This window comes from Rhopalosiphum padi, chromosome 3 (genome assembly GCF_020882245.1).
Source record: "Rhopalosiphum padi isolate XX-2018 chromosome 3, ASM2088224v1, whole genome shotgun sequence".
NCBI classification, from domain to species: domain Eukaryota; kingdom Metazoa; phylum Arthropoda; class Insecta; order Hemiptera; family Aphididae; genus Rhopalosiphum; species Rhopalosiphum padi.
This window is the reverse complement of record NC_083599.1, coordinates 66,301,872-66,373,960: the sequence shown is the minus strand read 5'-3', so window position 1 is coordinate 66,373,960 and position 72,089 is coordinate 66,301,872. Positions and strand designations below refer to the sequence as shown.

General features: G+C 29.8%; 11 protein-coding genes across 11 annotated transcripts; 3 read left to right on the top strand and 8 right to left on the bottom strand.

Moving 5' to 3' along the window:
• Positions 1-1,136: 1,136 nt before the first annotated feature.
• On the bottom strand, positions 1,137-1,892 carry LOC132925450 (piggyBac transposable element-derived protein 3-like). Its single transcript, XM_060989846.1, has one exon. The coding sequence runs from the start codon at positions 1,890-1,892 to the stop codon at positions 1,137-1,139; it is 756 nt and encodes a 251-aa protein (XP_060845829.1).
• A 165-nt stretch (positions 1,893-2,057) lies between these two features.
• Positions 2,058-2,726, bottom strand: LOC132925448 (piggyBac transposable element-derived protein 3-like). The gene has a single exon (XM_060989845.1). It carries the CDS (start codon positions 2,724-2,726, stop codon positions 2,058-2,060), a length of 669 nt encoding a protein of 222 aa, XP_060845828.1.
• A 6,845-nt stretch (positions 2,727-9,571) lies between these two features.
• LOC132925447 (general transcription factor II-I repeat domain-containing protein 2-like) lies at positions 9,572-11,017 on the bottom strand. The gene is made up of 3 exons (XM_060989844.1): positions 10,456-11,017; positions 10,145-10,380; positions 9,572-9,934 (listed from the first exon to the last, which is right to left on the bottom strand). Exons 1-3 carry the CDS (start codon positions 11,015-11,017, stop codon positions 9,572-9,574), a joined length of 1,161 nt encoding a protein of 386 aa, XP_060845827.1.
• Positions 11,018-12,574: 1,557 nt separating this feature from the next.
• LOC132925446 (uncharacterized) lies at positions 12,575-18,111 on the bottom strand. Its single transcript, XM_060989843.1, has 12 exons — positions 18,057-18,111; positions 17,856-17,961; positions 17,597-17,776; positions 17,319-17,448; positions 16,890-17,157; positions 16,143-16,414; positions 15,852-16,074; positions 14,948-15,211; positions 14,506-14,877; positions 13,137-13,667; positions 12,913-12,992; positions 12,575-12,781 (listed from the first exon to the last, which is right to left on the bottom strand). Exons 1-12 carry the CDS (start codon positions 18,109-18,111, stop codon positions 12,575-12,577), a joined length of 2,688 nt encoding a protein of 895 aa, XP_060845826.1.
• Positions 18,112-19,520: 1,409 nt separating this feature from the next.
• On the bottom strand, positions 19,521-20,061 carry LOC132924009 (uncharacterized). The gene is given in 2 exon segments (XM_060988064.1): positions 19,521-19,558; positions 19,561-20,061. Coding segments are annotated over 2 exon segments (462 nt in total). The 5' UTR covers positions 19,985-20,061.
• A 19,096-nt stretch (positions 20,062-39,157) lies between these two features.
• On the top strand, positions 39,158-40,424 carry LOC132924068 (uncharacterized). Its single transcript, XM_060988147.1, has 4 exons — positions 39,158-39,324; positions 39,389-39,721; positions 39,858-40,198; positions 40,261-40,424. Exons 1-4 carry the CDS (start codon positions 39,221-39,223, stop codon positions 40,422-40,424), a joined length of 942 nt encoding a protein of 313 aa, XP_060844130.1. The 5' UTR covers positions 39,158-39,220.
• Positions 40,425-42,441: 2,017 nt separating this feature from the next.
• LOC132925445 (piggyBac transposable element-derived protein 3-like) lies at positions 42,442-43,653 on the top strand. Its single transcript, XM_060989842.1, has 3 exons — positions 42,442-43,081; positions 43,241-43,465; positions 43,565-43,653. The coding sequence occupies exons 1-3, from the start codon at positions 42,442-42,444 to the stop codon at positions 43,651-43,653; spliced, it is 954 nt and encodes a 317-aa protein (XP_060845825.1).
• Positions 43,654-44,745: 1,092 nt separating this feature from the next.
• On the bottom strand, positions 44,746-45,657 carry LOC132925444 (uncharacterized). The gene has a single exon (XM_060989841.1). It carries the CDS (start codon positions 45,655-45,657, stop codon positions 44,746-44,748), a length of 912 nt encoding a protein of 303 aa, XP_060845824.1.
• Positions 45,658-45,678: 21 nt separating this feature from the next.
• LOC132925443 (uncharacterized) lies at positions 45,679-46,536 on the bottom strand. The gene has a single exon (XM_060989840.1). It carries the CDS (start codon positions 46,534-46,536, stop codon positions 45,679-45,681), a length of 858 nt encoding a protein of 285 aa, XP_060845823.1.
• A 48-nt stretch (positions 46,537-46,584) lies between these two features.
• Positions 46,585-47,748, bottom strand: LOC132925442 (uncharacterized). Its single transcript, XM_060989838.1, has one exon. It carries the CDS (start codon positions 47,746-47,748, stop codon positions 46,585-46,587), a length of 1,164 nt encoding a protein of 387 aa, XP_060845821.1.
• Positions 47,749-64,146: 16,398 nt separating this feature from the next.
• On the top strand, positions 64,147-66,201 carry LOC132925441 (piggyBac transposable element-derived protein 2-like). Its single transcript, XM_060989837.1, has 5 exons — positions 64,147-64,198; positions 64,253-64,404; positions 64,478-64,915; positions 65,021-65,563; positions 65,614-66,201. The coding sequence occupies exons 1-5, from the start codon at positions 64,147-64,149 to the stop codon at positions 66,199-66,201; spliced, it is 1,773 nt and encodes a 590-aa protein (XP_060845820.1).
• The last annotated feature ends 5,888 nt before the right edge of the window (positions 66,202-72,089 follow it).

The window sequence follows — 72,089 nt, the reverse complement described above, 5'->3', positions numbered from 1 at the left end:
TCACACTAAAACTTAGTGTGGCTATCAATCACGATGTGTTAGATGCGGTGCTCAACATCAATCATCGTCATGTTCAAATCCACGCTCGGACCCACCTAAATATGCACTCTGTTCTGAGAGCCACCCGGCAAGCTATAAAGGATGTTCAGTATACAGAGATCTTCAACGTGGCAAAAAACAAACTTCTAAAAGTAATTTTTTATCAGATCACATTAGAAATAAGACTCAAAATGTAAGAGACAGCCTCCCCTCAGCCAACTCTCATTTGAATCAACCCCCAAAGGAACCTCCTCCTATTCCAACTCAAGATTTAAGCAACACAATTACAAATTTTCTAGAGGAGTTCAAATCTCTTATCAATCCTCTCATTTCCCTTCTCAATAAAGTTATCACTAAACTACTTGATAAAATATAAATGTCTAATCTTTTTACGAATAAATCTCTATTAATTCTCCAATTTAATGCTAATGGTTTAAAAAATCATGTAGATGAACTTGAAACCGTACTTCACAACAAACGAATAGACATTGCTCTTATAACAATGACTCATTTCACCAAAAATTCCTTTATCCATATTCCTGATTATAAATTATTAAAAACTAATCACCCAAACAACACTGCTCATGGTGGAGTAGCCATTTTAATTAAATCTTCGATCACCTTTCAATCTCTACCAAACTTCTGCCAACCTTATTTGCAATCCTGTGCCCTAACTATTAAATTAAACAGCATCCTTATCACCATTGCGGCCATATACTCCCCTCCTAAACACAAGATTACTAATCAAATCCTCACAGACTACTTTAGCCCTTTCAGACCTGATTTTTTTTTTTGTAAATTTTTAATTACATCTATTTAAGGATGGTCTATGAGATTTTTTATAATTTTTGCACCTATATTCATGGAAATACAGGTAGGGTCACATAAATGACCCAGCGGTCTATAAGGAATGAATTGAACAACAGTTTTATTTATTTTAAAACATATATAATATAATATTATTATAGCTAGACAAATAAACTAAAAATTTTAATGACCTTTTTATAATAAAATAAATAATATTAACACCTGTAAAACAATAAATGACATTTATAAAAACTTTTTATAAACTTAAAATTATGTAATTAATTATTTCTTTATTTTTTTGTATGAAACTCTTTGAAACAATTTCTGTCTGACGACAAACATAAATGTACATCACATTTTTCGCAGAATGTATGAGTTCTATGTTTTATGGAGCATTCGGGGTTTTTGCACTTTGTTGGATTTTTCAGACGGTCAACAGCTGGAATATGGTCTATCGTATCATATCGTATGGCATCGGAGGGTATGGCGCTGTCAGTTCTGTTCAGTTTTTGACGCGTCACTTCTGAGTCTGAACTTCTCGATAAATTTTGTCCACTTTTAGGTGACGCATTATTTAGAAGTCTACCTTTTCTCTTAGGTGTTGCAGATTTTCCACAATAAATTAACTCATTCACTAATTGTAAACGAAAATGTAATAATTCCAAAGTTTTATTTTTTTGAACTTTTAACAGATTAGCGTCTTCTAAATATTGTAGCCAGCAATTTGCTACTACCATATCAAAAGCATTAGTTATTAATCTTAATGTCCACTTTTTTGATTTGATAAATGTTCTGTATGTAATAATTAACTGGTCAATCTTATCCACACCTCCCATTGATTTATTGTAAAGCGAAATTATTTCTGGTCTCTCAATTTCAGCGTACTGCTTATTTTTTTTGTCCCATCGTTTTATTTTTACTGAATTTCCTGATGATATGAAATTAGAAGCAATATTGACTGGTTTGTTATCATACCACTTGAGTATACCAACAGAACAGTCATTATTTTTTATTGATTTTATTTCGAAGGATGTACCGCGTCCCATTTTCGCCAAGACTTTATCCGTTAACAGAGGAGGATTTGCAAAACGGTTAGTTCGAAAAGTCCCAGCTGCATAAATACCAAGATGATATAAACGTTCGAATAATTGATATGAAGAAAAGGCACCATTTGCTAGTCAATACTAAGATTTCTCTCCTTGATCAAACTGTTACCATTGCTTTTTTATTAAATTATATAACGGGCGGACTTTAATAAATTTGTCTTTATTATTTGGTGGTATGCTAGCGTTGTCTATTATATGAAAATTAGATCTAAGTTGAAAAAATCTATCTCTAGTCATATTATTAGCAACAGTATTTATACGGTAAGCTTCCTCCCAATACATACGTACACGTGGAAATTTTAGGGTTCCCATGATAATATGAATAGCTATGAAACATTTTATTTCTTGAGCATTTGTCGGTGAAAAATGTATTCCCTTTTGGACTGTATATAATAATGTGTTATATGCAATTTGTTCATAGAAATCATTCGAAAAATATTTATTGAAATAGTCAATAGGAGCAGGTATTGATGCTGGTGCAATTACAGATTCTATATCGTCTAAATTTAATTTTAAATTTTCAAATGGTTGTTGTACCCATTTTATATCTTTTTTATTAGTAACATGATATTGTACAAGTGAATTTGATGTTTCAAGATTTTCAGGTACTTCATTCGATGTATTATCCTCATCATTATCAAAAATGTCCATTAATTCAGCAAATTCGTTAATTGGGAATATCTCTTCATCATTATTTATGCTTCCTATATCTGAGATATTTCCATCTTCTAATAAATCTAAAATTTCTTGTTCGTGTAAGTTTTTACGCGTCATTTTAAAAATATTTAACAAGTGAGTATATTGCTTTAGTAAATATAATTGTATTATATAGTAATTATTATCTATTAATTGATTAATTATAATTTAAATCATTAAAAATAATATTATATTATGATATTATTATATCCGAAAAGAATATACATGAATAATATAAATAAACCAAGAAAATTAATACTTACGCATCCGTCCTTCCGTCGTTAGAATATACGTAAACAAGAGTATCCAATTAGACCTATGGGTCACATAAATGACCCAACATTCAAATGCTCGTACCGAAAAATTAAATAATCCAACTGTTTTATCAAAAATATTATTACGACGAATAACAAGTTTACTCTTATGTGACGTATATTGTAACTAATCGCAGAGTTTAATTAAATAACAAAAATAGAAAAAAAAAGTAAGAGTATCTTTTTCTGGGAATTTTCTCATACAAATATCTAAATATAAATCGAACCAATACAGTTATGACAATGATAATCCCTTTATCGTACTCCTAGAAACTTGTCGCATCGATACGTATAAAGAGTGATCGAAATATAATAAACCCGCGTTCATTATTGACGATAAAAGTATTGGGTCACAAAAGTGACCCGGAGGTCTGAAAGGGTTAGCACAATAAACCACAATTTTATAGTTGGAGGAGACTTTAATGCAAAACACCTGTCGTGGGGCTGTCGTGCAAATAATCCCCGTGGTTTAGTTCTCAAAAATTTTACTTCATCCAAATGTTACAAAGTTCTCGCTCCTCCTGGTCCTACGTACTGGCCGACCTCTATACGAAAAAACCCTGATATCTTAGATATTTTTGTTGCCAAAATTCCTAATTACCCTAACTATAAAACTGAAAACCTCCTTGAACCAAATTCTGATCACTCCTCAGTTATGCTATCAGTAAGTGCTTCCCCTCTTACTCGTCAAGAGCCTCCCTATTTATTCAATTCCTCTACTGATAAGTATAAATTCCACAATCTTGTTGATCAACAAATCAAATTAAATGTAAAACTTAAAAATCCTGATGATATTGATCTGACTGTAAATAATCTTACGCAACTCATACAGTCTTCGGCTTGGTCTTCATCAATAAAATGTCATCCTCCTACTCACCTCCCCCAAATTCCAGAATAAACCACGTTGTAGTATTGTTGAAAAACGTAGAGCTAGAGCTCTGTATAAACGTACACGTCTTCCATCTCATAAACAAAAATATAATAAATTAGCCAACCATCTTAAAAAAGTGTTGGCAAAACAAAAACTGAGTCCTTTGCTAACTTTCTTTCAAATCTCTCTTCCAAAGACTACCGTCTTTAGAGATAAACTAAAAAAAATTGTAAATATAAATCTGCTAATTTACCAATTAAAAATCCTGACGGCAGCTATGTCATTTCAGACCCTGACAAAACTGAACTTTTTAAAACTCACCTTACTGATATTTTTCAACCTCACCCAGACATCTTCTCTCATACCAATAATAATAAGGTTAATGACCATCTTCTTAATTCGCCTCTATGTTCATCGGCTGGTCCTGCTAATCACTTCACTCCAAATGATATCAAATTTGTTATAAATCAATACTCTCTCAAAAAATCCCCGGGATATGACCTTATAACTACAGAAGTAGCTAGATGCTTACCTAAAAGAGCGATTGTTCATCTTTCCAATATTTTTAACTCTATATTACGACTTTCTCACTTCCCAAGCCTATGGAAATTTTCTACTATTATCCTTGTCCCCAAACCTAATAAGCCACCTGACTCAATTTCCTCTTTTCGTTCTATAAGTCTACTTCCATTTTTTGCCAAAATTCTAGAAAAACTCATCCTCAAACGAATATTTCCAAGTATTTTTGCAAACTTCATCATTCCTAACTCTCAATTCAGATTTCGTTCTGCGCACTCAACTATACAACAAGTTCATAGAGTCGTTGACGCTATAACTTAATCTTTAGAGAAAAAACTCTACTGCACAAGTGTATTTCTAGACGTCTCTCAGGCGTTCGATAGTCTGGCATGACGGCCTACTTTTTAAATTAAAAAAATGTCTTCACCCCACTTACTTTCTAGTTATTAAATCATATCTTTCTGATCGTAATTTTCAAGTGCGTGTTGGTAATTAATTTTCCTCCATAGCCCCCATATCTGTGGGTGTTCCCCAAAGTAGAATTCTCTCCCCCATCCTTTATAATATGTATGCCTCTGATCAACCAACCACTCCTAATACAATGGTACTACGTGGATGACAAGGCCATACTTTCTATTCACTCCGATCCATTCGTAGCAATACAAAATCTTCAATCCCATCTCACCCTAATGGAAGACTGGTACACTAAATGGAGAGTTAAAATTAATCAATCCAAGTCTATACATACAACGTTCACCCTTAGACGACTCGCCCCATGCGATGAGGTTTTAATTTATGGCATCCAAATCCCTAGTGCTCTAAGTACTAAATACCTTGGTTTAACCCTCGATAAGAGGCTGACCTAGGCCCTCCATATCAAAGCAAAAAGAGTTAAATTAAATCTACGACTTCGTCTATTAAAAAGCCTAATTTTTAATAATAAATATACATATATCAATACTAAGCTTCTCATCTATAAATCTTTACTTAAACCTATTTGGACATATGGACTGCAACTATGGGGAAACACAAAAAAGTCCAATTTAAACAAAATACAAACTTTCCAAAATATAGCACTTCGTAAACTTTTAATGCCCCTCCCTACGTATCTAACCATTCTATCCATTCAGATCTAAAAATTCCACTAGTTCACGATGAGGCTAAATCCTATTACAAACGATTCCACCTACGCTTACCATCTCATCCCAATCAGCAATCAGCTTGCAAGAGATCTTTCTACTTTAACAATTCCAGGTAACCCTTCTAGAAGGCTAAATCGTAAATGGTGTCGTGATTTACTAATTTAATTTAAAAAAAATATGAAATATAAAAATATGAAATATAATACTCCAAAATGTAAGTGTTGCCTAATGAGTGGCTGCTTTCTCCAAACGTATCAAAATATGTATAATTTATTAAGATTGTTTTTCTTTGTGACTAATACGTCTTAATAACTGTACGTCATCTAAATTCACATTTACTCATTGTGCCATTGAGTACAGATTGTAAATTTCTTTTAAAAATAAAAAAAAAATGTAAATTAATGATAAAAATTCGCCATTTTGATTCCATTCGGTTCTCTCCTAGACGCTTGTGTATGAAGGCACCTCAATACCTCCACTCATGTGTAGTCAGTATATAAATATAGCAAGTGGTGCTATAATATTAAAAAATGCTATCAAATGTGGAAGAAATATATTTTTTTATATAATTTTTGTAATACGATATTCCTTATATAATATAGTAATTTGAGAAACAAATTATTATTAATACATTGAAATTATTGTTACCTATCATCATAATATCTAATCGATAAAAAGCTAATATTTCCCTTCCTTTTCCAGTTATATTTTCATCATCAATCTTTCTGCTAAATGGTTATTATTTATATAGTCCAGTCAAATAAGCAAAAAGTTCGGAACTAATTCTCAGAAAGCAAAATTTTGGTTTATAAGTAGTTTATGCCTCATTTATAAACATATTAAAAGTCCTGACACTTATTCTTGTGCGTATCCGCCCATCCATCTTAAAAGGGTTGCGTACCCCTTTCACTGTTATCGCGTATATTTCGTCCGCTGTTCGATACAATAAAAATATCTATGACAACAATTAATGACTATTAAAATTACTATAATACATAATTTTATTAATCATATATATGAATTTATAAAATTGAAATATAACAAAAAAAATTAATCAAAATATTAGTTACAATTTATGAATTAAATTTTAAAAATGGTTTCAAGTGTTGTATTGAAGGTCCTGAAATAAAAATAATTTATTTACTTAATATTTTCATATTTCATTATTAAAAAATCATGCTGTTCCTAATTCATTAAATTATGTGGATCTTATTTTCTGTAATGAAGGTTTATGGTTTTCTCATCTCTTATACTCAAATAAATATTTGCCCTAGAAATTATTCTTGTCTTGGTCATCAATTATTGGTTGCTGATTCAAACATGATCCCCTTGACAGTGTTTGCATATCACCAACCATAGCAATCCCGCTTTTCGACAGCTGAAATTTTGTTTAAAGATTTGGCACAACTAACTACTTTTAGAAAAGTATTCGGTGCTGGTGATATTTTGTGAAAACTGCACTTAATTTTATATTGTACTTTTTCCAGATCCAATTTTATGGATTTGATTTATTTTTATGCTACGACTTTATTTGTAAATATATAGGGGTGAGTGGCTATGCACAAGGGGTAGGTGTCAAGACTTTTAGTATGTTTATATGTGAGGTTTAAACTACTTAAATATCAAAATTCAGCTTTTGGAGAATTAGTCGAATTTTTATCTAATTTTACTAGATTAACAACAATCTTCATTATAAAATATTTATTTTTTATCTTGTGTTTTATTAGACCTATATTTTACTATATAGGGTATATTTTCATATTTCTAAGATATATTAGTATATTTTATGTGTTGTATTTAGCGTTTTATAAAATAAAGATGTTTATCTGTCTATTAAATAATTTACAGTTCAATGGATATATTTGGACTTTGCTTGGCTGTTGCATTCATTACAGTTACAATTATCGGCTACACATTTACAGTATTTATGATAATCAGAGACAATATTCGACCTTGGTATAGATGGTGGAAAAATTGTAAGGATATCAGGTTAAACCGTGAAGAATTTTCTACAACTGTACTTTGATTAAAACATCAACAAATAAATAATAATAATCAAATTATATAATTTAATCAAATATTTTTAAAATTGATTATGTAATTATTGGTATTCAGACCTGACATTTTAGTACGGTTTTTCTTATATCTTGGCTCATCTCGGATTATAAATATCTCCAAATATGTGTTCAAATCCCAATGTGATAACCAAGTTTTTTGTCAATATACACCACTTTTTCTATATACAATTACATAAATTTCACATAAGAAATTGCATATTCTCAATCATATATTAAACACCTGTCACAATGAAAGGCTCAATATAACGGGTAATTTATGGAAATCCATTATGTTGTAATGGACTACCAAACAAATTACTACTATTTCTGAAAACTTTAGATACTTATTACTATGAAAAACGTTAACACGTATCTTTGAATCTAAAGTCAATGTATCTCTATGGACATTTATAACAACTAAAACTTCAGCGTACAAAGAAAACCGAAGTACCTAACCTACTTATATATATATATATATATATATATAAGCATAATAACGATAGACAAAATCTGCCAAAAGTTTATATTAGCATTATCTATTTACGATTAAATTTTCAAAATATTTTGACTTTTTTTAAGCTATTTGCAGACAATTGAAATTTTCGATTTTTCAAGTAGGTAAATAGTGTCAACTTGTATATTAAATTGTATGGACGTATTTAAACATGATAGTTTTAACTTTAAAATTAACTTATCTGAAATATAGCTAAAAAGTAATTTACAATATGTATATTTGTCGTAGTTTTTGATGATGTTTTTGCACATTTTTTAAATCTCTCGATTTCAATAAGTCCGGTTCCAGTCATATTCACACGCTGATATTATATATATATGTATATATATAACTACTTTTCTTTTCATGATAAGACTATAATAATACTATAATTTCTCTTTAAATATATATATGTATTTTTTTTTAAGTAAAACAATAAAATGAAAATAAATAATATATTATTTTTTCAAGTAATATAAAATTAATACTTAGCTATAACAATTCCATTTTGAATCATAAGAATTTGTTAATGCTTTCATGTCATGTAACAGTATATAAAAATTATTATGTTGACCATAAGTTGAGTTATCTGTTTCAAAAATAACATGATCATATAGGCTGTAATAGTTTTTAAATAGCTCTCGTATCTTTAAATTAATTGTTTTTTCTTTTATAATTTTCATTGTTTCCTTACCTAATAGAATTATTTTAGCTAAGTATTTTTATAACTCTTATTTAAAACGGAAGTATTTTTTTTTTAGTGTTGGTCTTGAATTTCTCTCTCCTTGTTATCACGTTTTTTTTGTTTTTTTAATCGTTTAAATTCGTTGTTGATATTATTAATTAAATCATGAATAATCCATTTTTATAAAAATTATTTTTTGTATTACCTATTATATTAATCCGAAAAAAATATTATTAAAAAACTAAAATGGTTAAAACTGGATATTAAAGTTTTAAAAAAATATATCTTTTAGAAACCTATCATCGACGTCCGTGAAGTTGGCCCCACTTTGCCGAATTCGCTCCAAACCTATGCCAATATATTGCAACTTATTTGCAACTATTTGCAACACGCTTTTTGAAATTTGCAGCCTATACTTTAGCACCTACGATCATTTTTGTGTCGGCGGAAAAATTTCCAATATAAACACAATCCTTTTTAAATATACTTATAGTAGATAGTACCTATATATTATTATATGAATTCTAAGTAACTTACCAAAGATGAATTTTTATTTTGAACCATCAATTAATATTGAATGAAGAACACTGAAGCTGACACTTGTGATAGGTTAGATCAGGGGTCGGCAACCTTTTATACCACGCGGGCCATATTTTTTTTCAATTGTTCATCAAGGGCCACATTAAAAAAAAAAATTACATTTTATAATATATTACTAATTATAATTGTATTTCTATTATATTTGATTATTTTACATAGAAATATGAGAGTAAAAAAACACAAATGTTACTGGAAAAAATTAAGAAAAAATTGAATTGAATAGTAAATTGTAAAATTGTAAATTAATGCGATTTCTGTGCCTGCAGTTTATTAGTTAAATTTTCGATATCAGCTTGCAGATTTGTTGTTGAAACTCGTAATACAGCTCGTAAATGTTCATCACTAAGGCGCGAAGAGTGCTTACTTTTTCTGTACTTCACAATGGAAAATGTCTGCTCACATATATATGTACTTGCAAACGCCGCTATAAGTTTTTGTGCAAATTGTCTGATTCCAGGGAAGGTAGATATTGGAAGACAACTATAAAATTGAGGCAAACTAGTTGCTTCCCGAAAAGAATTTTTTAGAACCTCGTCATTTTGAAGTTTAATGACTTCCATTTGTAAATTATTCTTGACATTATTTATGTCCACTTGAAAAGAATTCTGGAATAATTTAATTTCTTTATCGAATTTATAAAAATCATCAAATATTGTTGAAAATTCGTTTTGCAATTGTTCAATGATATTGAGAAATTTAGGTTTAATTAAATCCCACTGTAATGGTTTTACAAAAGATTCAATCGCAGATTTACAACACGAAAAATGATATAATATTTGTTGATCGAAATTATTGTACAATAGTTTTAATTTTACTTGAAATGATTTAATATCAGTGTACATATCTGAGAGTAATTTTCCTTTGCCTTGTAATTTTATATTCAATTCATTCAAAAATGTTGTTATATCTGTTAAAAATGCTAATTCGAGAATCCATGATTCATCTGATAGTTCAGAAACGATTTTATTTTTTTCATTCATAAACATTTCTATTTCCAATCGTAGATCAAAAAATCGTTTAAGTGCCGCACCTCTACTCAACCATCTGACTTCTGTAAAATATATAACGTCGCCATACTCCAATTCAATTTCATCCAGAAAATTTTTAAATTAACGATGACCCAAACCATTTTTTCGAATAAAATTTATTGAGGAAATAACAACACTCATAACTTCTTGACACGCAAAAACTTTACAACACAATGCTTCTTGGTGAATTATACAGTGGAAATTCATAGGGATTTCATAATCGTTTTGTAACATTTTTTTCTTTATTCTTCCTACCACACCTTTATTGGAACCACTCATGTTTTTCCCACCATCTGTTGTTACACTAACTAATTTTTTCCACTCAAATCCTAAATTGTTTAGTGATTTATCAATACTTTTGAACAGATCTTCTCCTGTGGTAGTCCCTTTTAAGCTACAAAGATCGGCAAGTTCTTCGTAAACATTAAAATCATCATCAATCCCTCGAATAAAAATTAAAAGTTGAGCTGTGTCACATACATCTGTACTTTCATCCATCGCGAGTGAAAAAAAATTGAACGAATTAATTTTTTCTTTAAGTTGCTGCATTAAATTATTTCCTAATTCTTCAGTTCTTCTTACACAAGTCCGAGCAGAAAGGCTAATGTCCTCAAAGTCTTTTTTTTTATCTGGGCAGATTTCGTCAACAACAGCAAGCATACATTTTTTAATGAATTCAGCATCAGTGAAGGGACGATTATTCTTCGATATAATTTAGGAAACTACATAACTAGCCCGCACTATTGATTTATTTTGACTAATTTGTTTTTTAAAAATATTTTGTTGACTATTTAACAAAGATTTAAAATGATTAACTTTTATTTTTCTTAAATCACCAATGATATTTTCAAAAGTTGATTTATGTTCACTATCATAATGCCGTTTTATGTTATATTCTTTCATTACTGCTACTGTTTTTTGACAAATTAAACATAATGGCTTACCTTTGTGTTCGACGAAAAAGTATAAATCAACCCAAGAATTATTAAAATAACGATGTTCATCACAAATTTTTCTTTTTTTAGTTGCCATAATGTTTGAATTTACTTTTAAAATGAAACTATTACAAACGCAAACAGTCACACGTACGGTGTAATACTAATCGCTAGTCGCTACAAACGCAAAGTAACTATATGACTGAGTAGTGCAGCCATCATTATCTTCAACTCCGATTAGATAATAATAATTTTATAGATTAAACTGACTATATAGAATAAACATTAAGAGGACGCCACACTAAAAGTGAAACGTATACAACGGCCGAGAGAATGCGCTGTTAAGTGTTTTCGCGATCCGCATGCACGCGACGTTTTAACCACGCCCACTACTAGTAGTCGGCGGCCTGGTTACGATTGTGTTTATACGGGAGCGATATTTATTATTATATGAACCTTCGTCTATGACGGATCGCGCGTAAATATACACGTAAATGGGTATATTATGCAGCTGTAATATTTTTAATATCCGCGGGTACCTACGTGATTTGTATTTAATACGTTATTAGATACTTACTTCATAAAATATTTATTCATTAAATAATACCTAATTTATAACAATAATCTAAACTAATATTATCTAAATATCTATAAATATTAATTTTGTAGTATAGTTATATACTTAGGTAAATGTACCTATTGCGTATACATTTTACGTTATACTTTAGTTCATGAACCTGTTGCCACTAACATATTTTTTTGGTAATTCAAAGAAAAATAGAATATTGACTATTGAGCACAATAACCTGTACCTACTTACTTACACACACTTAAAAATTAAATACATTATTTTATGTAGTTATGTAGGTAGGTATAAAGAGTTAAAACGATCTAAAACTAAAAACATAAAAAGATTAGCCCACCAAATTCAAGATTACAATAAGAAATTAATATGTATAAAGATTAGTAGTATAATAGTATAGATATTTACAATATAATATAATAATATATTATACTATAGTATAGTATATTAGTATACCTAGTCGCTAGTCTACTTATTGCAGGTATATAGGTGGTACATTTATATTTTATTTAATTGTTAGTCGCTCGTTTATTTTTTCTTTTATATAAGTGGGTTCTCTTATGTCTGATATAAGAAGTCTTTTCCCATACAGTGGATCAACAATTTCGGGTAAAATACATTCAGTGTAAAACCTAAAAACATACATTTATAATTTTTTCATGATACAAATACATTTAACTCGATAAAATTTGAAATTCCTTACAAATTTAACTTTTTGATCATTTTTTCTTCCCAAAATGTTTTGTCGTAATAAATATGTTCCACACTTATCCATTTTTTGGCGTAAACAACAAAATAACATACATTTCTACGTGTTATATGAAGTTGACCCATAACTTGATAATAATACTGATGATCATTTTTTAACTGAAGTTTATTTTCTTGTGTTATATTACAATATGACAACTAAATAAAAAAGGGTTCATTCTTATGATACATATTACATATAAATATTTACACGATTTTATATGTATAAATATAATAGTATAGTACTATAATTAAAACACATAGATATAGCTTACAAGTTTATTATTTACGGCATCAACACTGTTTTCGCTATCTTTTGCTGTGTATGGGCATTTTATTTCTACAATAGCATGATCCCCAACCAAACCATCTAAAACAAACAAATGAAAAATATTATAATATAATGTTATTCATTATTGATATTATTATTAATTATATAGGTAAATGTGTAATTTTTATCGGTACTAAATGAATACTTAATTAATTTACGACATTTTTAATAACAAAAAATAACCTGGACTTGCTGCTAAATATGGAAAATTAGTATCTATAACAAGCCCGCTTAATTGAACGTCCAGCTTAATGATCTCCTCTAGTTTTTTTCTAGCTTCATGTTCCATATTATGCCCATAACTCATTTGTTTAGATGTAACAGGAGGCTTATACAGTATGTTATGGACTTTGGTCTTGCAGCTGGTGTTTGGTCGCATTTTGCAAATTTCACCAAATCGTGAAGCTGTCAACCTAATTTTTCGTTCTTGAAACCAATTGGGATTCAAGTTTTGATCCCTCGTATCGATTTCAATTTTTTTTAAGTCAACTGTATGTAGATATTGAATAAATGAATTTTTCTTTTTTCGTAGTTCATCTTCATCTAAAGTATCCATTAGAGGTTCAGCTAACCCATAATGACTGTCAGGACCTTTTGATCGGGCACTAACCATTTTCTTCCTATGGATTTTTTTACTATTGTACAATTTCCGTCGGTTTATAGTATTTAGTCTTATTCGATCAGTATTTTTCATGAACTTTTTACCAATTGTTCCTAAAATTTATGTAATACAAATATATATAAGTATGAAGACTATAATTAGTGTTTTGTATAATAAATATTAAATTGTGTACAATTTATTTTACTCTCCAAAGTGTTATCATAAAACCAAAATAAAATGGAGTATATAGGTCACTATAATGTGTGTATTAAATTTTAATGAAATGATAGGTATCATTGTATACGAAAAACGATTATGAACGGAGATGATTTGTCAGTCTAGTATATATTATATTTAAATTAAATATTGTTATATATTTTATTTTATTAAAAGTAATTTATTTTTCAATTAGGACGGTTTGGCGATTGCATAATATGGCATATGGTTAATCAATTTTTTCCCAAAAATATTGCATGTAGTTATCATAATATTATTTATATTATCATAGGTATACTATATAGTATCATAAAGTTACTGTAGAGAAAAGTCTAAAAATCGAAGCACTTTTACAGTTTTACCGCTCAAAAATGTGCCGTCAGGCGTCAGACGAAAAATAAAAATTATAACACTGACTCTTCATTCTCCTTCTAAAATCGAGCCTCGTTTCCATAAAACAAATTAATATTTATTGTATATTGTAATGTTTTAAAGGGTTCGTCCCGTAATGTAAATGTAAAATAAAATAAAAATAATAAAAAAAAAAACACAAATCATTTAAAATCAATACATTCATCATTCCTTCAGATTTCAGAATCTAAAATAAAATAGTTATTATTGAATGATAAATAATATAAAATATGTTTATTTATAATGCATTTAAATTTAAATACTTTCACATAAATAGGTACAATAGCATAAAAGAATGTATATATATGGTTATTGGTTAATTACCTGGACTAAAATTCATAATTTTCTTATGGATTGTGCTTAAATATGCTTTAGAATTAAAGGAAATAATAGCTGCTTTTATTCTGGTCGAATAATTATTACTTTGCGAAAAATTTATTCTTTTTCCACCCACGTATTTATTGATAATTGAGTTAAATTGCTCGCATATATTGTTATCTAGATCTTCAATTAAGCTGGAGCTATTATTTACTAAACGAGATGTAATTTTGTCTATTTCTAGTAAAATACCACATCGTAATGCTTCTGGTATCATGTTGATTTCACCTATTTTTGACCCTTTACAAAAATAAGAATTACATTCTTGGTGCTGTCCAAATCTATGATAAGGTGCATTCTTCAAATCGTTTTTAAGATCTGAAAACATTTTTATAACGTTAGTATGATTAATTTTAAAACGCACACAACTATATTATATACGAATTACCTGCAATTTTTTGATTCTTTGATTTATCCAATATATCTTTTTGATAACTAATTGCTTTAGTAACATCAGATCGAAATCTTAGGATATTAGTCACGATAAACTTTCGTATTGTTACTGGATATTCAGTTTTTGTAGCCAGCATTTTAAGTTTACTTATATAATTGCGCAGCAAGTGATTTCGACACTCGATCTTTTGTATCATGAATCTAGGGCCATATGGTAAAATCTCATTTAGTCGTTTCACAACACTACTGTCTCCGTCCCCTATTACAAAAATCATAAGAATATTGTTTAAAATGTCAGTATACTAAAACTAAACCATACTTATTGTATAAAATCAAAAACGATTTCTGAGCGGAGACTGAGCCTATACGTTTGTAAAAATGTTTGCGATTTTGACTTAGTTTTTAATAATTATTAATTTGAACTCTAAACGCTTATCTAGACTGTCTAGATAAAAAAAAAATCGAAATATTTTGAAAACTTTATCGTGTATATTGTATATATATTATATATATAAAGCTAATATTAACATTTAGTAAAAATGTCAAGTACAAACAGTTTTTCACTTTTGAGTTACAGCAAACCTTGCAGAATAACGCATTTTCAAGCTTTTTTACTCACAAATAAAAAAACTGTCTCTTATATATTTTAAAATATTGTTAATTTATATCAAAAACGGGTTTTGCATAAATTTTCTTGTTTATTTTATTTTTCCCGAATATTTATAAAATTAATAGCAACTTATTTTGATGGTCTGCCCTCCACACATAAACTAGTAATAATAATTATAAATAAAAACACATATATAATTGGAAAACCAATTGCTAAGCTCAGAATTCAAAAGCTTAGGAAAATAATTGTAATTCATTACATGGTAAGTTAAAATAATATATAATATTACCAATAAGCTTATTAAATTTGAGTCCATGCATTTCAACGCTTTTTGAAAAACCTTCCACTATACCACCGGCCTCCATTGCAGTGGACGCTTGTTTCCAATTAAGAAAACAATTATGTTTTGGAATTTCTTGGCTTAGAGATTTCGATCTCTGGCACACTGCACAGTACCGATTTTTAATGCCGACAAATAAAACTTTACCAGTTTTGTACCCAATTATTGTAGCCTAAAATTGAATTTTGTATAATATATTATTCCTACATATCATTGCACAAATTATGGTTATTATCTTACCGCTCCTGATAATGCATCGTACTTAGTTTTGTAGCTGCGTTTAGACCACTGGCCATCCGCAACTACAGTGCACATTGGTGTACCATCAACGTCAGTATTTCCGCATTCTAAAGCTAATTGTCTCTCTTCGTTCCCAGCTTTAATCATTTCATCCCATGCTGTATCCTGAACAGCATTTCCAACTTTTACTTGATATTTTGAAAAAGAAGTAGCTGAGAGGCAAGGTATTTCGAGGGAAGCCGAAAGTTCATTTAATTGAGTAAATCCAATCCCTATTTTTTTTTTTAAATTTTAGTAAAATTATTCAAATACTATGTACTACGTTCCAAATACTAAACAATAAATATTTGCAGTTAAGCTTTGATGTTTTGTAGAAAACGGATTCAAAAGGACTAAATTGTCCCCAGCGGATCAAAATGTCCCCGAATCAATAAGTCCCGTAACCAAAAATATTGATAAAATTATAAACTTTTTAAAATATGCATCTAATAGTATAAAATGAAAGAAATACGCCCTAAAATCAAAAATAATTCGAAATATAAAATAAAAAAAAAAAAAAAAAAATACAAAATAAAATTTCAAAAATAGCTTTGTGAAAGCATGAAACACATTTGTTTCATACTTTGCTTTTTTGTGATTGGCAAAACAAAAATACAAATACTAAAAGTTCTTTACCCTTGTAATAATATTTAAATAATTTAAAAATGTCACTCTACAGATTATTATTTATTGCTTTTCTTTACATACCAATAGATAAACTTCCACTAACTACCGCTTTATTTATTGGTAAGTAATTATTTTCTGGTACATCTTTTTCCGTAGTAATTGAACTACTTTTACAACACATTTTACATTTAAATATAAAAACCGATTTATATCCTCTTCTACATTCCGACTGAAATTGCATATCTATAAAAGTACAGCCAAATGCTGAATCGTGAACGGTGTTTTTAATTTGATCGAATAAGTGAGATATGTCTACTATTCTTCTGCCTTCAAGAGTGCTATAAAATAATTAATATAATTCTACGTAATTAATTAATTATACGTTGTTACGTTAATAATAAATAAAAAGAAAATATAAATTTAGTAAATAATATTATATATTTTTTTATTTATTATAAAATATAGTGATGATAGTGTACATAACATAAATTTAATATACTTAGAAATCACTGTATCGGCATCAGATGACGAATCTACACATAATTCATGATTTTCAACATCAGTCACATTACATAAGGGTACACCGAACATTAAACTATTTCCTGTTTCTGTAATATCTAATGAAGATCTAATAGGTTCTCTATAGGTAAAAAAAATATTAATATAATAATCATTTAATTTAATAAATAATATTATGTTATTTTATATTTATAAATTGATTAAAGGTAAATAGTGACAATAGTGCACACTCTACAGTCTACACAGTACACAACATAAATTTTATATACTTAGAAATCACTGTATCAGCATCAGATGACAAATCTACAGATAATTGATGATTTTCGACACCAGACACATGAAAGGGTATACCGTTTACTAAACTACTTCCTATTTCTGTATCCAATGAAGACGTTTTAGGGCAATGTGTCATAGAATCGAATTTTGGCGTACTAGTTAGCATCGGTTCTCTATAGATAAAATAATAAAACGTTATGGTTTTTTATTTTTTTAAATAAAAATATATGTAGTTAATCTATTTTAACTTGCATAAACGATAACGATGGTAAAGATCCTATTTCATCAGTTCCTAATAAGTGAATCGATGATGTGCTAGGTTCCGCTTCCCTGTTTAAAGTATACCTACGTATTTCAACTGTACTAAAATATGATAATTAAATAATTATACTTACCATGTCACTGTTTTTTTCTTAAAATTATTAAGTCTACCTAAATTTTTTTTTTTTATACTTGTACATCTCGACGGTGCTAGACGCTTCTTTTTGTCATTCCGACGGTCATCCATTTTTATTAAATGCACAAAAATCAAATAAGTAATAATTTTCGGATATAGCTAATAAACGCTGATGACCGATTGAAATTAAATAGTAAATTGATTACTGAAGTCTGGATTAAGTGTTCCCCCCGGCGCAGCGCCCGCAGTCTAACAAAACTATTTTGATTCAAAATATTATAATTTATATATTATATTAGTAGTAGACGATTCTTAGAATTTGTCGTATATAAGACAGATATAACTGATGGTGATACCATAGATCTCTATGTGTATACTGTATAATTTTTATAACCCATACAACGAAAATTTAATTGTATTATTGTAGATGTAGTATGTATTATGTATACGTATTTTCATAATTCAACGCAAACCACCGGGCGTATAGACATAGAGTTACCACAGATACTCAGACGCAGGAGTCCAAAACCAAATTATAATAATAAATAATTAGGTATATTATATTATTATTATTATTATTATTGCTCGACCCAATACGGGATCGTAGAGACGAGTAGACGACGTTATCGCTAATTTATATTCCGGCAGGCGGCAGTGCTATTTTTATTAGTACACACTACACAGAACGGACTGGTCTGGTTGTGTCATAGAGTGGGGCAGCGCCGCCGCCGCTAGAATTCACTGCAATGAAGCAGCCGCTAGGTGCGCCAGTGGACGGTGTAAGGAATTATACATTTTTTTTGGAAACAATGGAAACCCTTCTACGTACTTCAAATGCTACGAAGTCTTCAATGATCGTAGACTCATAAAAAATATACTGTTAGAAAGGCTATAATTTTTTCTATGTTTTGTTGGAAACCGATTTCTGGAATTTGCATTAACAAGCGAGCGTAACAGCATAACAAAATATCGTTTTATAAAAACGAATTTGCTTGTATTTTAGAAAATAAATTATATTTTAAATATCTGATTCCAACAAAACATAGTAAAAACTGTCACCTTTTAAACAGTGTATTACTTATGGGTCTACGACCATTATTTACTTCGTAGCATTTGAAATACGAATGCATTATTTTTGATGCAAAAAGACGGGTGTGGCGTCCTCTTAACTAATAACGGTTAGATTAGATTTTATTTATAAAGAAAAAATAATTATTTTAAAAATTTTTCAATATTATTATAAAAAATAATATTGAAAATTATATGAAAAATTTTATTGTACAAAAATAAAACACAAAAATTAACTACCATGTGCGGGCCATCAAAAATTGCTGGGGCCGCGGGTTGCCGACCCCTGGGTTAGATAACTGATAAGCAGAGCTTGCGCTAAGAAAATTTTAGAACTGCCCAACATTTTAATATTTTTGTATATGCAGATTAAGTAAATTTGTTGCTCGCTAAACAATCACTATTTACCAAGCTATACATTGACTGCACGTGTTAACACTTTATACATTACTTTATTTATTATAATTTATTAATAATAATAACAGATTAATTTTTTTTTTTTATCTTCAGTGTCTTCGCCACTATCGTCACTATCGATAAATTTATTTTTACCAAATGCTTCAAGGAAAACTCCACCAAAATAACTTTGTTCCTTTCCTTTTCTTCTTTTGAGGACTCGATGTTTCTTTTTAGATATCCAATGGTAAACTGTGTCCCTAGGATCCCAACCGTATAATGGTGGCATATTATAATTTATATATAAGCTCAAGTTTTCTGACTCAATATTCATAGTTGAGCGTAATGGTGATTTTAATAAGTTGCTGGCACTTATCAAACGTTCAACATCAGCACTATGAGGTTTAGCAGCTGCCACTCTTGCCAACATTGTACAAACATTTGGAAAATGTTTTGAGCCACATAATACTTTTACTAGTTTAATAAGGTTCATTTTTCGTAATTCAGATATATTTTCCATTGATATCAATTCATCATACTCCAATGAAGGTTCTTTTAAATCTATGTCTGCTCCAATTAAATTATGAATATCTTTGATGCATGCTACAGAAGATAGTACAACAAATGGTTTTATAATTGACAGTAAATTTTTATCAATAGAAAATCTTTGTGTTAAAAATTCTTGAAGAGAATATACAAGGTATCTTACATTTTTTAAATCCATGTTCGCTACGCACGTCACTCTCACTTAGTCACTTCTTCGTCTAAATAATTAGTAAAAAAAACTAATATAACATGAGGAATAGTGAATAGTGAATACAATTGTAAAATGTAAATGTTAACAATATTTAAACAATGTGACAGTTATGTATTTAATATTTATCACAGATATTTATACTATATTACTATATTGAGATCAGCTGTGATATTTATTAGCCGATAAGTTATAAGTTATAATCTTATAACTGTTACCAAGCATAGAGTAATATAGAGAGGACGTTTGATAATTTTTTTGATGCTCAAAATGACACACGGCAGTGTGACCATTAAAGAAAAATAATAATAATAATAATGTATACGTCCAGATCTGTTCACCAGACAATAGTTTTTGTATTAAAAATTGTTAGAAAGTTCAAAACTTAAATCATTATTTATTACTTACTTATATTAAAATGGTTTTTTTTTTATGAACTCAAGAAACTATCTAATATAGTGTTTTAGTCATAGGTTAAAGGTTTCATTATGTACTTATGTTTATTCCCTAGAGCTTGTCAGAAATATTTTTTTTTGCTTCTTATAACTCAGATAGGTACCAATCTAAAAGTAGGTTCATTATAAATAAATTAACAACATTTTTGAATTGAACATTTATAATTAATAAAAATATTTATTGCCCTTTAAACAAAGTTAATTTATTATACCAACTTCTTAGAGATGGCTTTTCATTCTGTGATTGTATGCTATATTTTATTTTTAGTTTACAATACGTAATGGTTATAGATTTAATCAAAAGAGAAATATGATCAACTAATACATTTTGGCTGTCTGTATTATGACATTTGAATGAATTAAATATAATGGGATTACCTATGAACCTACTTAATACTTTTGATTGAATTAGTAATTTATTTACAGATTTATTTTTATAATCAAAAGACTTCAAAACATTTCCCGTTTCATAGCATACAGTTATTACATCTTCACTGAGATAACAGAGTCTACCGTTATTACCATATCTGTTCTTGAGAGTAATTAAGGAATTCATGAAGTCTTCTTTATCAAGGGTAAACAAAGCAGATACACATGCTTCACAATGTAAGGTAAAGCTTAATTTATGGGTAACAAATCTAGCAATATAAATAATAATTTCTTTAGAAAAATGACTTAGCGTGAAAGTTTCCTTAGTAGTGACTACATAATTATGATCATTTATAAATTTGTCTACGGTTTTGTCATTTTCTTCCTCGAAAAGTGGGTCATAATTGATGTTAACTGAGCTTTCATTTATAACTTTAATTGGATCCTTACTCGAATAGTGTAGAATTTCAACATCATCAAGTGGAATACAATTTCCCGTATTGAACTGTAGAATACTAGTGCTATGAATAACTTGTTTTCTGTATCCTGAACGAAATTGTTTTGCTGTCGGATTATTATGGCCACCTTGAGATTTAATACTTCCAAATAATAGCTCTAAATGGTCTTGGCTAAGTTTGTACGTTCTTATAAAATATAATTTTTCTGGAAGTATTAAAGTTTTATATAGATCCAACAATGAATTCAAACAAATTACTATTTTTTATACACAGTCCTTTAATGTACTCAGTAAATTTTGAGGTAAAATCATAAATATCTAAAAAATTGTCTCGACACAGCTTTTTTTTCCCAATACATTTAATACTTCTTGTATTTAAAATATCAAACACATCATTAAATATTTCTATGAATTTCACAGTAGCATTAACTCCAACAAATGCAGGGAGGTTTAAGTTATATTTACAAAACTTTAATGCGTCAACTATTGAACGACTTAATAATTGAGTTGCAAGCTTCACCTTCATTTTTTGCTTAAAAAAAATGTGTTTTTTTCTCAGTTTGTTAGCCAAATGATACCCTTCCTGTTCCTGTAGTATAAATAATTGATAAATATAGCTAAAGTCAATCAACTGATCATCCATATCTTTAAATAACTTTTATTCGCCAAAAGCATTTCTGATAAGCTTCATCATGTGAGCAGCATCCAATAAAACTACAACTTTTGCATTAGCATTATTTTTAGAGCAAGCTGTTAATTTAGTATTTAAATTATCCACATCAAAATTACAACCTAAAAGTTTAGACATTGATAAATTTGTTGAAAATCCATAATACGTTAAGCTTGTAATAATAACATTAGTTTCCAACAATAAATCTAAAGCGTGGCGAACTAGTTCAAATTTTTGTGAACTATTTAATCCAGAAGTTAAAAAATAGCCAATTGGAATTTTCCAGTTTTCGTTTACTGACACCACCATAAAAACCAAACATTCTTTAGCTTTTTCTAAACTATCAGTATTTAGATTATTGCCAAGATCTACACGCCCATAGTAACTATTGCCATCATACTCTATGTGCTGGCGTATGGACATTTTGTCCATCATTAAGCTGCAGATTATAGGATGATTATAGTTTATTTGTTTAGAGAAAGCATTTTTAATGATTCTTTTGTGAAGCCAGGATTTGCATCTATGTGAGCATACCATTTACTTAGTGTTCGACGATGAGTTAATACTGTATTAAATTCTTTTCTTACAAATTCATAAGCCCTTGAAGAATAAAAGTGTAAAGATAAGGCAAACTGACGAACAAGCGGACTATACTTTCTTTTAACACTTAAGCCTAAATTTTTTTTTTTCAAATTTGTAATTAGATCTTAGTGCTTACCAAAACTTTCAAGAAGAACATCACTAGCATCTTCATTCAATAAATCTTCATTCTTTAACTGTTCAATTATGCTTGTAAGACTTTTAATTTTTTGCTTCTGTCTTCTAACCGTTTGTCGTAACATTTTAACTCTTTTGCTTTTTGCCTGCATTGCAGTTGAAAAGTGAGTTATTCCTCGCTTTAAAAATAATCGACCAGGAGAATCATTTGTTGAGGGTTTACTAGCTATCAAACAAGAAGAACTTATATATTTCTATAAAAATAAAAAAATAAAAAAAAAAAATAAATAAATTTTTAATTTCATCAAATTTTAAATTTGAATGATTTAAATAATATAAATAATTAATAAAATGTACTTGTGTAGAAACATCAGAGGTAGGGCATGGTACTTGAACTATCCTGATTCAAATGCATATTACTGTCATCACTGTGGTTGTCATCTAATTGCACAACACCTTTCAAATCACTGTTACTAGCTGTTACCTGAAAACAATTAGAAATAATCTATATCTATACTACTATATAAATTGAAGTCGCTTTTTTTTGTTCGGGATAAACTCCGAAACTACTTATTCAATCGTCGTGCAATTTTTTTAAAATTAAAGATGACATCACAGAGAAGGTTTAAGGCAAAAAATTAGTCCGATTAAGTTAATAAATAATTAGTTATTATTAATTAAAATAAACGTGTAAATTGTATACCTATATATATATTATTGTATACATTGTGCGGGCCATGGGTTTCCATGGTATTGTGTTTGATATCGGCGGTGTATCACACGTACACCAACAACATGTATATCCAATATTCGTATTAATATTTTAATAATACAAATTAGTAGTTTCGGAGTTTATCCCGGCGTCTTTGAAAAGATCCTACTTATGGCCTTATATAAAAATATTAGAACTTAAAACTAATATGAGAGTGCTATTTACAGATCAAGATAATATACATTTTGTCAAAGATTTACTTTTAATAGGCAAAGGCGAATTTCAAGCAACGAATGATAAAATAAATATTAAAAGTTTCTGTAATTCAGTACCCACTATAACAAAATTGATTCAAAACGTGTACCCGAACATTCAAAATATATCTTCTAAATCATTGAAATGGTTTCAAGAAAGGGCTATTTTGTCACCAACAAATTAGCAAGTCGACAATTAATTGATTTGATTCTATCTAGGTTTGACGCTTAATCACAAATGTACTATTCAGTTGATACAGTTTTAGAAAAAGAGGATGCAGTCCATTTCCCAACTGAATTTTTTAACTCTTTAACGCCTTCTGGAGTCCCACCACATTCACTGATTTTAAAAATAGGGGCACCTTTTATTTTAATGAGAAATTTGAGCCCACCCACACTTTGCAACGGTACAAGACTACAAATCAAAAAATTGAGAAGTTCATTACTCGAGTGCATAATATTAACAGGCTGTGGTAATAGAAAAACTGTTTTAATACCAAGAATACCAATTATACCCTAAGAATTACCTTTTAATTTTAAACGTATTCAATTTCCCGTTAAATTAGCATTTGCAATGACTATAAATAAAGCACAGGAACAAATACTTAACGTTGCTGGAATTGACCTAAGCGATCAATGTTTTTCTCACGGTCAACTATACGTCACTCTGTCACGTGTGACATCCAAATTTAATTTGTATATTTTTGCCCCCGATCCAGAAAAAGTTGATAACGTTGTTTACAAAGAAATTGTTTAAGTCTTTGAATAATTATCAAAATACTGGCATAATTCAAATTTATATATCTACATTACCGTGAAGACGTGACTAAAAGTGGTCTAAAATAAGAATAATTATTTAACATCCAGAAAATCAATAGCAATTTAATATCTGAAAAATCTTGCAATAAAAAATGTATATCCAATATTTGTATTAATAAATCTATCAATAATCTTGCAATAGCGATATTATTACTTTAAAATATAATATTTAATAAATCCTACTGATTAAATTGAGCAATATAATTAGTAAAATTTACTTGTTTTAATACATCAGAGGTAGACACGGTACTTGAACTACTTATATTCAAGCATGTATTATTACTGTCATCACTATAATTGTCATCTAATGGCACAACATTTTCCAAACCACTACTACTAGCTGTTACCTGAAAACAATTCGAATTAATATTTTATAATTTATTTATTATTTAAGTGAAATCTGTAGTGTTACCTGAAAACCTGAAATTCTGATGGGTGTCCTAGTTTTAGGAAATAACAGTTTAGCCTTTATATAAATACATTTAAAATTAAAACACATATTTACACTAACTATGTAAAAACATAATTGAATGGTCACATTATTATCACTTCTTTATTGCTTCGTGTTATCATATAGGTTACACAATCTTCTATATGTTTATGATAATAAATGTTATGAAAACCAGACAGTAAAAAAAAAACGGTTTATATCACTGGAAAAAAAACGGATTATATCACTATCATGGAAGAAAAATATCATACCCATTTTAAGTTTGAAAAAAAAAAAATTGAAAAACTTGAATACTTTTTAAATAATGAGTGTTCTTCGATAAAAAAATCACCCTGTATATTATCTAAGTACAAACCATAGAAAACATATTTCATTATTTTGTTTTTTTTACTAATTCGTAAAAATTATTAATAATCAGTCGTGGGTCGTTCGATCGCACGGCGTACACACTACACGCACAATACATACATAATATATGATATATTTTTTACGAATACGGGTGACGATCGGTTCGTATTGGAACGATAATCTAATTATAAACCAGTCAAAGTGAATATTTTTATATAATATATTCGTACGTACTAAAAGCAAGACGCAAACAAATTAAATAGTTTATTTTTTTACATTATTTTTTCTCGTTTGTTGTATGTTGTATAATAAAAAGTATGAATTTTTAAGTTTGATTATTTACTATTGTTTTTATAATAATATAATTTAAATTTGATTGAACACGTTAGTTTGTTGAAGTAACTTAATTATATCTATTAGTCCAGTTATTTAACGATTTTTTAAGGAATTAAATATATCATTATAAACTATTGTTACAAAAGCGATGAATTAACTAATGTTAATTCTGAAAATAAACACAGCTGGTAGACCATGCAATATGTTTTAGTTTTAAATTAGTATACTATAGTTATTATACTCTAAAATCTCAATAAGTAATGGAAAACAATTACTTTATATCAATTTTATATTCATTAACTTTATTAAAATAACCTCATTGATTTTGAAAAAACCTTAGCCCATGTAAAAAAAAATATTTGTTTTACTCTGCCCCCCCCCCAACCCATGGAATAGAATTCTGGTGCCGTGCTTAGTCCTGCCTTCTTGTTGAGGCATACTGTTGATATTTCTATTAAGTTCACCTTAAAAAACAGTTTTAATTTTTTTACACAATGCTAGCTGTAATGATATGCTCACATATCATAATTGTATATTTTATTATTTTATTAAATACATAATGATAAAGTTATTACCTATTTAAGTTAGTATACCTAAATTAAATTAATAATTGTTTATGCATTATTGCATGATAAAAAAAAAAATTAACATAATTTAAATTAAGATAAGTTAAAATAATACCTGTTTATGAATTGTACTCATACTATTCCTACATAATATGTAAGCTCGAATCATAGTATTATAGAAACTTAAATTTTGTATAAAAAAAAAACATTATCCATTCACATTATAATATTATATTCAAACTTTTGAACTTTATAAACTTTTTTCTCTAACATATCAATTAATGTATGACGTGTGATACACGCTGACGATCAGGAGGAAGGTAATAAAGTAAATTTAAATAATTTTAATTTTACATCTGGTAGGTAACTATATTTTCCAGCACTTGTGTAAGTATAGGGAAAAGGTTCCACGGATTCGACATTTATTCAAGGATTGTGTCCCTTGTATTTGTAATTTTAGATTTATTATACACGCACACGTTAGGTTTTATATAACCACGATTAATACACAAAACTACTTATAACAATTATTTTTTATTTGTTTTATTTTTGTGTTAATACATAGCATACTTAATTTTTTTCCAACCCAAAATTAAATTATAGAATAGTGTTTATATAGTATTTCCATATTAGTATTGGAAAAATATAAAAATTTTAACTAAACAATTCACTGAAAATATTTTACGGCATGAAAACATAATAGACTGAAATTGTGAAATTTAATAAAATTAAAATAAAAAATTAATTTATTAATTTCACGTTAATTAAAAAAGAAATTTAGTTAGTTAATAGTTACGTTAATGAAAATCCAAGTGTAACTAGTTAAGTTAAAAAGAAATTAATTTTTTAACTCGTTAATGCCCTGCCTTGTTTATAGATATTATGGTATTTAGGTATATTATCTTCTGATTTGGGGGCTATTCTTGCCAAGTACTCTCAGCTCTTTTTATGAATACACACACATTTTATGCATAATATAATTGTATACATAGTACCTTCTTATTACAACTTATTGAGATTAATTGAGAAAGTAGCTGTTACACATTACTATAATGTAGGATTTTTAACATTTGTATTTTTTTTTTACAGTTTCCAGTGCTTTAAAGCCGAACAGTTACCAGTGTCCAATGTTAACCAAATCCGAACAATTACCTGTGTTTTCAAGAGGCATTCAGCAAATATACATTTTTAATTTTTGTGTACATTAATAGTACTTTGAAATTGTGTTTCTGTTTAAGACATTTTTATTTTATTTTTTTATAGAATATAAAGTTTATTGTTTGTTGAGTGTTGTATTATTATTATTTTTTTTTAGTTAAATATTTAAGTATATATATATTTTTTTTAAGTTTAGTAGTTTAGTTTCAAGTAAGTATTTTTTTTTTACAGGTAAAATTTTGTGTAACTATAGTATAGTAAAAAAGCTATAAGTAGAGATTTAGGTTCAAGACTTTATTGCCTATAGGCTATAGTTACTTTTTTGCATATTTAATTAATTAAGGATTATTTGCAATGGAAATCGTTGAATCAGTAGCTTTGGTTGATGTTATTGACTGGAGATCTCTCGAAGATGGTCAATGGTTAACCGCAGGTGCAATTGATGCTTGTGTGAAGTATTATTGTCAAAATATCTTGACGATTGATGAAGGAATGAAACAAAAGTTTTTATACATCAATTGTTCTTTAAGTTCAGCTATATTAAGTAAACCAAATGATGTGACAGCCAACTGTCAATTGATGGAATTTAGTTTTAAAGAAAACATCATATTTTTTCCATTTAATGTTGATAACACACATTGGGTATTATTTGTATGTGATTTTTCAAATAAAAAAATTACTTTTTGTGATCCTTTATGTGGAAACTTATCAGAAGCATTTATAAAAAATTGGTCTAAATTTTTAGAAGCTAGAAATATGTATTGTCAAGAATTTATAGAGCCAAGAGATGTATAATTTGTATTTTCCAACATGCAGAATGTGCAAAAAGATGGTTACAACTGTGGTCTCTATGTGGTACATTATATAATGCAAATAATTTGTGGACCATCTAAAATGGAATTTTTTCCTGAAAAAATGAGAAAATTGGTTTAAGAATCCCTAGAACTAGTGTTCACTAATGAAATTTCTAGTGGTAAACATTCTGGCGGTTCTGAAACAGTAGTTTATACTAAACCTTTGGATATTTATTATATAGATTTTAATAACGAATTCCTGTTTTACTTCAGTGCACTCTTAGATTCTGAGTGGTTGGCTATAGTAAAAAATTATGAATGTAGTTACCTCTTTGATTATAATTATGATTCATTTTATAAGAGACATGAAATTTCATATAATTTTGAGGAAAAAAAGTAATTAAAAATAAATAATCCTTCAATAGTTTATGCTATAGGATCAGAATGTTTGAAAGCTGATTGCAACGCTATGTTCCTTTGTATAGTGGTGTTCAGTAATTTAAAAAACATGGATTTGGGAGTAACAGTTATTACAAAATATTTTGGTAATTCTTGTCCACATAAGCCTATAACACGTGCATACGACGATGAGATATTACACTCAAACTTGTTTATAGACAACAACTTGGACAATTTTCATGTCTTAAGAACTGGAGGTTTTGATTACAGATTGAGAGCACAAAGTAATTATTGCATAAAAAATTTGACTGAACAATATAAAAAATTAATTATGTATTTGAATTGTTTAAAGTCCTACTTGGAAATATCTAATGCTTTAAGCGAAGAAGATTTTGCAATTTGTTTTGCATTAATTAAAACTGACATGTATTATCCAGTTGTCAGAAATGTATTAAGGTATTTACATTGCAAGCTTACAACCAACAATAGTTCATTGATATTTACTATTGGTAAAATCGACAAACAATTACAACAAACTGATGTTATAAATGTCCTTAATAACCAATCTTCTAATGCACAGTGTGATGATATTGTTTTTAATAATGCAAAGAATAATACTAATAGTTTCTCAAATTTGTGTGGATCTTGGATTTTGACAGAATCTGAAGTGGTGCAGACAAATTATCTTGAAAACCATGACCATGTAAAACATTTGTTTACACAAAAAATGATTGAGATTAAAAATTATTGTGTTTTAAAATATTATTCTTCAAGAAAAAATAAAAAGATTAAAATTACAAAAGAAGGAAAACGCCTTGCATTAGTGTTCTATGCTCGGTGTAAGCACGAAGACTGCAATAATTATGTATTTAGATGTTTGGTGGATCCAGACAACACAACTTACAATTATTTTCTACAAAAATTGGTAGTAATCATAAACCGGGAGTATTTCATGCATATATGTACACCAAGCCAGTGACCCAATTGGTTGTCTATTTTTTTCAGTAAAGCATTTTACCTCTATTCAAAGTGTTATCGATAAGTCCTCATTAGTCTTTCTTTTAGATGCTACTGGATCTGTTGTAAGAAAAATAAATACAAAGGGTAAAAGGGTATTTTATTATGCCGGTGTTGTGAATATAGATGGTAAAATAATACCTTTATTGAATTTTGTATCGTCCGAACATAACATTGCGGCTATTAGCTGTTATTTGATGCGTTTCAAACATTGTTTTGGACAAAAGTGGCCAATATTCAGGACTGTTGTTTTAGATTTTAGCATGGCATTGTTAAATGCAGTTTGTGAATCCTGGAACAAATTGAGTTTAATTGATTATATTAATAATTGTTATAAATACTGCAAATCTGACGAACCAAATCAACAATTTATTGTTATACTGCTATGTGGTTCACATTTTCAACACATGATATCTAGATGTGTTAAATCCATCACAAAGAGTAAAAAAATATACTTTATTATCTGCTTATAAATTATAGATTATATAGAATCTATATAATTGTATAGAAAAAGCGAAGGATCGGCTGGCGACTATTATTTAGCACGGCCGCCGTAATTCGTCAATCTCGCTCGTACCATCGTGGTTGTGCTAAAACCTGTAAAATTATATTTACGTATGAGTTTTTGTTGAATTTCTTTTATTATAAATTGCAAGGCGCGAATCGCCATATTTTTTATTATAATTATTTAGTAACGCTAAGCGCAACATTTTTTATTTACAATAGTATATTGTATAGGCGCTAATCGCCACATCTTTTAATATATTTATTTTAGTGTTTTGTAAGTGTGTGTGTAATTATTATATAGCGGTATAGGTGCAGCTGGCCAGCCGTCCACCGACAATTTGTGAGTTTTATATCATTATTTATTTATATTTTATATTGGTTGTGCTCAATCGGCATTAAGTCACAATTAATAGTATTATACATTATTATTCTATATTTAGCGGTATAATATTACTATAATATTATTTGTTATTATTGGTTGTGCCGAACCGGCTATTATATTTTATACATTTATTACCTGTTGGGCCAAAAGGGCCGTAATTGTTTTAGTATCTTATTATACATATTTTTACCATCATTTACATAGAGTTACCTGTGTCCCTAGTTTTAAGTTTACACACACAACAAATATACACATCTACACACACCACCGCACACTAGCACTCTTTGGTCTTGCTCGGCGACCCCGTCCACTTCCTTTGAGTCGCTATACATACATACACACCATTACACAGGTCGGTCGGTGTGTGAGTGGAGCGCGTGAAGTATTTTGGTGACCGGGCATCACGGCCTATTATTGTTCGTACCCGGCCCGTACAACTAAAAAGTTCATGCATTTTTTTTTATTCAGAAAATCATTTATATATTCTCTGAAATTTTTTTCTGTTTCTATGCATATAGTCTGTACGTCAATACTAGCTTTCCTAAGTCCTCCACGATCTTTTTGTAGCGCTAATTCACTAGTATGTATGTTTGCATACAGAAAACAAATATTGCAGGTAATTCTTGTTTCTACTTTTTTCACCACAAATCCAGCAATGTAAATAGATACATCTTCAACAAATGTATCTATTTAACCGTTGAATTGAATTAAAATATTCGTGATCATGACTCACTGGATTGTACAAATTATTTTCACTATTTATGCCTTTATTAGACTGTCTATTAATTGCTATTGTAACTCTTTTGTCTAGTATTGCACAGTTCCCGTTTGTTGAGCCAACAATAGCATTATGAACAAGAAGTCGATTGTAAGCAGCTTGAAATTGACGACAAGTTGGATCGTCGTTATAACCTCCTTTACTACGTACAGCACTAAATAATGTCTTTATGTGGTCCTGGCACAGTTTATAAGTTAGAAAAAATGTTATGGATTTGTTGAATACAATAATTTGAATAAAGTCAAAGCATTATGTAACCCCATTATAAGTCCTTTAAATCCAGTTTTTCTTTGAGATTCTAGAACTTTAATAGCATTTTCAAATTTCAAATCTTCAATATATGCACAGAATTTATATGAAATTTCTTCATACTTTTCTATTGTGTCATCTGAAATTGCTCTATTAAATGGTTTTAAGGAGTATAGTTTTCTACTATTTAATATGTCAAATGCATTATTAATCATTTTGCAAAATTCACTAGTGGCTTCACATCCTTCAAAATTTGTATCAATTGATTTAACATATATTAGTGCATCCCCTACACTATCACTAAGTACTTGAGCTGCTAATCGAACATTCATTTTTTCATTTTTGTAAAAAATGTGGCGGGACGTCAATTTTGTTGCATCTCTAAGACCTTCAATTTTTTCTTTATCAAACAATTTTTGAATATAGTCCCACTTAATTAATTCACCTTTTCCATTTTGTATTATTCTTTTTTCTCCAAACGCATTTCAAACCAACTTCAACATATGAGCTGGGTCATAAAAAACAAAAATCTTTTCATTGTTTAAAGGATTTACTATATGTGGAGTTTGGTCTTTGAAATTTGTTCCTAATAATAAACACATACTAGTATTTACATCAAATGATGGCTCCATCAAATGTTATTGAATGCAAATGTGCACCTGTATCGTTTATTAGATCTATTGCTATTTTCAACAAATTGCCCCTTTCTTGTCCATTGAGACCATCAATTAAAAAATAACCTATAGGGAGTTTCCAATACCCATTAATGCCAACTAATAAAAATACCAGACTATTTTTCGCAAGAGGAATGTCATCTCCATCGTATGTAGAATTAGGTCCTAAATCGATATGACCATTCATTTTTTGCTGAGTATCAACTTCTAAAACTCACTTTACACACATTTCATATATGACTAAATTACAGTACACTGGGTTTTCCTGAGCTCTTTGTCTTATAGTTTCAAAAGCTTCAGCTGTAAAGCCAGGATTTCCTTCTACAACTGTATACCACCGCCTCAAAGTCCTAGGGTGAGGAAGTATATGTCCAAATGATTTTCTAGCAAAAAGATAGGCTCAGGGAGAATAGTACTGTAAAGTGATAGCAAATTGCTTTAAATCATTGGAAAATGGATGTTTCTTTCCCATAGAAGCTTGTTTCATAATAGTTACTAGTACATCGGACCCAATTGCCTAATTTAATAACAAAAAAATATCATGTAGAATAATGCATATAAAAAGGAATATAAAAGTATTAAACCAATTATTGATATATTATTTATTAACACTTATTAACACATAACCAAAGGTGGGTTATAATAATATTATAGTATATACTACAATGTTACTAGAAACTTATAGGCTACATCTACCTATACCTACATAAAAAAAAATAAAATTTACTTAACTGTACAATAATGATAATTAACTATAAAAAGCTTAAGTTAGAACAATATAAAATTTAACTAAATAAGTTAATAAGTTTAAAACAAAAAGAATTAACTAGTTTAGTTAAAAAGTTTAAAAAATTGAAATTTTAAATAGTCGTTCATAATAATCATTGTATTTTTTTCTTTTTTTCGGACTTGGTTCACCCGACAATATTGTTCCATTTTGACCTAAACTTGAAGTTATTTAGTTGTATATTATTAAATACATAAATATTATACAAAAATACCTCTTGTAATGACTGTTCTTATTTAAGAAAATTTATAAATCTCCAAATCGTAACATGATTTGCTGCAAGTCCACTGTTAAACGCATGATGCCAACCTTCGACCGCGTTATTGGTCCGTGGTTGATGGTTAAGTACAGAATCATAACAGTTCCATATGCAAAAATTAAACTGTGGTGAGTGTCTCCGATTGTTACGATTTGGTCGCCCAATCCACGTATCTTCAAAATAATTAATTATTGGCGATAATAGTTCTTCATTTATATTCTTCATTCAAAAATAAGTTGAATCTACCTATTAGTTCTTCAAAAGTCCGAATAACATTAATTATTGGAATAAACGCCAAAGCACTCAACGATCGTATTTGCATAGAAAACTCAACGTCATCATCATACATTTTTTTTTAATCCACAACTTTGAATTTTCCGCCATAAACATTGTTTAAAATGGAAAAAACAACCTTTAATTTCTGTTGTAGGAAATTCGTCTTTATAAGCTGATATGAAGGCCATTTCAAAATCAACCATAATTCGTTGGGACGTTAAATTGGAAACTAAAGATTTTAACGCTTTCAGAACTTCAATATATGAATCTTTAGAACGATCTACCATTAAAATATATACTAAAAGAAAACTTTGTTTATTTTTTGTACCATGTATAGTGTTAAGTTGCGAAAATAATGTTGGCACTGAACGAAATGTGCCATCACCAAACCAACTCGAGCATTCTTTTAACATATTTAAATTTTCTAGAGTAAAAAATATTAATATACGCTTTTGAATTTTATTATCGTAAAATAAAAACATGTCACCTTTGTATGTTAAAGAATATTCACCAGAAACTATTAAATCACCAACATTTACTGGATTAGCTGGAGGTTTTTGTTTTTTAATCCTTTCTAGTTTCTCGTCGAATTGTTTTTGATATTTTTTCTATGTTCGGTAATTGGCCAATTATAGAGGTCGGGAGAGTTTCAACTGCACGACTTACTAAATTTCTGTGAGTTAATACCGTTTTTTTTGCTTCTTCTTTTATACTTGTAATTATTTCTTTTATTTTTACTTTGACAATATCTGGTGCGTGTGAATAGTGTACAGATTCTTTTATTATATCCCCTAAAATTAAATTAAAAAAGAGCTAATTTTCTAACCATTTCTAATAAATAACTATTTATTTATGTATATATAATATATATTAAGTTGTATATTTTAAGACATTATTTACATATTCTACATATTTACATCTATATACGGGGTGATTCTTTTATCTATTCATGTTTTTGAAAACATTTTTTTATATAGTTTCAAGTTATTAAAAAACAACGTTTTTATTAAAGAATTATATTTTTAAATATTTTTTTAATTATATTTTTATTTTTTTAAGCTTTGGAATATGAAATTAAAACTCTGTTTGAAAAGAGTGAAAATTTAAAAAAAATATAAGGATAAAAAATATTTAAAAATATAATTTTTTAATAAAAATGTTTTTTTAACAACTTGAAACTATGTAAAAAAATGTTTTCAAAAACATGAATACTTTTTGATATAATGAGTGTTTTATGATAAAAGAATCACCCTGCATTTCGTAGTATGTAGATTCCATGATTAATTTTTGGTAAATTATAGGTACAACTAAATCTAGGCCATAATAATTAACTATATAATAATTACCTATTTCTTCACGAGTGGTTGTAAAGTATGAAGTACATTTGTAAGTTTTATATTCAGAACAACGCCAAATAAATTTGGACATTCTTTCTTTATAGAATGTTAGAAGATATCCATCATGTAACAAAAGCTTATTGCCTTTTTGACTTACAATAAATTCTAAAGGCATTTTTAAATTTTTAAATCTGTGCAGGCGATACCAACTGTGTGTCTACACTAAAACACTGTTGTATTAATATAGTCATGACGTCGATAAAGTCATTTATCGTGGTTTGTAATCCTACTCGTAATCGTGAAAAATTTATCAGATAATACAAATAGGTCAGTGTGACAGTGTAAAATTATGATTAGTTATTATTGCCTATGGCAGGGGTCAGCAACCTTTTTGGTGTCAATGGCCAAAAAATAAAAATAAATTTTTTCACGGGCCATAATTTGAAAACACCTTATCTTATTTAAACAAAATATTATAGTAATATTAAGTAAACATTATTACTAGAAAATGTGCTTACTTCGGTTAGGTTAATCATTTTAGATATCAGTATTATTATAAAATATAATGTAATAAATATTTTTTACCAATAATATATTCTTTATTTGCATTAAAAATATTTTTAACAGGAGATATTTTGTACCGGAGATATTTTGTACTGGAAATATTTTAAATTGGAGATATTTTGACCTGGAACTATTGAAGACATTCTCTTTTTTTATTAAGATTAGATAAGATGTTCTTAGCTCTGGCTATCTACATCTATTGATATTTACAATTGTTACGAATAGAAAAAGATTACGTGTAAATAAAAACAATTACAATATACTATTAAGTATTAATTATTAAGGCGATTGGAAGCAGTGTATTTATTTCACGTTTTAGACCTAAAAGCCTGACAAGATTGCGCATACTTAAAATGATCATATTTTAATTCTGTAAAAAGATTTGAGTTGATCGACCTTTTTTCTAGGTTATTGTGGAAATCGATTTTTGATATTTTTTTAAAAATTGTTTTTAAATCTTATTTGAGTTTCTAATTTTTTTTTAAATTTTTAAATTTACTTAAGTGTATTTTTTAAGAATGTTAAACAGTTATTCTAAAATTTACTTCCACAATAACCTAAGAAACACAACAACAAGTACAAATATTTTTACAGAATTAAAATACGATCATTTTGAGTTGACGTATTTTTGTCAGGCTTTTAGGTCTACATTGATTGAAATTAGTTTCCTCGTCGGAACAAAATATTTTATTTCATCAAATGTAAAGACTTGTGCATGCGCGTGCGGGCCATAAATTATTTCCCGGAAACGTTTGATACCGGCGCGCAACGCAAGCCGCCAGCGTACCTATATATGTTCCTAAATAGGCTTATAATGAGTTCAAATGAATTGCAATATATTTATAATTTGGTATGTTTATTGTACTTGACGAGTTTACACAATATACCTACTGTACGATTATGCACGAAGCTATCTATGGATTTCGTCGACACTTAGTAGGTTGTACGTACTTAACGGCGCTACATCTAAAGTTTAGTTTCAGACTTTCAGTGCAGTATTGGTGTATTGTATTAGTATCAGTGCTTTAGATATTGGTAGTTGTACTTTTATTATTCCAAGTTCTCATAAAAAAATGAATAACAAAGATTATAGATACGGGACGAAAAAACGTCGGTATTTAAGTAAAACGATTAAATCTAAAAAGCAAAAATTAAAAAATTTTATTAAAACAAAAGAAAACCCAATAATTGATCACCAGGTAAGTACTAAAGTACCTTAATAATTTGGTATATTTTAATTCGATTAACTTTCACGAACAAATCATTATAAGCTATTTTATCAGGTTTCAGATTTAGGTGCACCGGTTGCTGTTGGTGATGAAATTATTTGTAGCAATTACTTACAAACGTATGTATTATAAACTACAATAAGTTGTAAAAAATAACGAATAATTTACATTATATTTGTATAACAGACATGATAATCGAACGCAGATTGAGGCTGAAAGAGAAAATATAAATTCTAATACCGGCGAAAAATCATTAAATAATATAATACCTGTCGAGTAAGTGTTGGAGTAATTTTATAAAATTGAAAATTAAAATTAAAAAATAATTTATGATTTTTAAAGGGTGAAATGTAGTGGTCGACGTTTAGTTGATATAATGTTTTTATTTGATACCATTAAAAATATTGACCACCACCCATTCGATTGTACTTTCAAAAACTTAATTTTGGTAAAAGAAATCAGAAATGGATTTTTTTCTGAATTCGTTTTTTTGTGTAATTTTTGTAACAAACAAGAAATAATTACAAATGAAAATCGCGCTAGTATGCCTGTAAATTCGGCAATGGTGGCTGCAATCGTAAATACTGGACAAGGGTATACACAACTAGACACATTTTCAGCTTTTTTAAATATGCCTAATATGAGTAATCCGTTATATCAAAAAATTCATAATGACTTAATTAAACACACCGAGAACACAGCTATAGAAGCAATGGAAATGGCTGGTAAAGAAGAGGCTAGACTTGCAGTGGAAGAAAATAACGTAAATGAAAATGGAATACCACTAATTACGGTTGTAGCAGACGGTACATGGTCTAAAAGGTCTTACAAAAGTAACTACAATGCCCTTTCTGGTGTAGTAAGTATTATTATTATATTATATTTATATTATCGTCAATAATTTTTTTAAATTTTTATTGGCTGAATTGAATTAATATTTTTAGTGTAACTTAAAAAAAAATAGGCGTAGATACTTAAAATTTTCACCAAATCTTTAAAATTGCATTCTTAATACATGGTAACATTTTCAAAATATTTTAAATATTTTTTAACAATTTATAGACATTTCAAATTTTTGTTTTTTGAAACTAGAAATTTTTCGGTAGCTAATAAAAGCTTAAAAATAGCAATTTAAAGTTCTTCATAAATATTTAATTTACCTAATATAAAAAGTTAAGTGTAACTATTCAAATATTTTTTTATAAAGGGGTTAAGTAGCGTTAAATTTGTCGAAATTACGTAAGCTTTCTTAGTATTTTATGGTTAAAAATTTATAAAATATTCAATAAGTCGTTTTTAAAAATAATAACATTATAAATTATTTTATATAGGCGACAATTATTGGATACCGAACAAAAAAAATACTTTTTATGGGAATTCGAAATAAATTTTGTGCTGTTTGTCAAAAAGCTGAATCCAACGAGAAAGAAGTTTCTGTTCATAAATGTTTTAAAAACTGGGAAGGAACTTCTACTTCAATGGAAGCAGACATTATTGTTGAAGGTTTCCGCCAAAGCATGTCAATGCACAATTTAATTTTTAATAAACTTATTGGTGATGGGGACTCAAGTGTCATGAAAAAATTATCATTGGCAAAACCTTATGGGCCCGATATATTTATTAAAAAAATAGAATGTGTAAATCATATTCTAAGAAATTATTGTAACCGTATTGTGGATATATCCACTCGTCGAAAGAGTACCTCCGGGGTAGTAGTACCAGGAGTTTTGAGGAAAATTTTAAAAGATAGACGACTTAAATTACGGTAATGAGTTTTTATGAATAATTAACAAACCTATGTATAATAAATTATTTTTTTTTAAAGATGTGCAGTGACGAAGGCAATAGCTTTTAGAAAAGAAATGAATCTTAGTCACAATGAAAAAGTCGCGCTTTTAAAACATGATATTTTGAATAGCCCATACCATGTATTTGGCTACCATGATGATTGTGCTAGGTAATTAATTTTTTTTAAAATTGTTACAAACCAAATGAACAATAATTATTTTTAAAATTAAGTTAGTGGGTTACAATACATTTATGTATAAATTATATTTTATTTATTTTTTAGTTATTTTTGTAAAGGCCCGAAAGAAAATGAGGTTAATCTAGTTCCTCAAATGCAAACTTCTGGATTATGGGCTGATATCTTAGGAGCCAGAAATATAGTTGCACATCATGTATCGAGCCTGATCTATAATGTCAATAACAATGTAGTTGAAGGTTTTAATAACGTGATTGCCAAGTACGTTGGTGGCAAAAGAATCAACTTTTCTTTACGAGGTATAATTATTATAAAAACATATCATATTGTAGGTAAATATTGTATTTTTTTTAAATCTTAAATTATTATTTTAGGATCGTATGGTGCTAGGTGTCATACTGCAGTGACATCGTTTAATTTGGGATCTAACTACATTAGTCATTTACATAAAAAAATGACTAATTTAAGTCCTGGTATAATTACAAAAAAATATATTAAAAAAGTTGATAAAATGCGCGAATTATCAAGAGGACGACGTTTAAATTTTAAAAAACGGATGTAATTTAATTTATATATTTTTAAAAATAAATATCACACTACAACCACTTAATATTATTTATAGATTTACAATGAATAAGCGTAAATTATTTTCTGGACCCGATGATGATTATGGAGCTGTGGAAATGGGTTGCGAGATAATTGATATGCCTTTTGATGAGTATCAAAATAAAAAGGAACTATTTTTGAAAAAAATAACATTAAAATCTGAAGAGATAGTAGCGATTGAACGAAGTACAATTGGACAGCAAGATAATGATATGTGGCAACAATATAGAAAATATCGACTAACGGCGTCCAACTTTGGAAAGGTTTGTAAGCTTCGACCAACAACTTCCCGTGCAAATACTGTAAAGCATATTTTGTACGATATTTTTCAAGGAAGTTCAGCTACGAGGTAAGCTAAAGTTTTTTAATGATTGAGACGTAGTTACTAAATATTATTTATTGATTTATTTTAATTTATAATTATAATTTGTAACTATGTTATAGATTAGTATGCATTATATTTAAATATTATTTCGTTTATATAGGTATGGAATCGAAAATGAGTCAATTGCCAGAAACGCCGTTCAAGAAACTTTAGGAATAACTATACAGTTAGCAGGTTTATTTATTCATAAATCCCTGCATTATTTGGCTGCGAGTCCGGACGGGTTAATAAACGAAGACTCGATAATAGAAATAAAATGTCCGTCGAGTATAAAAGAATATACACCACAGGAAGCGGTTACTCTCGAAAAATTAAAGTATATGACCGATTATAAGGGGAAGCTTGTTTTAAAAAAAACGGACAATTATTATTTCCAAGTACAGGGCCAACTTAATATTGCCGAAAAAAAATATTGTTATTTTGTTGTATGGAGTCCCAAAGGTAATCAAATTATTATGTACCTAGTCATTATTAATCTTTTAAAATGTTTATGATTTTGTCAGGTTTTGTAATAGATAAAATACCTAGAGATGAATCATTTTGGAATACAAAAATTGAACCATTTGTTACTCGATTTTATATGAAGTCATTACTTCCAGAAATAATCGATTCTAGGTTTGATCGAGGATTACCAATAAGACCAGGCATTCCCGAAAAAATTGTTTAATTCTGTCACCTTTATTTTTTATTTAATTTCTAATACATCTTGATTTTTTTGTATATTTATTTATGTTTTGCAATACAAGAAATTTAAACAAGCAAAAATTGCACATTTCTTATAAGCTTGTGTTGGAATTAATTAATAATTAGATGTTATAAATATTCGTTCTAAAACTTTTTTTTATAAAATATGTTAGTCTATAGTATTACTATTGATTTATTTTTAACTATAACTATTTATGAATGAATTACTTGTGATTTTTATTTTATGCAATTATTTAACAGGCCGTTGACCTAATATGGGTCACACACGCATACTACTCTAATTACGACTTAATGACTATTGTTATTGTATTATTAGATAAAGTTAGTTGACTAAAACCGGTTTTGGATATTGTGATGAATATCGCACCGTTGTAGAATATGCGGGTAGTAGTGGTGGCGTGCTGGACACTCACACAAATGAGCATTTACTACTCACACAACAGTAGTAAGCGATTTCAACTGTTAAACTAAATGCCTATCGTTTACTCCTTAGAAACGGAGCACTTCCAATCCCCTTAAGGAATTTATATTTTACTAAATGGCAAATGCAGTATACACGTTCGTCGCGATAAAATAAGATTACGTGTTTCGGACGACACCGACGCGCAGACTGACCAGACGATGGGTCTGGACTTGGTCGGGGGGCGAGTGCACTCGCCTTATCTTATTTTATCGCGACGAACGTCGATCGCGATCGACCATACGCCCGCCTTAACCCTTTCGTGCCAGGTGATGCCATATGGCATCACGATGTTTATAATTTTTTTTATTTTTTTCTAATTGACCAATGATTCCATAAAACATCATTTATCATTGAATATTTTCTTGTCTTTCATATGGTGATACTGCCTTGTGGTTATCATATTTGTGATTACCAGTATTATCAAATTTCCAAAAAAAAAATTATTATTTTTCAACACATGTACTCTCTGGTTTTGTTTTAAATTTTTCTGGTAAGTAAAACGCATATTATTTATTAAACTTACTTTTTATATTTTAAAATGTAGTGTTAATTACAATAAGATAGATATTGAAATTGTGTAAGTATTAGTATTTATACAATTGCTATGACAATGCGTGATTCCATATGGCATCATTAGGACTATGTGTGACTTGAATTAACTATAATAAATTATATTGTTGTTTAGGACATTTATTCGCACTATGAATTTAAATGAAATTCAAATTGAAGAACTGTTGCAAGGAAATTTATCTGATATTGAAGAATTTAATGTTTTTGATGAAGAACCAGAAGAATATAATTTAGAACAATGCATAGCTGATATGAATGAATTTGTTGATGATAACAATGCTCACTTAGATGATTTGGTATGTAATAAATACATTTTTATTCAAAGAAGTTTACTTTACTAATAATATACTACAATTATTAGGGAAGAGAACAGTGTATTATAAGAGGTGATATATCACTGACCAAAGATTTGGAAAATAATAATTCTTATGATAATGCTGATGTAATAGAAGATAATTTTGAAGACTACTCTGAAAAGAACTCAGATCTTAATTTGCCACCTAATTGGGTAAGAGGTTCTTGGGAAAACCAACCGTACCCATGTAATGTTATTTTATCAGATCCTCCAATTTCACCTTACACACCATTACAATATTTTAAACAAATTTTTGATACAAATATAATTCAAAACATAGTGTACCAAACAAATTTGTATTCAGTGCAAAAAAATGGTACTAGTATAAACACAAATACCAATGAAATTGAAATATTTTTGGGAATTCATATGGTTATGTCTATTGGGAAAATGCCAACTATGAGAATGTATTGGGCAAATAACTCAAAATATCCAGCTATTTCTGATGCCATGGCACGCAATCGATTTGAAAATTTACGTGCTAATATTCATTTCAATGATAATACTTTCTGTTTACCCAATAACCACCCTAACCATGACAAATTGTTTAAAATAAGACCATACATTGATGCTATATAAAACAATTTTAAAATGATTGCACCTGAAGAATTCACTGCAATAGATGAAATAATAATACCATTCAAAGGCAGAAGTGTAATGAAACAATACAACAAATCAAAACCCCATAAATGGGGAATTAAGATGTTTGCATTGGCTTCTAAGTCAGGTATCATTCATGATTTTGAGATTTATGTGGGAAAATCAACAATAAAATCTTCTACTAAAATGAGTCTGAGTGGTGACATTGTAATTCGATTGTCTGATATTTTACCAAAACATAAAAATTATAAACTAAGTTTTGATAATTGGTTTACATCTTATAATTTAATATTACATTTAAAAAGTTTAGGCATTTTATCTGTAGGCACTGTTCGATCAAATAGAATAGCAGGATGCCAATTTGAAAATGACAAAGATCTCAAAAAAGCAGGAAGAGGGACATATGATACAAGAATTGATACATCTCATGGTATTATAGGCTGTAAGTGGTATGATAATAAAAGTGTATACTTGATATCAAATTACATTGGTACAGAACCTACAGATCCTGTATTACGTTGGTCAGCATCAGAAAAGGCACAAATTCCTGTAACAAGGCCAGCAATGGTAAGAGAGTACAACTCATTTATGGGGGGAATAGATTTACACGATATGCTTGTAGAGATTTACCGTACAGACATAAAATGTAAAAGATATTATATGAGAATTGTTTTTCACATAATGGATATGTGTATTGTAAATAGTTGGTTGATGTATAGGCGCCACTGCAAGCAATTAAATATCCCAAAATATAATTCTTTATTAATTTTTAAAACTGAAATTGCACAAGGATTACTTAGCTCTGGAAAAGGCAAATTAAAAAGAGCTAAGCCTAATCTTCAGACCCCACCATCTCGAAGAAAATATACTAATACACCAGTTCTAGATGTAAGGTTTGATAAATATGAACACTGGCCGGAATATGTACAAAACAAAAAAAGATGCAAGTACTGTCCATCAAATCCATATTCCAGAACTCAATGTGCCAAATGTGAAGTAGCTTTATGTTACAACAGTAACCGGAATTGTTTTAGACATTATCATGAAAAATAGTTTATTTTTCACTTAGTTTTATTATTATTATGTTTTATTACAATTAACTATTGTGATACAGATGACGCGGCCCCGCGCAAACACCGTTTGAATTCGAACGGCATTTGCGTGAATAGCCTCGCCGGAAGCCCTCTCTCAACCACAAGTTGACGACGGACGACGCCGACGCGCGACGATCCGCGTCGGAACGTCGGACCCGCCGCGACTGTGAACCGGCCCTAGACAAAAACCAGTCATTTCCACCGCACCGTACGCGACAGACCTTTTTTGCGCCGTACCGTGCCCACCTGCATTACATACCCTCATATCTCCCTATTTTGGTTTTTTTTTCACTTTGGTGTGTTTTTTTTTTGTTTTCTGCCACAATAATAAAAACCACTTTTTTTTTCAACCCCAAACTGACTTGTGTTATTTATTCATCTTTCCCCCGTGCTCCTCCCGTGTGCCGTTCAACCACCATCCGACGCTACCTCACCATCACACCGTGACAACCGTAGGTACGCGTCACAGAAAAAAGTTATGTTTTATTTTATGTATAAGGTTACATGTGATACAGAACAATTTTATTTTATGTTTTAATTATTATGTTAAATGTTACTATAAAAATAAGTTTTACCAACATGTGTTCCTTTTCAACCAACTATAAATGTGATAGAAAAAAAGTTATGTTTTGTTTTGTTTTTAATTATTATATTAAAAATGATGTATAAGGTTATACAATATGTTATATAGAAAAAATGTATTTTGTTTTGTTTTTAATTATTATATTAATTTGTTAACTATGTTTTACTTAACTCATGTTCCTTTATAATGAACAATTAATGTGTTGTTCATCTACATAATAAAATAAAGTATTAAACAATTAAGTGGTCATTTCTAATGGTTTTTGAAAATGTAAAAAATTAAATCCTCATACCCCCAATGATACCATATGGAGTCATAGCTGGGAAAATACTACATAGTAATATTAAAAATTATTTGAATTAGTGGGCATGAAAGGGTTAAACAATTGTTTAACAAAAAAAAATTAAACAAATAGTAATTTCAATAAATCATAAAATAACAAAATATTTCAAAATAACATAATATTATACAAAAGAAACAAACATTATATATATATATATATATATAAATTTAATTGCAATATGTGCAATTGTACATATTTATTTCTGATCATTTGGGACACAATTACCTTCGAAAGGAAGTGGGCATAGATACCGAATAGCACGACGATATATACCACTAAGTCTTTACAGTAGGAACCCTTGGAACACCGTCACCATCTGCATCCACGTGAAGAGCTTGAACAAGGCCCAACTTCCACTGAAGAGGCGGGGCATTGTCATCCTTCATAAGAACTATGGAACCTATTTTTATCCTTGGACTCTTTTCGATAGACCACCGTTTACGTTCCTGAAGTTGCGTTAAATATTCGCGGTTCCAACGGGACCAGATTTGCTGGGATACCTGTATGACTCTGCGCCATCTAGTTAATCGATTGGTTGGTACTGATGATACTTCAATTTCAGGTAAAGCGGTTAAAGAGTCACCAATAAAGAAATGAGCAGGAGTTAAAGGAGCGAGATCCGAAGGATCGGAAGATAAAGGAACCAAAGGTCGTGAATTCAAGCATGCCTCCACTCGTATTAATATAGTATTCAATTCTTCGTATGTAAAGTTTGCGTTGCCTAAAGCGCGAAATAAATGATGTTTAATAGATTTTATTGCCGACTCCCATAATCCTCCAAAATGAGGGGAGCGAGGTGGTATAAAGTGCCAACGGACACCAGATTCGGATAATACATTCTGAAATTTTGATTGATGTTCTTCGCTATGAATCAAGTTACTCAACTCTTGAAGTTGACGATTTGCTCCAACAAAGTTTTTTGCATTGTCCGAATAAATGTCCGTGCATTTTCCTCTTCGATCAGAAAATCTTCTTAATGCACTTATAAACGATGCATTTGTTAAATCTCCAACCAATTCAATGTGCACTACTTTTGTTGCGAAGCAGATAAACACGCATATATACCCCTTGCTGAGATCCGCATTTCGCCTCAAACTTGTTTTGATCATTAACGGTCCCGCGAAGTCGACACCACAGACAGAAAAAGGACGACTAGGTTCAATTCTTTGCTTGGGTAGGTTCCCCATTATAGGTTGAAAAATTGTAGGCTATAAGCGAAAACATCTTACGCACTTGGACGAAACCTTGCGCGATATATTTCGGCCATTTATGGGCCAAAACCGTTGCCTTACATGCGCCAACATTATTTGCGGCCCACCATGTAATAATACATCATGAGCATCCTGAAATATTAAGTAAACGATTGGACTATTTGGAGGAACAAGCATTGGATTTTTTTGAAACTGATCGAGCTGACTCGCATTTTTTAGACGTCCTCCAACTCTGATAATGTTATTTTCGTCCAGATAAGGACGTAAACGAAAAATATTGCTTTTCGGAGAACATTGTCCGTTTTTTCTTAAGTCAGAAATTTCGCAAGACCAATTCTCGCTTTGAACAAATCGAATAACGCGATTGATCGCATTATTTAAATCGTAGGGCAGCAGTGGACCCGTTTTTTTGTCATTGGGATGAGCAATGTTATAAATAAAACGTAAACATAAAGCTATTACCCGTAAAAGTCGACTCCAAGTTGAATAGCGAGATAAAAATGGTAATTTTGGTTGTTCAGACGTAATCAAACTAATTGTTCGGCGTTCTTCATCTGTGTTGAAGTTGGTTTGATTTTTGTTTATATGCGGCCATTTGGATGAGTCACACTGAAGCCAATTAGGACTTTCCCACCAAAAACTGTCATTTAACATAATTTGAGGTTCTCGTCCACGGGAAATAATGTTTGCCGGGTTGTCTTTGGTATCTACGTGCGCCCATTCGGATATGGATGTTATTTCTTGAATTTCACCAACTCTATGAGCGATAAATGTCTTCCACTGCGCCGATGGTGAAGAGATCCAGGCAAGAACTATTGAAGAGTCAGTCCAGAATGTCCTTTGACTGATATTCATTTTTAATTTTGTAATTATTTTTTCGGCTAAACGTGCCAAAAGGACAGCTCAGCATAATTCTAGACGTGGTAACGAAATCGATTTTAGAGGTGCTACGCGTGATTTAGCGCAAATTAAACGTGAGCTACGCTTGCCTTGATTTTTTGTTGTTATAAGATACAAACAAGCGCCAAACGCTTCAATCGACGCATCTGAAAATCCATGTATTTGGACATCTATAATTTCTCCAGTGATTACAATACATCGCGGTATAAATAAATTATTTAATAATAATAGGTTTTCACCAAATTTGTACCAATCCAACATTGTCTCCTCTGGCAATGTTTCATCCCATCCGATACCCATCGCCCATAAACGTTGCATTTTTATTTTGGCTTTAATAACAACAGGGCTAATCAGACCCAGCGGGTCAAATATAGTCGCGATTTCCGATAGTATTTGACGTTTGGTAACAATAGTTTTTCTTTCCGAAAGTTTCACTCTATACTTGAAAACGTCATCTGACGGATCCCATCGAAGACCTAAAATCTTGGCTGAATTTTCGGATAAGTCCAAGATTAATGTCGGATCGTTTTCTTTGTTTGCTAAACCGGTAAGAAGTTCGGGATCACTGGCTGTCCATTTTCTAAGATCGAATCCGCCCTTTAGTAACACTTCTATGATATTGTCACGCAATGTTATTGCCTCTTGCAGAGATTCGGCACCACCCAGGTAATCGTCCATGTAAAAGTCTTGTTTAATTGCATTGCAAGCGTCAGGATACAAATTTGATTCTTCGTCTGCCAAACGATGTAGACACGCGGTTGCAAGAAACGATGCAGGAACTGTGCCATACGTTATTGTATTTAACTGGAATTGATGCAATTCTTGATCGGGGGCCGGTCTCCAAACTATTTGTTGATAGGTTCTGTGACTTGGAGCGACCCATATTCGACGGTACATCTTGGAGATGTCAGCAGTCATTTCATATCTATGCTTACGAAAACGAGTTAATAAATTTATAAGATCCTCTTGAATGCAAGGATCCTTTAGCAAGACATCATTTAAACTGACTCCCGATGTGGTCTTGCATGATGCATCAAATACCACTCTTAATTTAGTAGTTACGCTGTCCTCTCTCCAAACTGCGTGATGAGGTAAATAATAATTTTCTTTGATGTTTGAACATAGCTTAACTCTAGTCATATATTCCAAATCTTCATATTCTTTCATAAATTTCGAGTACTCAATTTTAAGTCGAGGGCTGGATAATAATCGTTTCTCAAGACCGTGAAAACGTCGCGTAGCTGTTGACTTCGAATCACCTAATTTTTTCGCCTTGTCTTGAAATGGTAGCTGAACAATAAACCTGCCTTATTCATCTCGTTGTACAGTATTTTCAAAATGTTCACGGCACGCCTTTTCTTCCAATATGAACGCTTTTGAATGAAATAATGAACGCAGTTGGCTTTTAAGTAGCCCCCTTCGAGACAACAGAGTACTTATTTCAGACATTTTACGAATAGTTTGAACAACGTTACGAGTGAAGGCGGCCCTAACTACGACGCTAAGAGATTTAAAGAAAATTGTACAAGAATAAATAAAGAAATTACTGGCGACTAACCTTTATGCTGTTTTCCTGGACTGTGAACGCCAACCACTCTTCTGCTGCATCGACACTCCGTACTCGTACTGAGATTGGTATTTTAAAATTACACGAATTAATATTTTTGAATAAATACGTTACCGCACAACGTTTACACGAACGTAAACAATAGTTATCACTATATTTACGCCGGACTACGGAAACGAAACGATAAAACGATGCACGACGCGTGCACGAATGGTTTATCACGATATTTGAAATATAACGCTGGACAATAGAAACGAAACGACAGTAGAAACACTGTGTTGTTCAGGTCTGCGACGAAGATAAAAGATGGACGACGACAATCGAGTCGTAAAAGAATAATAACGATTATTCGTATTATAATCCGCGCGTGCGGTCGCGATCGAAAAGAATATATATAAATATAACGATTTACTAACGACGCGATGAAGAGACGGCGCGACGTCTTGACGATATATTATTATATATTATAATTGCGATAACACGCGCAGACGAAACGAACACACTTAGCCCTGTATCAGTCGCGCGTTCTACTATTGTAGTACAGTGATAATCAATTTAATTTTAGATGGTTTTGGAATTACCCAATGACAATGATAAACTAAATACCTTTTAACAACATTATATGATTGAAAACTGTAATGATTTCGGAGCAATCAAGTTTTATGTTCTACTATTGTAGATTACGCGACGACTCAGGTACGTAACTTTTATACTACATCTCATATTTTAAACTCCCGTAATTTGTATTAAAATGAAATAGTTTAAACTTATATTAACGTTATACATTATAATTTATATTATATAATATTTATATAATATAAATTATTTATAATATTTGTACCTATGTCATGATACTTTTTCTTTATTTATTTTGTAAAATAATTTTACTTTAGAAAATGGATAATGTTATTGAGAAATGGCTTGAAGAAGAAGAAGAAGAGTAGATTGATGGTGTTGGCGTAGATAGTGATGAAGAATTAGAAACTGATCATGTTGAAGAACAGTGCGAAGATTCGAATACAGAACAAGAATATACTGATGATGAGTATGAAGGTGAGTCCACTTCTGGTGATGATTATATTAGGTTAATTGTTCAAAACAAATATTATATCGGGAAAGATCAAACAAAGTGGAAAAAAAAAGTTCCTCCACAAAATAGTAGAACACGTTCTCATAATATAATAACACATTTACCGGGGCCTAAATCAAACGCTAAAAATAAAAAATCACATATGGAATGTTTTTCTCTTTTCTTTGACGATTCAGTAATTTCAATAATAACAAAAAGCACAAACATCAAAATTCAAGTAATTCAGAATAAATATAGTCGTGAACGTGATGCAAAGGAAACGGATGAAACAGAAATAAGAGCTGTTATTGGTATACTTATACTAGCGGGCGTATCAAAATCAGGGCGGCAAAATATTTTAAAATTATTTGATGACACTAAGGGTACTGGTATTGAAGCAATTTATTTAGCAATGAGTAGCCAACGGTTTTGTTTTTTAATGCGAAATTTACGTTTTGATAATTTTACTGATCGAGAACAAAGGAGGGAGATAGACAAATTAGCTGCTATCAGAGAATTGTTTGAAATAATATTACAAAATTTTCAAACCAATTTTATACCTAGTGAGTACTTAACTATAGATGAGCAGTTGATTTCTTTTCGTGGTCGCTGCTCATTCCGTCAATATATACCCAGTAAACCCGCGCGATATGGCATAAAAATATTCGCCCTCGTTGATGTCAAAAATGCGTATACATACAATTTAGAAGTGTATGTAGGGCGTAGGCACACAACCTGATGGGCCTTACAAAATAAATAATAGTCCAAATAACGTTGTGACCAGACTTGTCCAACCGATTGAGGGCACTAAACGTAACATAACAATAGATAATTGGTTCACATCTCTCCCTTTAGTACTTCAACTACTAGAAAAAAAAAATTAACTGTAGTTGGAACTATGAGACGTAATAAAACATGTATTCCAAAACAATTTGCAGACCCAAAAAATAGACCAATAAATTCATCATTATTTGGATTTCACAAAGATTGCACATTGACATCATATGTACCTAAAAAAAAATAAAGTAGTGATTGCTGTTTCTACACTTCATCACGATAATAATATTGATCCGACAACTGGAGATAAAAAAAAACCAAACATTATTACATTTTATAATCAAACAAAATGTGGTGTTGACCGCTTGGATCAAATGTGCAGTTTGTATGATGTCGCTAGAAACTCCCGACGTTGGCCTTTAACAATATTTTTTAATTTATTAAATATTTCTTGTATTAATGCTTTGAATGTATAATCCGCTAATAAGAATTATACTAAAGTAAACAGAGCAGACTTTTTGGAAACACTTGCACTTTGTCTAATTAGACCAAATACAGAGAGACGAATACTCAATAAAAATTTACCAAAATCCATAAGATTTCGAGGGAGAAGATTATTAGGATTGGAAAAGGAAACAGAAACAGAAAAAAATGTAAAAACGAAACGCCCAGGTGGAGTTGGTAAATGTCATCTATGTGGACGAGCACGTAACAAAAGCACACGTAATTCATGCGAAACTTGCTATAAATGGGTATGCAACGATCACCTCAAATATATATGCGATTGTTGTTTCAATAAAAAACAATACAGTACATCTTCAGATGAAATGGATACTAATTAAAACTTAAAATTAAAAGACTAACAAAATAATTATAAGCATTCATGCATAATATTTTAACTCCTTTAAATTGTAATAGGACTTTCGACATATGTATATTAAATTAATTAATATTGTACAACAATTTGATTAAAAATATACATTTAATATGATTATTGAATAATTTGGTCAAATCATTTATTTATTTTGTAATAACAAATTATTAATGACAACAATTGTGATTGTTCTACAAATGTAGACGAGCGACTACTTGTGTGATATTAAACAACGCGACTGATGCAGGGTTAAAATGGTGATCGCGTAAAAACCCAAAGGCCACACGAATATAACAATTTTTCGTGTATAAATTCACACGATATTGCCGTGAATATTTAAACACTCACGAAAACGAAATTAACAAATACGAAAAATGCGTATTCTTATACGATTAGACGATATTCGGTATTCGCCATCACACTAAATAAACGAATACTCGAATAAGCTTAAGAAAGCTAGATCATAAACAATTTATATGAGCCCACGCACTACGGTTTACGCGTCTACGATAATAATACGAACAATACGAACAACACTGACGATAATCCGGTTCGATATGGACCATGTTACGAATAGAAAAAGATTACGTGTAAATAAAAACAATTACAATATACTATTAAGTATTAATTATTAAGGAATTTATATTTTACTAAATGGCAAATGCAGTATACACGTTCGTCGCGATAAAATAAGATTACGTGTTTCGGACGACACCGACGCGCAGACTGACCAGTCGATGGGTCTGGACTTGGTCGGGGGGCGAGTGCACTCGCCTTATCTTATTTTATCGCGACGAACGTCGATCGCGATCGACCAACAATAGTACACTTTTAACAATTTGAACATAATTACTAATTTATATAAATTTAAATAATAAAATGAGTTTGCTAACTAGTATATGTACATTAGTGATCGTTAACGTTAGAGATAGCTACGCCGGGACGTAACTGACTATATTAGTAACAGTAGGTAACTGATATAATTATTAACAATATAAAAGTATTCACAGATGTAATATATAACAAGTCGTAAAACTTAATATTAGACACTACGAATAACAATCAGCTACTGTATATTGTGTGGAGTTGTTAAACCAGAAGGTCATGCGGACGTCCCCGTTTTAATCTACGTTGAGGTGGATGTACGAAGAGTTGAGCAGCAGTGTTGAATCCAGGTATACATCAGGGAGGGCAACTGCCCCCCCCCCCCCCTGAAGTTTTGTTTGCCCCCCCACCCGGTTAAATATCAGTAAATAAATTATTTATTTATTAATGAAACAATTTGAATGGTCTAGGTGCATTATTACACGGCTCGTTAAAATAATATAATTGGAAATTCTAATCGGTATCACCGACATCAGTCAGTCACTATAAAATTTCTTTATCGTTGAAATTTGACTATTAAGACATTATGACTATTTTTAACGTTATTTTAACGCGTCCGCCGCAAGGGCGTGCGCGGTTTTGCTGTTGTCTGATACTTGTACGCAAGATAGACGCACGTGAGCAATGAGCATTACGCAACCAATTTACGAGTATGCCACGCTAGCTGTTATCGCGGCACCGTGCGTTTATAAATACATCGAAACTCGTAAGTGTGCACCAGGCCAAATTGATAAAAATAATACAATAATAAAATTGAGACCGCCTATATATATTGATGTTATTTAATTTATTGGGTTACCTAATGTTAAACGGTAGACACCACCTCGCAGTTTAAAAATCACGCGTCTCTGTTATAGTCAATATTAACGTAGAAAGAATTACCTAATTATTAATATTTCGTATTTTGTGATTGTAATGATTTTGTAGCAAATACGTTTATTTTGTTTATAAAATTAAAAATGTCAAAACGATCAATCAAAGATTATTTTTTATCTAATAAAAAACCAAAATTGTTGATTCAACAGATTCTATTAACATAAATCAAGATATTGTAACTAACTCTTCGACTGAAGGTAAAATATATTTTGGATAATCTACTTAGAAATATTTAATTTTATTATTTAATGTTTTTATAATTTTTATTTTAGATAATCTACCAGAGAACCCAGTCACATTAGCTAGTTCATCGAAACAAGGTAAAGTAAATCGATTGTATAACACTAAATGGGAAGCAGATTATCCTTGGCTTTATTTTGATAATCAAAGATTTGGTGCTTTTTGTAAATTATGTGAAAAACATGTAATCAACGATTCAGCGTTATTTGCTAGTAAAAGAGCAAAAAGAGGAATTTTTGTTAAAACACCATTCCAAAACTATAAAAATGCTTTGGGAAAAGATGGAAAATTAAATAAACATACATATCAGATTATAAGTCTTTTATGTTTGTTGCTTCACAGAAAGTTAAAACAAACGGATATCCAATAACTGACCTTCTTGAAGCAAATATTGGTTATGAACATCTAAAAAAATTATCAGAATCCATTTTATGTATTCCAATAGGAACGCCTACCGTAGAAAGATCATTCAGTGCGATGAATAGAATTATGACAAACCTTCGCAACCGAATGGGACAAGATACTCTTCAATACTGTATGAAAATAAGTATAGAAGGTGATGAAGATCCGTCAATTGAATATGTCAAAGAGGTGATAGATTTATATGCAACAAAAAAAACTCGCCGCATACGCTTTAAATAATTATATTAATTATACATTTTTTAAATATTAAATAATTTCAATTTTTTTATAAGCTTAAGTTCAATTATATCAATCAGGTAAATAAAAAAAAAATTGTTAATTTGTATTGTATTAATTCCACATCTCATAGTGCCCCCCCTGGAAAAATGTCTGAATTCAACACTGGTTGAGCAGTGAGGTATGGAAGTTTTTTGATGAGGTTTTTATGTGGTCTATGATTTCCTGGGTCTGAAGGTCTTTGTGTAAGTTACCATTCCTTATAAACCAAGGTGCGTTTGTAATAATACTTTGTTTTGAAAAATTTGAATTTTATTGATGTGAGTGGACGCGCATTTCCCCCAGACCGGACACCCATAAGTGAGTAGTAGACATAAAATTTGTTTGAATATAAGAAGAGAGTATTTTTTCTGTATTGAAGATTTTCTTTGAAGAATAGGGTATAACATAGAAAGGCGCTGATATGCCTGTTGAAGTTTGGATGAGATATGGGGCTGTCATGTTAGCCGTTTATCCAATGTCAAACCGAGGTACTTTACTAACGTGCTCCAAGGTATATTTACATTGTTAAATGTTAATTGTGCAGGGGGGGGTGGTAAGGACGAAGAATGAAAATAACACCTGTGCTTTTTGACGCATTTATTTGGATACGCCATTTATTACACCAATAAGATATTGTATCAAGATGTAATTGCAGATAAGTGGATATTGCTTCAATGTTATGTGATTCGGTGAATAATGTAGTATCGTCTGCAAAGAGGGCAATATTCGTACGAGGTGACTGGGGGATATCATATACGTAGATGTTAAATAGTATGGGACCAAGCTTAGAGCCCTAAGTGTACAGCAGATATAAGCATAAGGTCAGAGGTGTTATCATTAATTTTAACAGTAAACTGCCTGTTAGGTAGAAATGACTTTATAATATTGAATAAGTAAGATGGAGTAAAGTGTAAAGTGATTTTAATGCTAAAGGATTGATGAAGTCTTTAAAGCTGCGATTTATGAAGCCTAACATTGAAGAGGCTTTATTTTGGATGTGAATATAGTGATCATTGAATGAAAGAGATGGGTTAAAATAAATTCCTAAGTTCCTAATTTGACGTTGTTTAAATGATAATTATATGAGATTGGGTTTCGAATTTTAGAATAGGTCATAATTTTACATTTATTTATGTTTAAGAATAAATTATTTTGAGTACACCAATTGCTAAGTAGATTTAGGTCTTCCTAAAGCAGCAAATTATCAATTGGCGAAGTAATAACACGGTAAATTTTCATATCATCTACATAGAGTAACGTATTAGAGTTTAACAATTTGATATCATTAATAAATAAATTAAATAGTAATGGAGCTAAGTGTGAACCCTGAGGAACGCCAGAGTTAATTTTGAATAACGACGAAGTAAAACTCTTACATTTTACGTATTGCTGCCTTCCAGTTATAAAAGAAACTAACCAAGAGTGGAAAGGATCACGCAGACCTACATTAAATAATTTTGTGCTAAGTGAAATATGATCTACTTTATCAAAAGCCTTGGAGAAATATGTGTATATTACGTCCACTTGAACGCCAGATCTGAAAGCTTGCAGGTTCGTGGTGGTTGATTTACCTGGCATAAAGCCATGTTGAGCATCGGTGATAATATTTTTAAATAAAGGAAAAATTTTTTTGTGTGCCTACAATACTTTCAAACAATTTGGGAATAATAGAAATTATCGAAATAGGGCGATAATTAGTAACTAAACTAATATCACCCCCTTTAGGAATCGGTAGAATATAAGAAACTTTCCATTTATCTGGAAAAACACCTGACATAAGAGACAAATTGAATAAGTATAATAAAGGAATAGATAAAACAAATTTACAGTTGCTAAATAAAACATATGGAATATTATCGGGACCAGGGCAAGTAGTAGAATTTAGGCTGTTTAACTCATTATAAATATCACTTTAAGTAATGATACAGGAATTCAAATATATTTTCATTGATTTAATATCAACGGGTGTTTTTGGCATATGATTTAAGTTTTGATAAATAGAAGAAAAATAATTGGCAAAACACTCCGCAACTTTAGCTCCACCAGTAACAGTTTGATTATTGTATGAGATAACTGATGGAATAGTAGAATTTGATCGTTTTTTATTAATATATTTCCAGAACTTTTTTGGATTGGAGGCGATTGTACTTTGCGTTTTATGTATAAAATGTTCATAATCGTTCTTATTTATAACTTTACATTAAGCACGTAGATTAGAGAAACGATTATAGTTTACGTTAGTCGGAGATTCTTTATATATTTTATGGGCAATTTTTTTTGAAAAAACTAACTGTTTTAGAGTATTAGAAAACCATAAGGGATATTTTGAAGGAAATATACGTTTTTTATGACAGTGTGTATTTATTGTATCATGTAATTTGGTGTAGAATACATTTAGTGCTTCATTTATATATAAATCTTTAAAAGTGCAACTCCAATCAGTCGAGGCTATACACGACCTAATTACATTATAATTGCAATTAATAAAGTCATGAACAGTTTCATTGTAATGTAAATTATTATTTGTAGTTGAAAATGGAAATGTAATACGTAGAGAAGGATGATATTTATAATCAAGAGGAACAAGTGGAGAAGTTTCGGAAATTACATTTACATTAAAAATATTAGAAAAAACTAGATCAAGTAATGATCCAGAAGAATTATATACTAAGTTATATTGCATTAAATTAACATAAGATAAAAGAGATATAATATTTGATTCATAACAATTATTATTTGATAATCTAGGAATAATTTTGTGGTTATTAGAGACCCAATTAACATTAGTCAAATTGTAATCACCTAACACCAAGAATTTATCATTATAATAGGTACACATAAGATAATCGATAACATTAACATGGCTATTATATACATTTAAATCAGAGCGCGGTGGGAAGTACACAGAGCCGACTATTAAACAAATTGAATTAATATGTATTTTTACAAATAATTGCTCAACCAAATTGTGTTGTATAATTAAGCGATGACTTGTAAATTGTACTTTGACTGTAATTAAGACTCCGCCACACAGTGGGAGGAATACGAGTTCTAGCTGGCCAAAAATAGAAAAATTAGGTATTGTAATTAACGGTTAATACTGGGAATATTTGGACCCACTGATATAACGATGGTAAATATATCACATTATGTAATAATTGTTAATTAATGAGCTGATAGGAGTAGGTAATGTACTTAAGATTATTGCATTCAGCGCAATCACTTGTTATTCGTACATAGCTTTCATTTTAGTTTGTCCGTTGACGTTATTTCATGAGTATAAATGTAATTGATTTTTGCTAAATCAAAAATGGATCAACCAACAGACATGAGTAAGTTACATTTGTTCTAAGTACTATTTATTAAGTCATATGTCGTGATAAAAATTCATAGATATCATGATTCTAAAGAAATTCCACTTTATTTAATTTTCATAGTGTAGACATTTTTTTTAGAGGCTCTTAGAGCTGTGAATTTTGTTTTAGTTTAATCATATACATGTACACTTTGAATTATTTCGTTTATAAGTTGCCCCTTATTGAAATAAATTTATTTTTCTAGTTGAAAGTAGCATCGTAAAAAATCGCTGTTTATTTGAAGTTTTAAAAAATAATAGTTTTATTTTAACATCAAGTACTTATGAATCACGAAATGCAATTATTGCTTACATAACTCATAGGCTGGGAGAAAAATCGAATTTAGAAGGCAATGAGGAATTTGATAAATGTATTCAAAATAAAGTTGAAGGATTTAGTAGTACGTTAAAGAAAAAATGGTTAGATTCAAATCGGCGTTTGACTAAATTTAAAAAAAAAAATGACAATTGGTTGGATTTAGAATTTAAAATTCCATTATTTAAATGTGAAGAATTGTACGAACCTTCCACAAGTTCTGGTAGGCCACGTAAATCTTTTTTAGAGTCAAGTGATCGTTCTAAGCGCAGGCAAATAAAAAACCTAAGAGGAATAACTTCATCAAATGAATTAATCTGTGCAGCAAAATCGACATTGTATGTTGAAGGAAAACGTGCTGCAGCCGATCTTGTTTCCCAGGCAACAGAGTATTCTCCCCAACGTGCAATAAAGATTAGAAAATTGAATAAAAATGAAACGAAAAATAAATATACTTCTTACACAGATGATGAGGCTGTAGCATTTATCATCGATACTCACATGACTAAAAATGCGTATCACAAAACTAGATTAGGTGCTAAAAAACACGGAGCTGACATATACCCTTCGTATGATAGAGTACGATTAGCTAAATATAGATGTTACCCTGAGAATATTATTATGTGAAATAAGTGCGTCAGTTCCACTTCAAAATTTGTTGGACCATACAATTAAACGGTTATGGGAAACATTAGATTTTGATGATACAATTGATTATGCGGAAGAGTATTCCGAGCTCAAATTTATTTGTAAGTGGGGGTGCGATGGTAGTTCGGGTCACAGCCAATACCACCAAAGTTTTCATAATATAGAATCTGATGATACCGAGTGCAGACAAAATGCTATAACTGACAGTAGCATTGTTTTATTCTCTGCATTGTGCCATTGCGTCTTACAGGAGTTATTAAGGTTTCGAACACTCAAGTTATTTTATGGGAAAATCCGACACCCTCTTCTACCCGATACTGTAGACCTTTAAAATTTTTATATGCAAAAGAAACTAAAGAAAATACAAAAACTGAAGTCGGAAGAGTAGAGCAAGAAATTATGGAATTAAAATCTGTCGAGTTAAATATTAACAATAGTGTTTTATGTATTAACTACACAATGCTTATGACAATGGTTGATGGAAAGGTTATAAATACATTGACCGAATCTTCGAGTCAACTTTGTTATATATGTAAATGTAACCCAACTAACATGAATGATTTGGATAACATAAAACGTTTTGTAGTTGATGAAGATAATGTTAAGTATGGAATGTCAAGTTTACACGCGTAGATAAAATTTTTAGAATTAGTATTGCACATTGCGTATAAATTAGAATCGGCTCCTACTACGATACGAACAACTCCCGAACAAAAGAAAAAAATTGAGGAAAAAAAGAAAGAAATACAATTTCGTCTTTGGAATAAATTAGGTATTAAAGTTGATAAAGTTGTTCAGGGTAGAGGCACGTCTAATACAGGAAATGTCGCTAGACGGTTTTTTAGGAACACAGAAAAAGTTGCTGAAATCACTGGAATCAATTTAAATTTATTAAACCGATTCTCAACTATTTTAACAGTTATTTCTTGTGGTTATGAAATAAATTATGACGAATTCGAAAACTATGCAAAAGATACTGCAGAACTTTATGTCAAACATTATAATTGGTACAGAATGCCACCAAGTATACACAAAATTTTAATTCATGGCTTATTAATTATAAAAAATGCTCTTGTACCGATTGGGCAGTTGTCGGAAGAGGCTCAAGAGGCAAGTAATAAAAACTACAATCGATTCAGAGAACATCATTCTCGAAAATCATCACGTATTCATACAAATACAGATATTTTTAATTTCTTATTAGTGTCATCTGATCCATTAATTACAAGTTTAAGAACACAACCTAACAATTCACATACTAAATTACCTCCAGAAGGCATTCATTTACTTAACATCGAAAGCTCAGAAATGAAAGAAATAGAAACTAGTGATAGTGAAATAAGTAGTAGTTATTCTGAATAATTATTAATGTTTTTTATATTTATTAATTTTTATCCAATTAAGTACCAGATAAATTTAATTTTTAAATTGCATACATAAATGTTTATTATAAAAAATAAAACGATTTTGTTTGTAATATTATTATTCAAATTCAATGTCAACGTTTAAACAAATAATAAATTATAAGTATTTGACTTAAGTTATAAAATGAACTAATATTATTGTTATTTGGTGATGTTTTGTTTTTCTTGATAGTAATAAATGATAAAGTAATAAATTCTGTTGAAATACAATTTAGTATATATGTAATATTTATTTACCTATCATTTATGTATTGATTTTTGACCTTATTAATTTTGGCCGGCTAGAACTCGTATTCCTCCCACTGTGCGCCACCTCGAATGTCAGGACCATGAATTTCGTGTCTATCACATCGGAAAATAGTATAATGAGAACAAAGTCCAAGTTCAGAGTCGTTAACAGAACGGGATAGCCAAGTTTCGGTTAATATAATTAAATCATAATTAAGAAGTTCTATGTTACGTATAAATGTATCTAATTTGGTATTTAAGCCACGGACATTTCGGTAATATACAGACAGATTATTTACAGTGGCTAATTTGCTTAGTAGTTTTTTGAGATAGTGGGTACATTGTTAATAAATTTAATATATAGATTATCTTCGCCAGCATCATTGCGAAGCTTAAGTTGGGCTATAGTTTTGGAAAAATACTGCCGTTGTTGAGTAGTCCGATCAGATGCAATACGAATATCCTTTAAGTTTGTAGTACTAAGTAGTTTTCGTTTTACTCTTAAGACATCGAAAACATAAGAAGACGTAGGTAGAGTAGCAAGCAGAGGACGTGGTTTATTTGATTGTTTTCCCAAGCGACGGACAGTTATAGAATTAAATTGTAGACCAATGCAGTTAAGTATTTCGTTAACAGTAGATGTGTCAGTTAACTGACCAGGTAAAGAAGTAAATTCCGATATATTAAAAAATATAATATTGCGAGCTCGTGATTGGCGGTCCATAATTTCAGAGTATACTAATTCAACGTTAGCTCCAGGAGTAGCTGCGGTTTCAACAATTTTAATTTGGGCCTCAAGCTGCTCAATCTTAGCTCTTAATGTTTTATTTTCAGAGATAACTTCGGTTAGCTTATTAGATAGAATATCAAGTTAAGATTCAATAGTACCGTACTTTTTGTCTTGCATTTTAATTGATTTCCGGCATGAATTAATGGATGATATTATTTTGCCTTGAGTAGTTTTAAGTTCATTTACCGTATCCAAAATTTTATCAAGTGTCACATTAATTTTAATTGGAACATCCATTACAAAACCAATTTAATGTAATAACAAGAGTAATTCAATAATTGATTGAAGAGATAAAAGTTCGGAGATATCCGCATACTACGACGTCTGAATTACTTATGTTTAGAATTTAAATCACCGGCAATTATAACTGAGTTATCTACTCATAACTTTTTCATAATCTGCGATAAGCATTTGGCGACTATGGTCCGTTTCACAGCACTAGATATTCGATTGCAGCGCGCCCCGTGGAATAATTTTGACATTCCATTGTTTCCCAAATGTGCGCCAATTTATAATCTTATTATATTTTATATTTATTTCTTTAATAACGAACACATTATTTTTTTTACAGTTTATTAAAATATAATTTATTAAGTAGATAAAATATTATAAATGTAAACATAAGTAGGTATACATAACCGGTGTTATTATTTTTTTTTAAATTTGGCGCCCTTTTATTTGAACATTGTAGGAAACCCTGAAGAGAATTATCCACGGGTCGCGCTGCAATCGAATATCTAGTGCTGTGAAACGGAATTTAGGAGGTTGATATGCACTGACGAACGTAATATACTTATTGTTAATGATAATGGAAACTGCTACGGCTTCTAGGTAAGTCAGGACGAGCGTAGGCAATTGTTGTTGTTTGATTATGTTCCGTACTAGAAAAGCCACTCCGCTTATGGCACGAGATTGTGTAAGACGATCAGCGCGATAAATTTTGTAGCCTGGGAATTTAATTTTATCTGTATGCGATAAATGCGTTTCAGTAATGCATGCGATATGAATATTGTGATGATTAAGAAAAGCTAGTAATGTATTTCTTTGATTTTTAAGACCGTTAGCATTCCAATTTAATAATAAGGTGTTATGGAGCTCCATTAGCGTTTAAGTTTAAGCTGTTAATGATGACTGGCAGGTTTTGTATTATTTTCTGCATTAATTGGGTAACAAATGTGTTGATTAGTGGTAAAAGAGTTTTCATAAAATCGTTATCGTTATCTGTAGTTTTGGCTGATTTGCCTTTATAATTATAATTATTATTAATATTACTATTACTATTACACGCAAAAGCATACGCCTTTATGTATGAGTAATGCACATTAGTGTTATCTTTGTTTGAATGTATATTTTGAGTATTTGCGTTGGGTATTGTGTTTGTGTGATTTTTACTATTGGACAGATTTGTACTAGTTTTATTTTTATTTTTGGTTCTTGATATTTCTTTGTAAAAAGTACAACCTCTATAATTAGCTGGGTGATCTCTATCACAGTTAACATTTAAGGGGGACTTCTAACGATTTCTGACATTGACTGTAGTGATGGTCACCCGCACGTTTGACACACCTTGATGGTAGATGGCAAAACTTTTTGGTGTGGGAAAATCTTTGAAAATTTGTACATTGTAGGATATCCTTGAAGAGTTTACGCGGTTCAATTATTATTATACAATGTAGAAGTCTGTTTAAAGAAAATATATATGTTAACAGGTAGATTTCTAATGACTACTGAAAGCTGTTTATTTTCAGGAAGTTGGTATGTGTGGTATTCAATTTCGGTCTCATCGAAAAGTTTAGTTTCGGTTCTATAATCGTCTATCAAGTTTAAAGTAATTTTTAGGACAGATTTTGTATTTACAATGGAGAAATTGTCAAATGTTATATTTGCTATTGAAGTATGAAAGTTTTCGTATTCGGAAATATTATAAACATATATAGGTGGAATTTTAGGTCTGACCTGTGGTGGCTGAGTGCTATCATTTTCTGTAATATTGTTCATTTCACCGGTGTCTTGAAGAGCTAATAGTGGAGAGAATCTATTTTTGCTAGTGTGAGGAGATGTAAGAGCGATTTAATTAAAAACATGGGCTCAGTACCTCACCGTTTATTATGTTCATGGCATGTAGATAGAGCTTGAAGACAAAACATTTGCAAGATAACTGGACCTACACGCAAAGAAAAACAAGGAATTATATATAAAACTCTAAAAGTTCTTCAATCAATGTGTGATGAAAATGAATTTAATAATGCTTTAAAAGAATTTAACCTTGAGCTAATGAATGATCCAGACACTAGAGACTTTGGCATATATTTTGATCGCATGTATGGCAATAGAGTTGGTTTGTGGGCATATTGCCATCGAAAAGGTCTAGGTATAAATTGTAATATGCATCTAGAATCTATGCACAAAACAATAAAATATCATTATTTAAATGGTTGCAAAGTTGGGCGGTTAGATAAAAGTATAACAACTATTAGAAGATATACCCGTGATAAAAAAGTTGAAAGAATTATAAAATTAACTAAGGGAAAAACAAGTACAAGGATTCAGGAAATAAAAAAAAGACACAATAAAAGTACATTACTTGAACTTACAATCAATCTGGATAGTGAGAATAACTGGAGTGTTGAAAGTAAATTTACACCAAGTCAGTTTTATAAAATAAAAAAAAATAATGATGATGTATGTTGTCCAATGATATGTTCTATTTGTAAGTTGTGTGTTCACACATTTCAATGTTCTTGTCCTGATTACCAAATCAAGTCTATGATATGTAAGCACATACATTATGTTGCTCTGAAGACAATGTCAACAGAAAATTCTGAAGATATTGCTATTTTGTCAGCAGCAGATACAGAAAATATAAATTTTGATGCAACTTCAAACAAAGATGATGAAATACAAGTTCATATTAAGACACTTGAAAAAAAAAAACAGAAAATATGCAAGAACAATTTAAAGAAAAGGCCATTAGTCTAGCCAATAAAATAAACAATATAAAAAACAGTGAACATCTTAAACAAGCATTAAAACAATTAAACTCTTTAGAAGCATTCATTGATGCAACATCAAATAATGACGAGACACATGAAGATTTTAGTAAGATATTAAATGAACCACCAAATAAAAAACTTAAAACTCAAGACACATTCTTCTCTACAAAAAAAAAAAAACAGGAAAAACCTAACGAATTAATAAAACCAACGAGAGTTGAAACTGAACAGCTCAATACTATACTACTAAAAAAAAAAAAATATATTTTAAGTTGTGACGAAACTGAACATTCTTATTTTAAGAAGTAAAATTAATAGATGTTTTTTGATTTTTTTTTAGCACTTTAAATATTATTATTATACTTTATACATTTGACATGTTTTTTAACAACTAAAATGAAATGACAAATTGTAAATTATTTTAACACTTAAATTGTTATTATTATATTATTTATACAACATTTAGTAAACGGAAACAAATTCAAAATAATTAACTTTTCAAATATAATATTATGTGGTATGTATTGATAACAGCCTAACAATGATAGTGGTGAATAAATTACGCGCATGCGCAGAGTGCATAAGGTGCATTCCTGTGTTTAGACGCTCCTGTAATGTGAACAGATATCAGTTAACAGTTATCATTTGATTTACGCGTGTCAGTGGAGTTATTGTGATTACCATTTTTTCATTTTGTTAACTCGTTCTATAGGAGCGAAAACGCGTCTGGTGTTCAATGAAGTGAGCAAATTTATTAAAGTAAGTCTTAATAAGGATTTTCATGCATTATTTAAGTAATTTCATCTATGAAGATACAAAAATTAAATACCATTATTTATAACATGTATCCTACAAGATACACATTCTTGAATTCAGTATTCACGGAATATACCAGTTAGTACATTTCACAATAATTAACAATATTACTTTTTTCAATTTATTTTGAAGAAATGTATTCAAAAGCAAGGAAGATGATCGCTATGGCCTGCCCCCCTGTGGATAGTGGTTCTGATGGTTCTGATGATGACAATGCATCAGAAATACCTCAGCATGAAATGGAGGAGCTTATGGCCATGTTGAACGAAGAATTGGAAGATTTTGTAAGTTAATTTTTTTTTTTAAATATTAATTTATATATTTTTTACTTGGATACTAAAATATTTTGAATCGTAGGAATATAATGAAATGTTAGTGAATGAATTCGAAAAAGAACAAGAAACAGTTGATGAAAATATATTACAGGAGAATAATATAGAACCAAATTATATTATTACTAAACAACAATGGTCTCAGGATACTCCAATACTCTCCAATAATCTGATATATTCTCAAGCAATTCCATCACCTTCTCAGGCAACTCCATCATGTTCTCAAGCTACTACGTCACCTTCTCAATCAACTCCTTCGTCCAGCTCAAGACGTTCAAAACGTTTACATAAATCACCTAACATTTTTAATCAAGGTAATGAAAAAATACAAATTAATAATCAACCAAATCTAATCAATCCAACTCAAAAAATAAAGAAAGTTCCTCTAAACCATTTTGAATTTAAATGGACAAAATCTAGTCCTAATTTTAGTGTTGAAGTTCCTTTAAATCAAGAATATCCTGTCAATGAATATACAAAGACTCCCTTGGAATATTTTTTAATTTTTTTTTCTGATGACATATTTGATTTAATTGTGGAACAAACAAATTTATATTCATTTCAAAAGTTTAATAAATCAGTTTGTACTTCAGTTACAGAAATAAAAGACTTAATTGGTATTATGTTAATTATGGGTATTGTGAAAATGCCAGCTTACTCAGATTACTGGTCACCATATACAAGATATAGTCAAATAGCAAATGTCATGTCACTAAAAAGGTATAAGCAGCTAATGCGTTGTCTGCATTTTTGTAATAATGAAGAGACTGATGACACTGATAGGTTTTTTAAAGTTAGGAAACTTATAGATATTATTCGTATAAATTGCCTTTCAGTTCCTCAAGGAAAACGGTTTTCCATTGATGAGATGATGGTACCCTACAAAGGGAAAAAAGCAGGATCAAGAAAACAATACATGAAAAATAAACCCAAAAAATGGGGCTTCAAGTTATTTTTCAGAGCAGGTATTGATGGAATGATATATGACTTTTTAACATATTCTGGAGAAAGTACATTCCGTAGCATACATTTTTCACCTTATGAAATTAGCTATTTTGGACTAGGGCCCAAAGTAGTAATTGCATTGTGCTTCTCAATTCCTGACAAACCAGTAACTGTTGTGTATTTTGATAATTTTTTTACCACACCTGAACTTATTAGCTATTTGAGATCAGAATTTGGTATTTTAAGTCTTGGAACTTTGAGGAAACAGCATCTGCGTGGTTCCCCATTATTGATGACAAAACAATGATAAAACAGTCAAGAGGTTCATTTACTTCTTTATGTGATAAATCAAAAAAAGTGTCCATAGTAAAATGGTTAGATAATAAAATTGTTTGCTTAGCCAGTTCATATACTTCTGAGAACACACAAAATACTAGTTATATTCAAAGATACTCCAAAGAAAAGAAAAAAAGGATCCTTGTACCATATCCTAATATTGTAAAAGAATATAATTCCCATATGGGTGGAGTGGATTTAGCCGACATGTTTGTGGCTCTTTATCGAACTGGATTGAAATCACACAAATGGTACATGTCATTATTTTCACAAATGTTAGACATATGTGTTAATAATGCATGGATACTATATCGTAGAGACTGTAAGGCACTAGGTGAAAAACAAAAAAGACTGAAAGAGTTTAGACATGAGATAGGCATCGCGTTGACAAGTAAAGACAAGCTTAGACTTGGACGTAGACCATTAGAAAAACCTTATGATTTTATTGCCAAAAAAATTAAAAATTAAATTGCTCCAAGACCATATGATGAAATTAGATATGATAAAGTGGACCATTGTCCTGATCATACCAAAAAAGGAAGGTGTCGATTTTGTTCAACTGGGCAAACAAGTGTAATTTGCCTAAAATGTAATGTAAGACTGTGCCATGTAGAGGGAAGGAACTGCTTTAAAATATTTCACTATAAATAATAATTTTAACTGAAGACTGTAAAACATGTTAATATGTTTTCTGTTGTTACATAATATAAGTATTATGTTATCAATTTTTTTAAGTTTACAATATGTGATCATATTTTATAATTTTTTATTAATTTCTTCATATATGTTCCTAATGTTTTATTACAAAAAATAATTTTAGTTTGCAACTAAAGACTGGAAAATGTTAATTTGTTTTCTGTTATTACCTACTTATAAGTATTATGTTATGTATTTTATTTATATTACTTATGTTTTGCAACTAAAGAATGAAAAAAAAGTTAATTTAATTTCTGTTATTATATAAAAGTATAATGAATCAATGTTATAAATTTATAATTATAATAAAATGTTTTTAAAAAAATACCCTAAATTGGTTTTTATATCATCAATAGATCGTCATATAATTTATAAAACTAAGTAATAAGAAATATGGATTATGTATCTTCAGGGATACATATGTTAAACAATGACCTTGAGATTTTGTGTCCTATAAGATACATCTCATATTTCAAATTTGAGTACTCAAATTTTTTGAAAACGATTTTTTTAAATTCAGTGACCTTAAATAAGCTAGAAAAACCTTACTTAAAAATTTTCAGTTGCTTTTTTCAACTAGTGAACATTTAAGGGTTAACTTGGCAAAAAATTGTACTTACGAATAGTATGATAAGCTGGGGTTTCGTTTAGCACCCGTTTTGCATATCACACACGTCAAAACTATAATGATTGGTAACGAATACAATTTACAAATTAATACTTTAAAGTAAACTGTCCTTCTAATACTTAAGTCACAGATTCACATACAATATACTCATTACTAAAGTAGACAGTAAATTATAAAACCTTAACGACTAACGGGCAACGGCAACTTTTTTTATATTTATGTACCAATATAGATAACACAAACGACAATACTCTACTGATGAACTGCATTACTGCAGAATCACATTATAATACTGTTGATGATTGTTCAGACTGCAATTTATTAAACCATTCAGAAACATCAAGTTCTGAATCTGATAAAGAATCAAGTGTAAGCACAATAGTAACTGAAAGTAAATCAATTCCTGTTAATATCAAACTTGCAAATTGAGCTGTAAAGTATAATATTACAAATGAAGCTATGTCGGAACTTCTTAAAATCTTAAAATATTGTTTTGACCCATCTCTCCCTATGGATGCCAGAACTTTAGTTAAAACTGATGTATCACATGGAAAAATACCTTTAAAAGATATTTCACCAGGAAAATATTACTATTACAACCGGTATTAAAAATAATTATGTTTGTAAATGTGAAAATCCAGTTTTAAAGTTAGTTGTGGGTGTTGATGGACTACCTCTTACCAAAAGTTCAACTAGTACGTTTTGCCCCATATTCGTTTATATAAGACCATACTTTAAATTAGTATTTCCTATTGGACTGTATTGGGGAAATGATAAACCATCGGAAAGCAATCAGTTTTTACAAGATTTTTATGAAGAAATTACGAATTTAATTAATAATGGCATTGAGATAATTAATAACAATGGGATTCCATGTAAAGCTAAGGATATATTAGACGTATTTTGTAGTGACGTCCCAGCAAAAGCCTACGTTTTAAAAAAAAAGGCCATAGTGGTTTTTCTTCATGTTCTCGGTGTTTAATAGAGGACGAATATTTAGAACGAAGAGTTTGTTTTCCCGATTTAAATTGTGCTAAACGAACACATGATGATTTTATAAATAAAAATCAAGAAGAACATCATATTGGGACATCTATGTTAATTCTTATTAATATTCCTGACATAAATATTGTAAATTGTTTCTCTCTCGATTATATGCACCTTATATGTTTTGGAGTAATGAGAAAGCTTATTAATTTGTGGTTTAAAGGTCCTTTAAAAGTTCGAATCCGTGGTTCCGAAACTAAAATTTTAAGCTTAAAACTAACATCACTTGAATCATATATACTTAGTGATTTTCAAAGAAAACCTTGTGGTGTTCTTATTCTAAATTCCAAATTTATTCCACATTCCTCTATTCCAAGCAGCTCCATCAGTAGTTACCACATCCACAAAAAAACCTGATTTTTCAATTAATATAATTGCTTCTATTACTATTTGATGAACCACTGCACTGTTTGCTGCTCCTCTACTAAGGAAACATGCAACTGCTTGGACCCACTGTCCTCTAAATGGCTGAAACATAAATACCAAAGCATGATCTCCCTTTTTTTGTTTTTGGTCAAGTGGAGTATATTTTCCCAAATCTGTAAATCCATTTACTTTTAAAGTTTCCTTATCAAATACTAAATGTTCTGAAACTTTCATTTCATCCAGCAATAGAATACCTTTTTATAAATTAAATAAAAAATTAATAGCATTTTTTTCAATAAATAAAAAAAAAAAATTGTACCTCTTCTTTCATTTATATTTATATGTTTTGATTTCTCCTTTAAACATGTAAAAGTACTGGGCTGAAAACCATAAACACCTTTAGTGTGTTTTAAGTACTTTCTAATAGTTTCTACAGAGGGAAGTATCAGGATATTATGTATTCGTATAATATGTTCATAAGTTTTTCTGCTTTTTATTCTTATAAGCATACACTCATATATCCAATTAAGTGTATAACGACGACCATTAGAACTTGCTACTTTAGAAGCGTCAAAACATGTTTTTACTGCTTCCTGCAGATTTTTTGGCAGTTTTTGGATTGTTTAATTAGTATTTCCTCATTTGTGGAAGCACACAACTCTTTTATCTTATTCATTTTTCTTCTTAACTCAATAACCTATTGTGACCAGGGGCGTATTTAGGCCGGGGCCCCCTAGGTGTGTCGAAGTCGGGGGCCACAGGACCTTTATTATTACAATAGTCAATATTACACAAAAAAAAAATACTGAACATTTTTTTAAAAAATTATATTTACGTAGAAAAAAATTTGATCTAAAATACGAAACGAAAAAATATGTACGCGGAGGTAACGTTCATTATCTTGACATCTTGTATATTAATATTAGTGTATTACTATCTAATAATAAACGTCACTGGTTTTTCAAACGGACGGTTAGTTATATAGTTAAGCTATTCTAAGAATATTGTTTCTAAAGCAGCCACCATCATGTAGGCTTCGCAGTTTGTTTAATCTATTATGATTTGTATTTTGTACGACACGTTCGTTGTCGCCTGTCGGGTTGTCTACTACATACAAATTATATTAAGTTATTATTTATATTTACATTTTATATTTACTTGATACTAATTATTTAAATATATATTTTCAATTATTTTTACAATTTTGTTTATTAATAATGTCTAAACGTGTATATTTGAGTGGAAGTTTAAAAAGAAAATTAAAAAAACAGCGCATTGAAAAAGAAAAACTACTCCCGCGAATAAATGATTTTTTGAATAGAGATGATCTTGGAAATAATTCATGTATAAGTACGACTGTGAAATCTATGCCTGCTGAAACAACTGATATTGTAAGTAGTTTATTGTTGCCATTCTATAATAGTTTAATAAAAAATTCAATCTTTTATTTTGATAAATTTTGAAGGGAATTTGACAAACAAAAATATGTGGTTTGTTATGAACTATTTTAATATTATATAAAGTCCTAAACTAATTAAGAAAGAAAATAAATTTAGTTTTAAAATAATGTACTTATTATTCTATTATATTTTTAATTATTTATAAAACTGTTATTTTTATAGCACCACTAGTATCGAATGTAACAAACAAAATATATAGTTATAATTATTAAATTATTGTGACCGAATTTGTGTATATTTAGATATTAATATATTACATTATTACAATGATGTTTTTTTTTAAATATATATTTATACGTTGGATCTTAAATGTCCATGCACATTTATTTTAAAATATATTATTATTTATCAATTTTTTTTTTCACTGATAGGCACAATCATTAATTCCATCTACGATTTCGACTACTCAAATTTCTAATATTATTGCAAATTTCGAAAAAACAACTACTGTAGATTGTCTGAATGATGAAACTGAATGTTCAATAAACCCAGATTTATCAGAAGCGACACGTTCAATGACCATAGGAGATTTTCCAAACGACAAAGTTTTTTTTACAAATATATTGAATACATCGGATAAAATGTTTATTATTTCTAAGGGGCCGTGTCAACCAGATGGTCCATTTCCAAAAAAAATGATTGGTAACAAATATCGTTCATTTTCTACAGTACATTATAATGAAAAAAGTCAAGGGGGTGTAACGTTTCATCGTAAATGGATTTGTTACTCAAAATCACTTGATTTAGTTTATTGTCAACTATGTTGGTTATTTTGTACATCGAGTTCATGAGCTAATGGTATGAATGATTGGAAACATATTTCGGAGAAAATTAAATTGCACGAAAAGAGTTTATCCCATATAAACGCTTGTCTTACAGTAGACCGATGGGAAAAAATAATACTTTATCTGAAGAATTAAAATCTCAAATTAGCGTAGAAGTTGGATTTTGGAGGCAAGTCATAAAACGTATTATAAATGTTACTATGACGCTAGGATTTCAAAATCTATCATTTCGAGGCCACAAAATTGACAGTGAAAACCGTGGTAACTTCTTAGCAGTCATCGATCTTCTTGCGATGTATGACCCTATATTATCGGAACTTTTACAACGAGGACCTAAGAAAATCAATTATTTAAGTGCCACTATACAAAATGAAATAATTGATATGATTGCTAAATATGTAAAAAAATCTATAATTTCTGATGTACAAAAAGTTCCGTTTTTTTCGTACATAACTGATACCACACAAGACATTAGAAAACAGGATCAAATGAGTCAAATAATTCGTTATGTAGTCATTGAAAAAAACGAAGACAATAAACCGATCAAACTTAGGATAGAAGAATCATTTCTCGGATTCTGTTTATTAAATGATCATTCAGCATCCGGATTTGCCGATCAGATTGTAGAAAATATAAAAAATGATGGATTAGATATTAGTAAATTACGCGGACAAAGTTATGACGGAGCAGCTGTTATGGCGGGAATTTATAACGGTGTCCAAACAAAAATAAAAGCTCATTGTTCTCTTGCAGAGTATATTCACTGTAACGCCCATAATTTGAACTTGGTTTTAAATGATACTATGACTGCCTCAATTGAAATTCAAATTTTTTTTTCCATTATACAAAAACTATATGTTTATTTTGCGTTAAGTGGAAAACGCTGGAAAATTTTAACTGACATTTTACCAGTTGGTGGAGTAACACTTAAAAAAGTTTGCTCTACCAGGTGGTCATCACGCCATCAAGCTATTTCTCCTATTTGATTTAATTTTCTAAATATTTTAAAATCTTTAACAAAAATAATATTATTGTCTAAAAATAAAAATGAAATTTCAGAAGCTAAACAACTTGTAAAAAGTCTTGAAAGTTTCAGCTTTGTATTAACGTTGGTATTTGTAAGTGATATACTAAGAAAAGTAGATGGTGTCTCACAATTGTTACAACAGAGAGATATTGATCTTCACAAAGCTACAGGACTACTACAAACATTAACAAGTAATTTGAAAATTATAAGAGGAAATTTTTCGGAATTTTTCACAGAAGCTACAAATCTTTCGAAAACATGGGGCATAACACCAACATATAAAAACCAAAGGTATAGCAAAAAAAAAATGTTTTTTGATGAGCTTTGTGAAGACCAAAGATTAAAAT

Coding starts and splice junctions, on each gene's coding strand:
- LOC132925450 (XM_060989846.1), bottom strand. CDS start 1,892: ATGGGACGCGGTACATCCTTCGAAATAAAATCAATAAAAAATAATGAC.
- LOC132925448 (XM_060989845.1), bottom strand. CDS start 2,726: ATGACGCGTAAAAACTTACACGAACAAGAAATTTTAGATTTATTAGAA.
- LOC132925447 (XM_060989844.1), bottom strand. CDS start 11,017: ATGCTTGCTGTTGTTGACGAAATCTGCCCAGATAAAAAAAAAGACTTT. Junction 10,381..10,455: donor AAATTTTATTCGAAAAAATG/GTTTGGGTCATC, acceptor TATATTTTACAG/AAGTCAGATGGTTGAGTAGA. Junction 9,935..10,144: donor CTGATATTAAATCATTTCAA/GTAAAATTAAAA, acceptor AAATTATTCCAG/AATTCTTTTCAAGTGGACAT.
- LOC132925446 (XM_060989843.1), bottom strand. CDS start 18,111: ATGGATGACCGTCGGAATGACAAAAAGAAGCGTCTAGCACCGTCGAGA. Junction 17,962..18,056: donor AGCACCGTCGAGATGTACAA/GTATAAAAAAAA, acceptor ATTTTAGTACAG/TTGAAATACGTAGGTATACT. Junction 14,878..14,947: donor AAAGAATCAAAAAATTGCAG/GTAATTCGTATA, acceptor AAATGTTTTCAG/ATCTTAAAAACGATTTGAAG.
- LOC132924068 (XM_060988147.1), top strand. CDS start 39,221: ATGACTAATTTAAGTCCTGGTATAATTACAAAAAAATATATTAAAAAA. Junction 39,722..39,857: donor CAAGGAAGTTCAGCTACGAG/GTAAGCTAAAGT, acceptor TCGTTTATATAG/GTATGGAATCGAAAATGAGT. Junction 40,199..40,260: donor TGTTGTATGGAGTCCCAAAG/GTAATCAAATTA, acceptor TGATTTTGTCAG/GTTTTGTAATAGATAAAATA.
- LOC132925445 (XM_060989842.1), top strand. CDS start 42,442: ATGATTGCACCTGAAGAATTCACTGCAATAGATGAAATAATAATACCA. Junction 43,082..43,240: donor TATGCTTGTAGAGATTTACC/GTACAGACATAA, acceptor AAATTGCACAAG/GATTACTTAGCTCTGGAAAA. Junction 43,466..43,564: donor AGTAGCTTTATGTTACAACA/GTAACCGGAATT, acceptor ATTGTGATACAG/ATGACGCGGCCCCGCGCAAA.
- LOC132925444 (XM_060989841.1), bottom strand. CDS start 45,657: ATGGGGAACCTACCCAAGCAAAGAATTGAACCTAGTCGTCCTTTTTCT.
- LOC132925443 (XM_060989840.1), bottom strand. CDS start 46,536: ATGAATATCAGTCAAAGGACATTCTGGACTGACTCTTCAATAGTTCTT.
- LOC132925442 (XM_060989838.1), bottom strand. CDS start 47,748: ATGAAAGAATATGAAGATTTGGAATATATGACTAGAGTTAAGCTATGT.
- LOC132925441 (XM_060989837.1), top strand. CDS start 64,147: ATGTATCCTACAAGATACACATTCTTGAATTCAGTATTCACGGAATAT. Junction 64,916..65,020: donor CTTTAAATCAAGAATATCCT/GTCAATGAATAT, acceptor TCATTTCAAAAG/TTTAATAAATCAGTTTGTAC. Junction 65,564..65,613: donor TCTCAATTCCTGACAAACCA/GTAACTGTTGTG, acceptor TGAACTTATTAG/CTATTTGAGATCAGAATTTG.